We start from the raw sequence: 72,089 nt of genomic DNA, 5'->3' as shown, positions 1-72,089 counted from the left end.
GGAGCCCACCGCCGTGCAAGTCTGCAAGCTAAAAACACTGCTTTGAAAAATCAAAACATAGTCACAGAAGCTCGATTTCAGTGCTGGGCTTTGCGTACAACTCCGCTCCCAGCGAGGGCGCTCATAACTCCGCCGCTGAAGAGCTCAAGCTGACAGCCTGGCTGGCTGCTGAAGACGAGGCACCTTCCCACCTTGCAAGGAAAACTAGGGCTATGGAGCCAAAGAAAGGCTGACCTTACGGCTTCAAGATGGAGAATAAAAAAGGTAAAAGGGGGTTGGCTACTCAAAGGCAGCCAACCGCGGAAAGTGACAGCGCCCTGTGGAAGCTAGAGCCAAACGTGGCTGGAGGAGGAGACACAGCCTTTCTCCATTCTGCCTCTTGCCAACTGCTTATTGAAAGAGACACTAACAGTGGACAGACGTGGCGGGACAGGAGGGCAGATCAAGGTGCTAAAATTCAGACACAGGCTTTGGGAGGCGTTCGAAGCCCACAGCCCCTGGAAGGGCTTCCTGTTGCCGTCTGTGGGGAGGTGGGGGGAGGTGAGGACACACACCCTCCATGAGATGTACTCCCCCAGGATGGCACCTTTGGAAAACCGCCTACGTGCATTTCATACCAGAACTTTACTGAGAAGTATCGTCCATGGCTGTGAAAAGCATCAAAATATTTCTTCCAGAGCCTCCTTAGTAAAAATGTCTGCAGCACAGGGCTGGCGGTGTTGCCCCAGGGCCTTTGATCTGACAACGGGATGCCCATCGCATCCTGGGAACAAAGGCTGCGTTGCAATGCCCCCCACCTGGGACACAGTCTCCTATGAGCCTCTCTTTCCAAAACCACCTCTTCTCCCCACATCCACCCGAAGCAGATGGTCCAGAAAGACCCCCACTCACCTCTCCTTCCTGACAGCAAAGGCCAACAGTCAGTGACAGATCATGGGCATTGAAATAATGTGTGTTCCCGTTTCTCTCGGAAAACCTGCCTCACAAGGACCCAGCTTGAGCCCTTCCTTCTTGCCTGTATTTTAGGACTAGAGAGTATTTCTACAAGGCTTAGAAATAATCCTAAATGTGGAATGCAAAGCACACAGACCAGCACCTCTGTCTCCAACCCTGACAGGAGCCACGCCGGACCCCTCAGAGCACCAGGCTGCCTCTGTTCAAGGAAAACTCCTCGGTGATGACCTTTCTACCAACCCGTTTCACTAAACTTCCAGCATTTCCAGGTATTTATGTATTATCTTCCTGCATTCTGACACATGCCTGGTTCATCCCAATGAAAGGGGGCATCCTGGTAAAATTTGGAAACACGCCCACGTTCAGGAAAACAAATCTCCTCTCGTTGCTGAGCTGCCTGGGGAGATGTCCTCTCCCTGCAAGCCGGCCCTTGGCTTAATGAAATAGATCTTTAGAATGTCTCTCCCCACCTCCCCAAAGTTAGTTTGCTTTTCTTCAGCTTTTCCCACCCTTCTGTGAGCTGCCCCTTTAATAGCCCTGTGCATGGGGCTGGTCGGGCTGTTGGGAAACCCATTAACCATCACACGAGGTCCCAGACGGGCCCGCACCACATGAACAATAATCCCATTGTTTGAAGGCGCTTTCTCCCTCTTTCACAGATATTAGACAAATGTTGGGATGGTTCCAGCTCACATGTACGGGGCCAGGCCTGCTCTGAGGGCCCAGGACACACGTATGCATGTGTGTCCTGCAGACCAGGACTCAAGTGTGTCAGGGGAAGGACACGGGAAGGAGCCAGGCATGTGGAAGTGAGCACCCACGCCCAGCCCTCCTCCCATCACAAGGAACTGTCACCTCCTGGACAGAGACACAAGCCTTGCCTGCCAACAGCCAGCCCTGGACTCTGATCTAATTCCATTTGCTCCTTTTGATGCATGAAGCTGTCATATAAAGAGGTGCTCAGACACACCCCCAGCCTGTCAGGGCCACGTGCTGTATCGCCCAGAAAACAAAAGGGGCCACCCGAGCCACAAGCAGGGCCTCCCTTTCCCCGGGGATGACCGCTGCTCCCACTCACCACCCCCGCACGCTGCCCCAGGTCACGGTTGCGATTTTGAGAAGGCAACGTGTCCATCTGGGCTGAGTGCCCCGTATCAAAGGGGAGTGTCCCTAAGCAGGTTGGTTCTTGAATGATTTTGCTACTTTGCAAAAATGCCTGCTTCGCTGAGGGGAGCACAGGCTGCCTCGCAAGACGCCTCGGTGCTCAGTTGGGGTTCACTGGCCCGGGAAGGGGGCTCCGTGGAAGGCATAGCCCTCCCCTGGGAATTCACTGTGGGCAGGGGGTGCCTGGCTACAGCAAACCCACACCTGTAGAGCCCCTTGCCTGCCTTCAGCGCCACCCCGTCCCCCCATGACAGAGCGATACCCGAAGGCCACCACTGATACCAGAGCTGGGTGAGGGTCCAGGAGGTGAGGCCTGGGGACAGGCACTGGACCAGGGATCTGGCTCCACAGCAAATGTCCTTATTTTTATTTGATTAGCAGTTTTATGGAGATAGAATTCCGTGCTCTTCCTGAATCCCACTGAGAGTAACTCACGGAAACGGAGCTGTGGCGGTGTCTCTGGTGTGATGGGGGTGGTCGAGGCAGCCAGGCAGAGGGGTGTGCCTGCAGGGAGAGGGACCCAGGGAGCAGGTGGGCTCAGAGCAGGATGGGGAGGGCAGCCCGGCAGTGGGCGGAGAACCAGTCTGCAGCCCCTGGACACTGGAGCTAGTCTGCAGCCTGTCCTTTCCCTGGACTGTTGCTGACAGAGGGGGTGTCCCGCAGGCCCCCAGAGACCAGGTCTCCAAGGCCGGGAGAGACGCCCCCTGCAATGGGTGAAGGAAGCAGGCACACACGCAGAGTGACGTGACCTCCACCCCCCAAACCAGATGGCAGCCAGGTCGTGGGGGTCAGCCACCTGGCCCCCTCCTAGCCACAGACATTAGAGGCTCCCTGCCATCATGGGCTGAGTGGTGGCCCCCAAAAGAACCTACCAACGAGGGCTTCAACGCCAGCCTTCATCTCCTGCAAGCACCGTGTGCTGTTATGATGGCCAGAACGCATTCCTATTTGCACTGGGTTCCATAGATGGCTTTGGTTTGAACAAAAATGAACAGACCCAGAAAAATGTTTTTCCACGGCAGTCTGCACTGGCCCATCTCTTGCTTAGGGGTCACCTGGGCATGGCCAAGAGCACGTGGCCATGAGCCTTGATTCCTTAGTTAAGAAATGAAGCAATCAGCTAGGTCCAAGGGCAAATCCTCAGCTGATTTTTTCCCCCATCCTTTTTCAGGGAGCAGACCCTATTTTTCTGGAGCATTTCTAAGTTGACAGAAAAATTAAGCAGGAAGTCCAGAAGGTTCCCCTGTACACCAGTCTCCCAGCACGCAGGTTCTCCTTGATGATTAGGATCTTGCATTGGGAAGGACCTTCGCTACAATGCATAGACCAATATTGCTACATTATTACTAAGCAAGATACACAGTTTCCATTGGGGTCACTCCTGGTGTTGCCCATTCTGTGGGTTTGGACACATGTAAAATGACAGGTGTCCACCGTCAGAGTGTCACACAGAACATTTCACTGCCTTAAAATCCTCTGTGCTCCACCTATTCTTCCTCCCTCCCCTCAGAGCCCTGACTTGGCTGCTTTTTTGGTCATTTGCTTGATTTCACTCAGGTATGTGCCTCTGTTCTTTTGTATATGATGGTTTTTAAATGCACGCGTTAATCAAATCTATCTTAGCATAGAATGTCCGTATTTCTGTCCAGTCAGGAGCGTACCATGTACTCAGTGAAGTTTGTCATAAACCCCGAGGAAAGAAGCCTTCAATCTGTTGGCATCCTGGACCACCAGAGACCACAGGGCGGGCACCCCTCTTCCTAGCTGCCCCTGCAGAACCACATCACTTATGAGCTTGGCCTCATGGTCTGGACCCATAGCTCCGGATGCTGGCTCCCTAACCATTTTCTGCAGATCGTAGAGAAATACAAACAAAATCAGTCCATCGGTAAGGACCACGTCCTGTGTTTTCATTCATTGGAAGCACTACCTCTGCTCTGTCTGGGGAGTTAAGGGGCCTCAGATCTTGTGGGATGACCCTGGTTCTCCACTGTCATAGGTTTTAATAGCTCTGGTGGTAAAATAAGACCTCACAGCCCCACGTTGCCTGCTGCCCTCCTTTTTAACAAATTCCACAGTTTCTTGACATCTGGTTGCTCATGCATGGCTGCTCTCCGTGAGAAAGTGTCCCCAGCCTCCCTGAGAAGGGAAACCTATGCAGAGAGCAGGATCGGAGCAGAGGACGGAAAATGCAACTGGTCCCTGAAGCGTCCTGCAGGCTGGAGGTGACACAGCACTCGAGAATGCTTTTTAATGAATGCCAGAAAGAAAAATAGGACCAAAAATGTGATGCGAGCAGCATTCATTGACAGGAAGTTAAGGAAAGCATGGGGTTGGGTGGGGGGTGCTGGGAAGGATTCTCAGGCCAGGCTGAAGACCTCGAACACACATCCCAAATCACAGCCATGTTGAGATAAGCCAAGCCCGGCCCTCGGACACAATTCCCGGGGTATCTGTCACCTGAATGCTGCATACAGTCTGGGTACAGTTTCCCTACAGAAAACAAAACTCTAAGTCTTCATCCACGAGCAGGCACTGGCTTCTTTCTTCCCTTCTTGGAGCCCTGAATGGAATCTTCAGAACATCAGGTGGCATCCCATCGGGTTCCTCTTGGCCAACATCATGAAACGCTGCACCCATGTGTTAAAACGTATTTGTGTGTGTGCGTGCATCCAGGTGAAGGCCCAACCAAAGGCCTTTTCACAGGGTACAGGAGGTGCCCTGGTGCCAGTGTGTGGGCGGCACCATGCACAGCCCAGGGGCTCCCTGCAGGGACAAAGTGCAACTTGGGTCCCCAGAGCAGCAGCCGTGGGGGAAATGCAATACCCCTTAGCTGTGCGTACCAGCAATCTGCTTTGCTTATTTCTCCTTTTTCTAAATGAAGTACCATTGATACTGGTTTCAAGTACACAATGCAGTGGTTCAACAGTTATTCATATTATTAAAACCTCATCCCCTCTAGTGTGGCTACAATCTGTCAACACAGGGAGATGTTCCAGAATCAGTGGCTATATTCTCCATGCTGTACTACCAACCCCGTGACCAGCTTATATTATGATTGACAAATTTTGTGCCCCTTTATCCCCTGTCTTCCCCACTCAACCACACGGGGTTGTCCTCCCCAATGGGAACCACCAGTCACTTCTCAGTGTCCATGAGACCACTGCTGTTTGGTTCCTTCTGTTTTGCTTTGTGTTTATTTTCCACAAGTAAGTGAAATCAGATGACATTTGTCTTCCTTCACCTGGTTAATTTCACTGAGCATAATACCCTCCAGGTCCATCCATGTTGTCTGAAATGGCAGGATTGCTTTCTTTTTTATGGCTGAATAATATTCCATTTGTATACGTACCACCTCTTCTTTATCCATTCACATATTGACAGACACTTAGGTTGCTTTCACGTCTTGGGTATTGTAAATAATGCACAATCTGCTTTGATATCAGATGTTTGGTGCAAAGAATGTCAGATGCCTGTAGGCCACAGTCAGAGCAGCTTTAACAAAAGTGAGAGGTGGGGTGGGAGGTGGGGTGCAGGCTGAACTACATGGGGCCACTCACCCAGCAATTTTCTGACTTTTTCTAAGAGCAAAACATTCTGGGTGCCCATGCAGGAGCGGGTCCCGGCTTTCTGCTTGAAAACGAGGATGCCCTTTAGCTCTGTCAATGGCATTGATATTTTCACCCATGGGCTGCCCTCTGGGTGGCCGAGGATTTCAGGAGGGCTGTCAGGTGTGACCCCCCAGCACGTCGAATCCCCCATCCTGTTCAAAATGTTAAACTTGGCAGGAAAGAGAGCTCAAAGCAGCAGGTGTAGCTGTCATGTTTGTGTGGATGGGAAGCACGTGTCCACAGATGTGCAGAGCCCAGAAATGCAGACAAACATTAAACGTTCCCTGTTTATTGAACACACCAAGGCTGAACACTCCCAGCTCTCCAGAAGCCCAGCCCCTCAAGGTTCCTCCCAAGAACTGGGTGCTCCCTCCTCCCCAAGAGGGAAGCACCATCCTGACATTTGGAGGCATCCTTTTCTTCTTGTAGAAAACCCTCCTATCACCCAGATATTCCAGGGGAGTGAGGGGCTCCGTGTCTGAGGCTCATTTTGCTCCTGTAACTCAGGGAATCCCAAGGGTTTTGGCCACTGGATCAGGAAATGGAGTCCAAGACCACACGGTGGCAGTAACAGGGCAGAAATATAGGGATTTCTTGTTGTTTCACATTGCGTGTATTTTTATCTCACATTGCATTGGGTTATGAGAATGCAGCCCATGGTTTGTGTGTCCATCCTCACATGGACAGATGCTTGGGGACACTTGGGGCAATGCTTCATATGTGTCCTTAAGCACAGGTCTAGACGCTGGCCTGAGTGGGTCCCCCGGGCATCCACCCTCGGGATGCCGAGTCGTGACACCTGTGTGACCAGCTACAGTCTGCTGTCCGGAGAGTTGGTACCACTTTCCAAATCATTCCCAGCTCCCCTGTTCATCCTTCACCCTGAGCCTGAACTGGTTGTCTTCACACTGTCAGATACTGTTTCTACATCCCAAACATGACTTTTGTCCTGTTACCTGGTGAATCACACTGATTGGTTTTCTGATGGCAAACCAGCCTTGCATTCCTGAGGTCGATCTTGCTGCACCACAACGAATGGTCCTTTTTTTCTGTAATCGGCTGGTTTCTGAAGGATTTTTGCATGTGAGCTCATGGCAGGTTGGCCAGGTAATTTTTGTCTTATATGTTGTCCTGGGAATCGATGTCATGCTGGCCTCAGAACATGAACCCTCAAATCCTCCTCTTTTTCTATTTTATGAACAAATTTGCCTAAGATTGGGATTCTTTTTTTCTCATGTTGGGCGAAGTTTGCAGGTGATGCCGATAAGGCCTGACTTTGCTTTGAGAGAATCATTATGAGCCGTGACTGACTCCATCTATTTTGTGATTAACGGGTCGTCCAGGCTTCCTATGCCTTCTCAAGTCTGTCTGGTCAGATAGCTTGTGCCAAGAATGTGTGAGCATGTTCCATAAATGTCCAAATGTGCTTGGCATGAACTTGTTCATAATAACCTCCTATTTTAAATCAGATGCTATTTTTATGTGTGCCTTCTTCTCTCAACAGCTTTAAGGATGTCTCATTGCTATAAATAAAATGCACATGTGTCCAATGGGGGCAGTTTGATGGGTCTGACCTACACACACACTCCTTTCACAGAAGGACATCCTGCCATTGGTGGTAACAAGGCTCAGCTTGGAGGACGTCAGGCTGAGCAAAATTAGCAGACATAGAAAGAGAAATACCACAGGAACCCACTTTGGTGAGGCACCTTTTTTAAATCAGTCAATTTCACTAGTATTTTCCAAACATCACTGTGCTTCGGTGACCCTCTCTATCTGTCTGGGTGTGTATTTTGTGTCCTTTCTTACCGTATTGCCTTTATTGCTCCTTCCTCTGTGTTAAGATTGCTGCTCAGAACACGAACATGCCATTTTTTTCTCACAGGCACTGAACACAGAAATGTGAGAAACCCAGAGGCCTGGGAAGCTCCCCCAGGCTCCCAGAGAAGGTGGAAAACAGAAGCGACCCTGGACGGCTGCGCTGAGGTCGGGAGCCCGAACATGGTCTGAGGACTTGGAAAACACCCACAGAGACTTTGCAGAAGATGGAGAGAATGTGGAAGAGGGGATGGTGGGCGGGGGCGGGCAGGATGCTAACAGACCCCAGATCTTTATGCCATTCCTGTGAAACAGCCCTGCAAGCCGTCCTCACCGAGAGCTAGGAGCCTCCCAGGGTGTAAGGATGGGGGCTTCTGACAAGTGTCCCCGGAGAGGAGCTGACCGTTCAGCACCACAGCATCCCGGGCCCTCTTCCCACACCTCAGGGGCTGCACTGACTTAACACCTCCTGAGGCCTCCCAACCAGGCTGTGGGTCTTATGTTTCATCTGGGGGCAGCCCAACAGATGATTTTGGAGGGAATACATTTGTGGCATAGACAGAGAAGGGATGCAAGAGATATGCCCTCTGCTTTGTGTGGGAGGGGACCTGTGAAGACACCAGCAAAGTGCAGTCAGGGGAACTGGCTGTGGGTCTGTTTCTGCCCCAACAAGAGCTCTCAGGAGGGGGGCTGTAGAGAAGCAGCTTTGGGGGCCCCACTGCCTGGCAGCCCCCAGAAGAGCCAGGCCAGACACATACAGGGAGAGGAGCCGGCACACCTGAGAGGAGGCAGAGGTGTGTGGCAGCTGCAATCCTGCTGTTCCCCGGCCCTGGGACCCTGCAGCCCGCAGGGACAGGCAGACAGCTGCAGGGTGCAGGGCATAGCCTGTCCCTGTCCTACTGGGGATGTGCCCACACTTGCCTTCACTGTCACACGAGCAAAACTCACTGTGTTAAAGGAAATAATAACGTCTTGGGGAAAACCTAGTAACAGTGATGCGTCCCTCTCTGTGCAGATGGAGACGGTGTCACCCAAACCCCGTCGTGTGTTTATAGCCTTGTAATTCTCCCTTATCTGATCTTCCCCGTCTCTGTGCCTGGAGTGTTTGCATAATGGACTCCTTGTGACAAATGTGGGGGAAAAAAGGAGCTGATGAAAGGAAGACAGATGGGCCTATAAGTCATTCATATGGGACACTCCTGCCCCTGGGGGCTCCCCGGGATCCGCCGCAGAGACAGAGAAATGCGACGTCGGAATAGAACTGAGAAAAAATCCAAACCACCGTGTATTGGGCAAAATGAATTGTTTAGAAGTGAACAGAGCAATAAATATGGAAGGAAGACTATAAATCAAAACTTCAAAAGAGATCAGCCTGAGAAAAAAGGAAGTTCCTCGCCTTGTAAGGCGCAGAGGAAAGGAACGGTGGGCAAGAGGCGGCTGCAGCTGGCTTCCGCCCAGCCTGTGGTGCCCAGGGCCGCCCCGCCCTGCACACGGGTGCCCATGTCACCCGCATTTATTCCACTGCAATTTCCAGGTTCTCCTTGGAAGGCCTGCTCCACGCCGGCTGCCGTGTGAAGAACAAACGCACAGCATCGTCTGATCCTGGGAGGCGACTGTGACCCACGCGTGGAGATGGAAGCAGGCACGGTGTCTGCCAGCACGTGCCCTGTTCATCTCTGGGGCCACGTGCTGGACCAGGTGGAGGGAAGCCCATGGCGGGCACAAGGGGTCCCAGGTCTCAGGTCTCAAAGACGGGGTGGGCATGAGAGGGGCAGGGCCACCGGAGGGGCATTCAGAGGGCACCTCAAGGTGTGGGTGATTTTGCCTTAGGAAAATGTCCCTCTGCCTTCTTCTTATAGGGCAGTTGTGATGGCAGGTGGGGCCCACTGATCATTCAGAAGGATCTGGATTTGCGTCCCCACAGACACCCATGTCCTCATCCCCACATGGTGGACAGAATAATATCCCCAAAGACACCCACGTCCTCAGCCCCTTGTGGTGGACAGAATAATGTCCCCAAAGGTGCCCACCCAATGGAGTTCCAAGACAGTGTCTTCCGTCCTTCAGGGACACAGTGAGGCCCAGAGTAACACCCCCCAGGACCCATCCCCCACGGATGCTGAGGTAGGCAAAGTAAGTCTGCACTTCCATTCACTGACCAAAAAAACATTCGGCCCTGTAACATCCTTGTCTGGGAATGTGAAATAAGATCCCTCAGAGCACGAGGAAGCATCCACGTGTGCAGGAAATCCCGCAGCCGAGTGGTCAGCAGCAGTGTCCCCTCACGAGAGCAGGTAAGGAAAGGCAGCTGACGTCTGTGGGCAGGGACAGGTCCCAGGGGACATGTGTCCACATGCTGTCCTAGGAGGGGACACTCAGGTGGCCCGAGATCCTGATGTGGTTCCCGGCACAGCTCAGCCGCACACCCACTCACTGCCACCGAGAGGTTGACGGCCACATGCCCCCCCGGGGACGGAATGGAGGTGAACTTAAATGTCCCAAAGCAGGAAGGGGTGGACTCTGTCCCCATGTGCAAACATTCGCACAGCACAGCTCTCTCCTTACCTGACAGTGACACTGTGATTAAAACCACGTCATGGACGTGGATGCAGCAAGCGGGACAGACGTCAATCACATACTGTTGAGTGGCCAGTAGATAACAGGAAATAATGGTGGATACTGGATAGTTGGATAGATAGGTGATAAATATTCCACATGGATAGTAACAGATGGATTGGTAGGTAGGGATGCACGACAGATGATACGTAGATAGAGATAGAGATACATTGATATGTGATAGATACAGGTAGGTAGATGGATAGAAAATAGATGATAGATCGATGGAGGATAGACATAGATGATACTTTGTAAACTCTGATCTGTATTCTTATTCTCTCTTTGATTCACAACTACCTCTTGAAGGAAACAGAATTTTTGTACAAACAGTGAAACAGACACCTGCCCAACGGGTCATATGGGAGCAGGGACTGGTGTTCACAAAGAGCAACTCCACAGGATGTGGCCTCGACTGGACGTGGTGAGAAACCTAGGTCCTTCCTGTGTTGCCTCAAGGTTGCAAAGTGGCCGCTGCTCATCCAGCCATCACACCTACATTCAGAGGCAGGAACTGGGCTGGTTTAGATAAGCAGAAGGAGCAGATACTTATGATTGGTTTTTGACAGACATGGCTTATCACCCTTCCCAACTCCAAGATGTCCAGACAAAATTTCTGACACGTCCAGTAGAACGTGGCAGGCTGAACACACAGCTTTGCTTCTCAACATGCAGTGAGTAAGGCAAGTGGGGGGTGGTTCTCTCCTCCCATCCTCCCAGCTTCAGGGTGAACACAGGGCCAGGGGACAAAATGAGGGGGAGGGATGGGCCCCTCACGTGGCCAGATGCACCACTGACCTCATCCCCTGCTCGTCTGGCCAACATTTAAAACCAAGGCATCTGGTGGCATTTTCTGAAGCTCAGGGTCTGCAGTGCCTCTGACTGTGGAACACTCCCCAAGTTCCCTCTCAGGGAAATTCGGGGGTTCATTCAGAAATGCCACATTTCAGTTGGGATGTGGCAGGGAACCGATTCCCATGAGAATCCTGTGATCTTTTTTGTGCACTAAAAATACAAATTAAGAAAGCTGACCTTTTTTCTTTTTAACTCAGGATGTAATGTGATGAATTAACTCTAAACCCAGGATACAAAGTAGATTGTCGGCTGCTGTAAATGTGGCAATTGATTCCCGTTCACAATTCAGGAACCTAATTCATCCCCACTATTAATATACCAGCTACCCCTCAGTGGGGCAGCTCACCATGTCCAACTTTGTGTCTTATTAAACTTTCATAATCACCCTGAGGGGAAGGGAAGAGGCAAATATTATGTCATCAGCCATTTTCCCCTAAACATCTGTAATTGGAATAAAAAGCAATTTGAAGGTAAAGATAACCCCACCATAATTTAATGATGTGCTTTGCTGATACTCAGCACAATTCAGCTGCAAAATTAATCTTGTCCAGGCTCCGGATCCCTTTGCTCACATCCAGGGACCCGAGCGCCAGGCTTCCTAGGGCCACAGATGGAGAGGGCATCCCTCACAGAGGCGTTGTGTCCACTTTGGAAAGGTCAGAAGGGCAGAGGGAAAGGGCAGCCCGCTCACATGCGTCTTGAGGGATAAAGTAGCCCTGGTGAAGCGTGGGGGTCCCCGGCCTCTGTCCTGGGTTCCCCTGGAAATCCCAAAGCCAGGCACGTGCTCCTGGCCCCAAGATGTCCCCAGGGGGCTGCTGGGGCACGCAGTCCTCAGAGGGCAGCCCGTGTCATCCAGCCCTGGAGACGCAGGGGCAGGAGACAGGACGGGGTGTCCTGCCCGCCTGGCTCCGCTGTGGCTGCCCACCCTCCACTGCCTGATGAGTAGCCCACTTTTCCCTTTCCTCACTGCCCCCCGGACGCAAGCTTCAGCTCCTGACCCAGCTGTCCCAAAGTCCCCCGGGGCCGCGCGCACCTGGGCCAGGAAGGCTCACCGGCGGACTCTCCCTCGCCGCTCAGGGTGTCCTGCAAGTCCTCCAACCATCAGAGGAAGTGAAGGGAAACTTTCACAAGTGGAAGAAGGCTTTCCGGCTGCTGCTCCCGGAACAGCTGTCCCCGCGGGGGTCAGACACAGTCCCACAAAGCCTAATAGGGAGAAATTACCCCGCGTGCTCACCTGGGCTGGTGTTTGCCGACGCCTGTTCTCAACCATCGAGGCTGACATAGCAGCTTCGGGCACGAGGACAGAGTTGGGCCATTTCGGGACCTGGTACCACGGTCACTGCACATCACTGCTGGGGCCTCAGGGGCTGTGTGGAGCCTCCAGCAGACCCCGGAGCCTGGACCGGGGGCCTGGGGGGAGCCTTAGACGGCGGTGCCCAGAGCTGGGTTTGGTCTTTTACGGCATCTCTGTCCCTCCTTCCCAGAGGACGGGTGCGGTGCGAGCCCCAGCTTGTAAGCAGCGTGTCCTCCTGGTGACCAGGCCCCTCCAGGCGGCCCCCAGAGCTGCCTCTTGGACGAAAGACACTCCCATCGCCAAGGGCATTCCAGTGAATCTAGTGGCTCCGTGGGGGGACAGGGCCAAGACCAAGTGCCTCTTCCTGAATCACATCTCAGAGGCCCCTTGGGAACCACCCAGCCACCCGCCCCTGACCGCCTCCTGGTGGCCCCGGTGCACTGCGGCCCCTCGTCTACCCAGTGACGGAGCCTCACCGACCATGCTCCCCGTCTTCCTGCCAGGCAGGGACACCTGAATGATCAGGGCATGCACCCCGCACCCCATTCCCATCCGAGTTTGCACATGGCCCTCGTCCACCTCGGAAACCATGAAGTCCTGGTTATCACGCCCACCCTGCGCACCAGCCCAGGAAACCCACGACTCCGCTGGGACCCCACCTTGGCACACCCTCTCCTTCCCGGGAGCACCTCCTGCTGGAGAGCCTGCACACCAGGAGGCTCCACGGCGTCCCTCGCACAAAACGTCAGTGGTGCAGATGTGTGGCACACGGAGGGCTCCCCCTGCTGTCTTTCTCAGCCTCCAGCCTGCACACAGAGGCCATGGGGACCGACGCCCACGACCGGCCAGTGTGAATGCTGTAACACGCGTGTAACTCCCCGCTGACCTCTGAGAACCCTGAGCCTCAGTTCTGGGAGCTCAGCCTGCATGTGTCAAACTCAGCCCCCGGTTTAGAGGGACCCCAGGCCCCTCCTGAATCATGCCCAGCGAAGAGTCAGGGCCACGGGCTCTGGGGATGTGTGCACACCCGTCCATCTCCCATCAGCCTCCCCACCCCCTTGCCATTTCATCCCTCTCCGGCTCCAAGTCCCTGCTGCCTTCCAGGGCTGGTGGGCAGCCATGCAGAAAGCTGCCTACACATCCCGCACCAGCTGTTAGCAGACTGTGAGCACCCCTGTCTGCACGGCCTGCACCTCCTGAGGAGGGCCTGGCACAGCTTCCAAGGGCAGGGGTGCCTTCCCCGCTGGGGTCAACAAACCTAGAGAGCAGGGCCCCACCAGGGGCGGCCACAGCACCACAGCCCTGCCCTGTGGTCCTCCGTGCGGCAGGGCCGTGACAGGGCCACAGTGTGACAGGGCCCTGCCACATGGAGGACCACAGGGGAGCGCACAACAAAGCTTCTCCAGGCCGCACGCCCCTCCCTGCCGTCTGGCCCACAGCACCTCTGCTCTGCCCGGGAGGCCCGGCTTCCTTTCACAAAACTCACCTTCCATCTCCCTGCAGGCAGTGCTAACACATGAAACCAGAGGCTAACAAGGCCCTTGAAGGGGCAGCCTCGCACCTGAAAAGCCCTGCAAGGTTGCCCCACGGCGGCCTCCTGCCCTGACTGACTTCAGTGGACGGCATGTGTGGGCCTTTCTGAGTGGCTCCGGGTCTGTGCCGGGTTACCAGGGACATCCTTCAAGCCTCCGTCTGTCTGACGGGCTTTGAAGTTCTCATGGACGGAGCAGAGAGGGTCAGGTCCTGAGCCCGTCTGCAGGTGAGAACGAGTCTGCGCCCGGACCCCAGAGAGCGTCCCGCCCGCAGCCCAGAGATGGAGGGTTTGGCAGGGACACGAGCAGGTGGCCGTCGGGGGGCTGGGACTGCTGCGGGGACACAGCAATGCCAGGCCCCATCCAGCCGGAACACGGAACTCGCAGCTGATTTCAATTTCCTTCTGCTCCTTGGGTCAGACAGCTCCAGGAAGCAGCCCAGAAAGAAGGCACATGCTGGCTAGCAGGAAGGGCCGCTTCTCCACGTTGCTCCGAGCCTCCTGCCAGCTCCTGAGGGCTTTGGGGACCAGATTTGCACCCGGGGATGGCCATTCTTGCTCGGATTAAGGGGATTAAACACCATTAAACCACCGTCCTCCGACCGGGTGACGCACGCCGGCTTGCTTCCGTGTCTCCTTCCGTGGGGCCAGACTCTGCAGAGGACGACAAAGGGACGCGTTAGCATGACAAAGACCCCGAATGTCTCCCCCACGACAAATGGCATCAGATGGGCCTGGGCATTGTGGGAGACTCCAACGTGGCCTGCCCCTTCCTACCCTTTTCTTTTAATTGTCCCGGCCAGAGCTCAAGGTGTCATATTAATTATTTAAATCTGTGGGAGATTTTGGCACCATCCTTCGAGGCCCTGGTCTGTGCCAGAAGGCCTCGAATGTTGCATTAGCTCTTCTTAATTAGGGCTGAAATGGAGAACTTTGATCTCCATGAACAGAATAGCCACAGAAAAAACTGGAAAAACTTCCTGTGCGATTTATCCTTTACCTGTCTTCTGCCCACGCTGTTTTCCCACTCAGAGGACTTTGATTTGCCTTGTTGCAGGGAACATGGCACAGCCCAGGTACAGGAGAAATTTAAATGGCTTCAAAGGGCCAGCCATAATGATAGTTCAATGCCAGGCGCGGCAGCCACCGGGCTCCCTTTGAGCTGGGTGCCAGCCTGCTTTTGTTTATTTATTTTCAGGGGGGAAGGCGAGGGCACGGGCTGGGTTTATGGGCACACATGCACGCAGCTCCTGATGTCCGATATCACAGGTTCCAGTCCCAGGATTGATCTTCCCTCATTAAGCAGCTTGTTTCTTGCGCAGCAGGCACTGATGAAACAGAAGGCCAGGGCACCTCTACAAGATGCTCCCCGTGCGCCACGGGGCTCAGCCACGCCTGAAACCGGGGCTTAGATCCACGAGGGTCAGGGCCGAGGGCTTGCCTCGTTATGATGTCTGCTCATTTACATCTTCCAGGCTGACATGAAAAAGAATCACAAAGTTAACCAAGCTTCATGGAAGATGAAATCGATCAACCTTCCATGACACCCGAGGTCTGGGGACGTACCTTTTTTCTGCCAATCTGTGGTATGAGGAAATCAAAGTGGCACCCATGTCCAAACGTGCACACCCGGCCTGACGGCGCAAGCATGCTCGACGTCCACGTGTGCCGTGTGGAGAACGGGGTGCGCCATGCTATGCACACGACCTTCATTAGGGACCAGTGCCCGGCTGTCCACACACGGTTCCCTTTTGAATGCTGTCCTCAGGTCACATGCGTTAACAAACTCCCAGGAAAGGCAGAAAGACATTTTCTGAAATTACCATGAGGGCTGAAGAGAGCCACAGAAAACGGCAATAAGAGAAATTCTGAGGGTTTGCGCTCTGGGTTTTTTTGTGGTTTTTTTTTCAGAAACTTTGGGGTTTTTTAAGGATGCCTACTTCAGAACTTAAGAGTGGATTCGCCACCTATGAATAACTGGGATTTACAGCAGTTAAGATAATGAGATTCTTCCTCTTTCAGGGACTTAGCTGCAAAAGAGCTGCTCCCTGCCTGGAGATCCCAGAGGGCCAGATTAGGACATATTTATCCCTGGGTCCTCGGGGTCCCATGCAATGCCCCTTGATACCTGCTTTGGGATGCCTTCTGAGACTCACCTTATGGGGCTGAGACTCCAGGATTGCTCAGGCCGTCAACAGGACAGCCCAGCAGGGCTCAGTTGTTGCTCATTTCAGCAAAGATGCTCTCATATTCCAGCACAGGACACGGCAGGAAACAACCTGACAGTCTCCCAGGAACAAGGCACACAGGTGGGATCTAAACGCCATGTGCACCTGTGCAGGTGATCATACAGGTTTTATCGTTTTGACCTAAGCTCTGGGCCATAAACTCTCTTCAGAAAATAACACAATTCCTTTAAGATGGTTACCAGTTGGGAGAGATGAATAGAAAAACACATGGGATGGTTGCTCTGGGTAACTCAGGGTAGACCACAGAGACACATCAGGTAGACACTTGACCCTCTGCACACCCAGGGATGTGCCTCCCATTCCCACTTCCCTGTTCCCAGCAGCGACTGCCTCCTGGAGCCACACTCCATGTTAAATGAAGCTGATGTCCTGGCCCACAGCCCCGTGCTTCCCCTCCCTGCCCCCCGGGAGGACGGGAAGCCACACCTTTGGCCACGGTGACCAGCAAGGAAGGTCTGCACTGCGTTAAGGTGCCTCACAGGCGGCCCTGCAGCTGCTCATGCCAGCCCTCCATCCCAGTGTGCACGTCTCCTGCCATCTGCACGCTTGGCAGCCTCACAGCAGTAGCTGGAAATCGGACATGGCAGGAGTGTTTACACCATGGAAATTGGCAGAAGGGCAACTCAGAGAATTTTTCCCCGGAGATACCATCATTAAACAGCACCAGCAGCAGATGAGTGTCCCCAAAGGACAGAAATTCCTAGGAGGCAACTAGCGTGGTCTGGGTGCACCAATCACAGGAGCGCTTCCTGGACCAGACATGTTTATGCGGCACCCAGAGATCCAGCTCAAATGCGATTCTGAAAGGATTTAGACCAGGGCTCCCTGTGGCCGAAATCTGGCCCTTTGCTTGTTATTGTGAAAATAAAGTTTTATTGGAAAGCAGCCACGTCCATGCGTTTGTGTATCGCCATGCCTGCTTCTGTGCTATCTGCAGACTGAGGTGTGACAACAGAGGCCCTGTGACCACAAAAGTGAAGACATGTGTCATCTGGCCCTTCACAGGGGTGGGCTGCCCTCTGAGCCCCACAGCTGTCTCCTCCCCTTCCCAAATCCCGCATCTGAAAGGAGAAAGGCCTCAGATCACACACACACTGCCATCCCCACGCCTGGCCAAGGGGGAAGCCAGGCTATCAGGCTTTTGTGAGAAGTTGGAGGGTCCCTGCAATCCACCAGCCATGAGTGCACAGAAACCGTGTGAGTGCCCACTTCCCTGACTCTGGGTGTGGTGGTGGATGTGTGGTGCAGCTCGTCTGAGTCAGGAGCTGCTGGGACAGGTAGACCTGCTGTCAGGCTGACCTGTGCCCTTGAAATCCACATGCAGAAGCCCTCACCCCAGAACCTCAGAATGGGGCTGTATCTGGAGACAGGGTCTATAAAGAGGGGATAAAGGTAAATGAGGCCGTAGGGTGGGCCCTGATCCCATAGGACCAATGTCCCTGTAAGAGGAGATGAGGACACAGGAGAAGATGGCATCCACACACCCAGAAGGGAGGCTCAGGAGGCCCAGCCCTGCCCACACCTGGACCTCAAGGCCCAGCTTCCAGACGGGGGTCATAACGTCTGCAGATTCAGCCACCCCGTCTGAGGTGTTTCTTACCGCAACCTGAGCTGACTCACGTACCCGGTGCAGCTGCAGCTGCCTGTCTGTGTGGCCGCCTGTATAATGCACAGGCCTCCACGTTAACTTCCACCTAGGAAACAATATTTATTCACGGGTAAGGAATTCTAAGCTTGCACACATAGCATTGATTCTGGACAGTGAGCATTGCCATTCCTGCCTCTGTCTCTGCCCAGATGTTCCCTGTCTGCTATCGGACTTCCCACCACATGCAGGAGTCCTGGGGACTGGAGTCCCGGGGGTTGCTTATTCTACTTTCATACATTTTGTGGTATTTGTGTCCATGCCTCACACTTACTTCTGAAATGTTGCATGTTATACGTCTTTGTACCTTCAACAATCTGTTACGAAGCCTGGCATATCCCAGGGCATCCACATATAATTGTCAGTGAACTCTTTTCACACATTTGGCTCGGTTTACATGTCCCCTCACTTCAAACTTTTTTATAAAGCAGTTGTGAATCCATTGTGCCTGTATTTCCTCCTTATCACGAACCTATGACTCAGATGAGTCGGGAATTACAGCCGCGTCCTAGCAGTGAGCGCCCAGAAGCTCAGATGAAGCAGGCTGATGCCGACAGAGGCCTCATTTTACTCTTCTGGCAGCTGTAAGATCTCATGACCCTTCCTGAGAACATAACGCAGCCAGAAGCAGCCGCCGTTCACCGTGACATCCTAAGTGATGATGGCTGAGTGTGCCTAAGCTTGAGAGGGTTGCTCTGTGCAGCCCAGGCCAGGCTTACGCACCCTTGGTGGTCAATGAGTTCCACGCGGTGAGGGACATGACTGAGCCAGGGGTGCCGGAAAGCTCCCAAACTGCAGCAGCTGCAGGCAGGCCGACCTGGCGGCCGCACCAAGTGCCATGAAAGGCATCCGGGCGCCTGAGGATAGAATGCCCCGCTCCTGGTCAGCAGGGGCTGCAGGCTGAGCCACCATATGTCTGTTACATGCCAACGCCTCGGTCAGTCGTCTCAACGGCAGGGACATATTGAAAATGCACAAATAGCCTAAAGCAACAGAAGGGAAACTCTGCCATGCTGCCCCCATGCAGGATTCAGCCACCAGCCACTGCTGAGTAACCGTCCCCCGTGGGCTGCTCTGCTCACAGTCGGTGGACATAGCGGGAGCGACTTTCTCAAAATTAGATGGCGACAAGGGGGCCCTGCCCCCCTCCCAGCCCTCCCGGATATACTTGGAGCACTGGAAAATGTGACGAGGCCGAAGACCTCCCTAGAGGTTGAGGAGGAAGGACCCTGGCTTCCCGTGTTCATGTGCTCAGCACGGGACTCAGGGCTGCAACCTGAACCCAGCTTAAACCATCTCGGCAACCATTCCCTGAATTCCTCATGTTGAGAAGTCCTGTCAAGAGCCCTTGGTACAAAACCCGGGCAGGAAAACCCACACAGTGAGCAGCAAGAGCTGGAGAGAGGCCAGGCTTCCTGTGCAGCCTTCCGTCGTTGGGGACCAAGGGGTGGGACCAGAAGCCACTACGACAAAGCAGGTTGTCACTCACAGACAGCCGACAGACACAACTGAGGCTTCAGCTTTTTCTCATCATGGTTCACCTAGAAGCCAGTCCTCACAAACAAACTCTTAAATAAGAAATTGTGCACATTTAAACTCAGACTATTGTCCCAGGGACAAGGGAGAGAAGGTTTCAAAGGCCTCATGGATGGACGGACACATGGGGTGCATGGGGTACACGGGACCCCGTCTGGACCGGTATTCGGAGGCGAGAAAGGGGCTGGCTTTTGTCCTGCAGGCTGGCTGCAGGTCACTTTGCAATAAAGCAGAGCCACCCTATGGACCCAGACAATCTGCTGCTCCCCCTGGGAAGAGGGGTTTGGCCCCTTGGGGGCGCCTGGCTCCTGGTCCTGGCCAGTCTCTGGGAGGAGGTCTTTTAATCACCCCTTCCTCCAAAGACATCTCCCACTGCTGGAGTTGCGCCCTGAGACATTAGCAACTGAATGGGAAGCCTTCTTACTGTATATCATTTTAATCTTTCATGTTTAAGTCAGCCAGATGGCTTATTATTACAAGCGCTGCCTCGAAAAAGCCCAAAGTTTCTATCAGAGGATTTGTAAGGTGACGGGGCTGTGGGGTGTGCAGGGCGGGGGAAGGGGAGGCCTTGTGTCCCACCGCACAGCCTGGATTTTAATCACATGGCTTCCTTCGGCAGTAATTTCCACTTCATTACCATTCCTGGTAAATGAATAGGTGGATTAGATGCATGACTAAAGTAGCATTGAAAGTTTCCAGACACGAGATTTGTTTTTAAAATATGGAATTGCTAAGTAAAGTGGTCAGGGCCTGTGCCCAGCGTCCCCCTGGCTCTGACAGCCCTGGCACTTGGGGCCTCCCTGGACCCAAAATGAGTGAGGTCCTCACCGTTCTGCTGCTGACACTTGGTACATCTGGGGCTTCTTTATTAGACCACTCATCCATAAAACTCCTCCCGGTGAGAAAAACTTACTTGGGTAGTCATGACTGCAACTCCTCTAGGGTTTTAAAGGCACTCAGAGCTTCGGGATTCAGGGCAAAGGAACCATGAGCTGGTCCTGTGCACAGTGTTTTTCAAATGCCTGGTGTCGAGAAAATGTGGAACCCATAAGGCGCTTCACCGCTCTGTGCCTTTCAGCCCCACAGAGCCCTTGGCATCTGCCTACTCCCTTTTTAAAAATATGTGCATCTATCAGAAACCTGATGAAAATGAATATACAGACCCCAGGAGAGTTCTCAGAAGGATGGTGGCTGAGACGTCCCAATGTGGACCTTACGTGGACTCAAACGTCTGCTGGCAAATGCCCACCCCATGGAGGGGATGCATCTCTTCACGATGCAATTGTCTATGTAATGCGTGATTGTCCTCATAGAACGTGTCTCAGGAGGATCACCTACACCTCGGCAGCTTTCACAAATGAGAAAGTTCCTCTTGTGGGTTGGGAGGGTGGGGTGACTGTGTGGGAAGGCAAGGGGGAAGGTTCCAGAAGAAAAAGCACAAAGCGGGGGCCAACCGCTAAGTCCAAGTATCCTCAGGATGGAAGAGGGGCAGAGCCCAGCCGTCACTTCAGGAGCATGTTTTCATTAACAGACCCCGTACCCCTTTCCCAGGGGGATCTCCAGGTACTGACCCCAGGGTGACACCCCACACCCGTGGGCCCCAAGCTCTCCTCTCTGGGACAGCCCCTTCTCCTCCTGGCACCAACATCCGTCTGCATGTGGGACCTTCGGTGAATGGTGACGTGCCTCAGCTACAGGACAGGCCCCCCCAGCCTGCGTCCTGAAGCTGGAGCACCGCAGAGCAGGGTGCACACACCCTCAGTCTGGCCCCAAAGATGTGCTCTCATCACGGGAGCCTTCCCTGGTGAGGACAGTGCCCAACTCCTTTTAAAGGAGGAGGGAATGAAGACTCAGACCCCCATGAATGGTCCTCTGGGTCCCCACAAGCAAACAGGGCTTGATTTTAAGTTTTACCTTCTTGTTTTCTTCCTAAACCCTGAAATTTCCCTGTCATTTGCCCAAAGACAAATGGCCTATCTGTCGAGTACACACACCTCATGCCCAGTGGCCAGGCGGGATGGGAGCCCTCAAGGGACGTGAGGTCTTGTGGGTGTTTGGCCTGGGAATAGATATGCATTCCCCTCCTCACAGCCCATCTGCTGATGCCCTGGGACCCTATCTGCTTATCATCACATACCTCCCAAAACACATTTTCCATTTAAAGAAATTCCTGAAGAGCAAGGAATCTGGTGACCTGGTCCCATGGGCCCAGTTAGCACCTGCCTGCAGGTGGTGCTCAGCAGCGGCCATCAGCTCCGATACCGGCTGCCCCTGGACACACTGCCACCCCCTTGGAAAGCAGGCTTGGAGCTGGGAGCCCTGGCATCGCGTGGAGCAGGCCTACTATGTCTGAAACCACTTTTCCTAATGCTGGGCTGATGTTGAACCAATGCGCGGGCCCTGGGTATTTAACAGGAGCGCTTCCTCTAAACCAGGGGTCCCAAACTCCAGTGCCTGCAGGAGTCGGTGGGAGGTATGAGTGACTGAGGCAGGCTGGGACTGAGGGGGCCTGCAGGGCAATGCACTGCTGTGTGTTCTCCGGGGCCACAGCCAACAATCGGCCAGCCCCACGCTGCCGGCAGGGCCCCAGAAGCAGGATCACCTTCTCTTCCGTGTTTCAGAAAACTCAGGCATTGGGTTTCTGTAACAAATCGGTCAGTTTTTAAAATATTAGCAATTCACTGAAGATTTCAATGGCATTCTCGGTGCCAGTTGATAAGTGGTGGGCAGCCCCTTTTGAGCATTTTCTCTGGATCCCCACACCCATCCTAGGAGACAGGAAGTAGGAATGGATAGAAATCCAAGTTTAATAAGTTTTATAAATCACAAGGACAGGGTTGCTGAGGGTGGGACCTGGAATTTGAACTCAAGCTGGATTGAAAGGCAGTGCCTTCTCCACATGCCCTCAGGGCTTCCAGGAGTGCCACCCATCTGGGGACTTTACTACTTATGACTTGGAGTCCTGTGGACACTGAGCTCCCAGTGTCACACCGGGTCCTCAGCCGAGAGCAGGTGGAGGTAGCGTGGACGTGAACACCGTGTGCACCCAAAGCACAGCACTGGGGGACAGTTACCTGTGCTCTGAGCAGCCGGCTTTCAAGAAAGGACCTTAGGTTTGACACAGGTGGCATCTGGATGTGGGCGGTGGCTCATGTGGCACTGGCATTTCTGGAGAGAATTGCCCATGGATGGACATGGGCCCAGCGTGCCCATGCAGTTGGGACCAATGCAGCCGCAAGAACACTGAGTTCCGGCCACGCCTCTCCCGGCCATTTATTAGCTGCGTGATTTATTAACACTTACACCCGTTCTCTGCATCTTATTGCTTCTTCTGTGCCACTGAAGGCAACATTGTGAGGGGCAGGTTTAAACAACTCAATGCATGCAAGGCTCTTTCTACACATTAAAGCTCCACTGGTGCCTGGGAGATACCCCCTCAAAAGGTGTCCACATCCTTACACCCAGGACCATGGGATGTTGCCTTAGGTGTGATTAAGTGAAGGGTCTGAGATGAGGTCGTCCTGGATGAGGGTGGCCCTAAACCCATGACGGGTGTCCTCATAGGAGACAGAAGAGGAGAAACACAGACACAGAGGAGAAGCCACGTGGAGATGGAGGCAGAGACGAGCAGGACTTGGCCACATGCCCAGGGCCACCTGGAGCCCCCAGAAGATGGAAAGGGTAGGAAGGAGCCTCCCCTGGAGCCTGTGGAGGGAGCTCAGCCCCACCTGGACCTCAGACATCTGGTCTCCAGACCTGGAGGTGATGTTACAAGCAGTCAAGTTTGTTCTAATCTTTAACAGCGGCCACAGGACACTAATATGGCTCCTAGAAACAGAAGACCCATGAATTTAATAATGAGCAACAGCCTTTTGGACCCCAGAGTTGGCCCCTGCCCCATCACGGTGGCAGGCCGTCCACGGACTTGGCCACGCCCTGCAATGTGATGCGGCAACACTCCCACCAAACTGTGAAGTCTGTTTTCTGACCCTGGGACCTGGATGGGGCCAGATGACCCAGCTGGCAGGGACTGCAGTGTGGCAGTTAGGAGTGAGAACTCATGAGCCAAGGTTCTTCAACAGTTCTGGAAACCCTGACCAGCACCGTCGGAAGCTCCGGTGCGTCTGCTCAGGGTGCAGAGCACACAGTGCTGAGAGGACCCTTCCCAGCTGGGGCAACCCTGACCAGCCCTCCCCTGGCCCACTGGGGACTCTGAAAATGGGCAAACATCCCCTCTCAGTCCACATTTCTTGCACTCACTGGGAGGACAATAATGTGGGCAGGAAGGCACGCTCTGTGGGGTCTCCTAAAGGACACCACTGAGGACATGGGGTTCTTGCACCATGGAGTTTATGATCTGGAGGGTGAAAGCTCACAAACAGTGGGGAACACGGACAGAGCACATCAGGGACTGTAAATGACCCGGCGGTTCTGCACATGGATCCCTCCATAGACTGGCAGTACCAGCCTCTGCCAGGAACCGGGGAAATGCCCAGGCCTGGTGAGTGAGAAATGGGAACAGGACCTGGTGGCTTGCATTTTAACAGGCCTCCCATGAGATCCAGATGTGTGTTCTAGTCTGAGAAAGACCGAAATAAAGAAATAAATGAAGCCCTTTAACTAGAGAGGGAATGGCAGGCTTGTGGACGTCGCTCAGGGTCACACAGAGTAAATCGTGGGGTGGGGACCTCACACAGCCCGGGTCTCCCCAACGGACGTGGATTTCTCCTTCACCCAGCGCAGCTCCTGTCCATGCTGGACCAAGTCCCAGGGCACATGCCACCCTTTGAAAGGACAGTTTGGCATTTCCCACATGGACAGCCAGCCCACGGATCCTATTGGTTACGGCTCTGTCTAAAATCTGCCCACCAAAACTCATGGAAATGGGAGGAAATACCCGGTTTTGTAATATTTTCAAGATTTGTTTTCTCTGCTATGCTCACATCCTAAATATGTTGGCAGACGTTCCATCGGCAAACATTCTGTTGGAATAATTCACATCAGTGGTTCTCAGATGGGGATACCCTGAACCACACACATCCTGGGAACTCAGAGCTGTGGCTTCTTGAACCTCACCTGAGTCCACTCCAGCTGGGGGCTTGTGCACAGCATGCATCCATCTCTCATGGCTCTGGGGCCGGGAGGCCCAGGTCAAGGCGCCAGCAAGTGGGTGTGTGGTGAGGCGTCCTGCTCAGCGACCACATCGCCTCACCGTGTCCTCATGTGGACGAGGGGCTGGGTGCTCTGTGGGGCCTCCCTATAAGGTCCCTGATCCAACATGGAGGCTGCACCCTGTGACCTCCTCCCCTCCAGGTCACAGGGACAGAGCAATCCTCCAAGGACAGCTGAGCAGCAGCACCGGGCACGTCTGGGGCCCCCTATGGAAGGACATGGAAGCTGCTTGTCCACGTGCGTACTGCTCCCCTGAGAACGCAGGCATGGAGGTGTATGGTGATGCTTGTCAGCCACAGGACACCAGGACGATGACTCTCGATAAAGTCTTACCACTTTTCCCATCAGGGTCTTCCCACCTGTTGTTCGAGTCATTCCTACTGTCACTAAGCAGTGTCCCCAGAAGAGGTACTAATGCGATAAGGTGGGAAACAAGAATAAATTATATGAATTTATTAGCAGAAGAAAACACATTCAGAGGATAACAGCAGACTATGAACAAAACCCAAGAAAAGGACTCATAAAAATGCTTAGAACCAAAAGCAAATGCGGCAAGATAAATATGCAAAATAAATATCCAAAACTCAGTCACCAGCTGCATAGCGACCTTGAGTAGTTAGGAAATATCAAAGACAATGATTCCATCTCCATAGCAGCAAAATACAAAATGCTGGTAAATACACTCAGCAAGGTAAGGGTTAGGGGCCCCAGGAAGGAAACCGTAGACTTTATTGAGAGAGACCAAGAAACGACAAGGTGAACACACAGACAGACATGCTGCTTTCCTGAAAAGGGGGTTGAAATAGTATGAAGACATCAATTCTTCAATAATTAATGTTTAGTGTATTTCCAATTAAGCCCAAATGGATTTTTTTTAACGTTGGCAAAATAAATCTGAAGCGCATCTGGAAAATAAATTTGTGAGAATAGCTAAGAAAGCTTTTTTTTTTTTGTAACGTCAGCTCAGTGTTGAAAGAGTAATGCATTCAGAGAAGAAAACGTATTTTATTATTCAGAGAAAAAAACATATTTTATTTTAAAGCTACAATAATGAAGGCAGCATGGAATTGGAATAGATGAACTGATAACAAAACTGGATAGGCCTTTAAAAACAGGCCTAAACACGAATAATCCACATTCGGTAAATAAATTACTAAAAAACCAGAAAGATTATTCAACAAGTAGTGCTAGAGAAATCTGCTAATTACTTGCAATAAAAATGAGTCAGGACTTCACCTCAAATCAAAAACCAGAATTAATTACAGGCATATTAAAGTATTAACTATAAAAACTAAATTACAAAATATAGATTGAAATGTACAAGAATATTAAATCTCTCCACTGAGAAGAACTTTCCTGGAATAAAACTAGAAGAAATCACATGGGGAAAATAGATTGAAATGACTTGTGCAGATTTAAAGCTCTTTATGTGTAAAATTTCCAAATAACATTAAATAGCATAAAGGAACTAGAAACTGTCAAACATATTAATGCCATAGAGCATGTGTCCTAAATATATAAAAAGCTCCTACAAATGAATAACAATGACAACCACAGTTGACCCTCAAACAACAGAAGGTGAGAATCACTGACCCCCAGAGATGAAAAAATACTTGAAACTCCCCAAAAATTAAACTGCTAATTGCCTGCTCTTGACTAGAAGTCTTACTGATAACATAAACAGTCAATAAACATGTATTTTATCTGTTTTATTTGTTATAAACTCTATTCTTACAAGAAAGTATGCTAGAGAAAAGAAAACATTATTTAAGAAATATAAGGAAGGGAAAATACATGTACAGTACAGTATAGCAGTTACTGAAAAATATCCACAAGGAAATGGACCCATGCATTTCAAAGCAATGCTGTTCAAGGGTCAGCTGTACTTACTGAATACTTTCTGTGCATTAAAATTTTATGCTTACACTTTACACATGATATCTTGTTTAAATATCATAAAAACCCTAGGTGATTTGCTACAGATTGGGAAAAAGGATGACAGAAATTAACAATATTCAAACCTGCTTATTACAAAGTGCTGAGTATTTTTAGTGGGCTCCACCGTACATTAACTACCGAGCAGAGGTCACCACTCTGCCCCAAAAAGTACCTTGCTGACTGCAGGTGTGGAGATCAGCGCTCCTCGCCAGTGGAGCACCCTCCCTCCCCACCAGCACAAGGACCATCCCTGCAGCTTGGACCCCCCAGGTATCGATTCACCCCACTGATTCATCTCCAACTTTGAACAGTTGCAAAGCGTAAGTCACCCCATAGGCAGGAAAATTCACCAGCCCAGACCTCCCAGGAAAGGAGGGGCCCAGAGCCACCACATATCAGGGCTCTACAGAGTCGCAGCAAGGAGGTTCTCCCGGGCCTGGCCCACACAGCACAGCCAGGGCCCCGCCAGTGTGGCCCTCAGGGGCTCCAGGACCCCCAAGGAGTCTGACACCAGATGCTTCTCACACAGAATGTGAGCTGATGAGGGCCTGCTCAGCCAGGCCTCCCCATGCCGGGGAGGGGCACGGACCGGCCACCACAGGTGTCCATGCCTCTGGCACCAGATGCAGCAGAAAAGTGAATTTTCCCTTTGAAATTCCACCAGGCCACGTCCACACACACGACTCTCTGCTCACGTCCCAGGAGAGTCCTGTCCCGATTGGTGTGTGGGTACAGAGCACCTCAGTGTCCAGCACACGAGCACATGCCCACCTGCACACACATCTCTCTGTAATGTCTCTCGATGTGTATGTGTGTACACATGTCTGTATGTCCATATACACATACACAATGATGGGCCAGCAGCTGACATCCACCCCAACACGTTCTGCAGAAAGGGAACACAAATGTGTGGCATGTGTTTGAAGGACGCACACCAGAGGGCAGGTGGAAATGGAACACCAGGTGTCTGGCCTCTGTGTGCAGATTTAGATGCAGCAGGACAGTTGTTCAAATTCCTTGCAACCAGATGCCACTTTAAGGTCCTGCAGCTGGTCCTCCATGAGACTGCAATGTGCTCTACAGGCGGAACTCCTTTGTCTTGTTTTACTGCAAATCCATGTGACCGTTTCTCCTGTACCTAAGCCACTCCAGAGAACTGGGGTCACCAAGCACAGTAGCCCTCATTCCCAGCCCTGCAGTAAAGTGCGTCACGCTGGCCGACGTCATCAGTAAGCACAGCATTGGTCACACATTGTCGCCTTAAAAACTTTTGTCCCCATGTCACCTGAAAAGGGAAAAGGGAAATGATGTCGCCTTGTCTGTATTCTGTCGGAGTCACTCTGTCTGCTGGGCTGTTTTGCATTTCAAGGCATTTACACTCATGCCGGCTCCTGTTCAGAGAGAAACAATGTTTAATCTTCTCACTTGACAGTGATGTATGGGTCTGCAGAAAAGCATTCCTCAGGTATTGTCATTAAAAAAGCTTTTTCTTCCCTCATTTCTCCACACATCTTGTATGTTAACAAATATTCCAAGGCCTTCTTGGGAAGCCACCCGAGCGTGCGCCACATCGTTCCCTTAACCGCAGGAGCTTGGCACCTATGAAGGTCAAACCTCAGCCTTGTTCTCCAGATAAACGATGCCTCCCTGTCCTACTAATGATCCCGGAGCCTGGGCACCACTGGCACTCACCTGTTCCCTGCCTGGCTCCTCCACAAGGGCGGTGTACCATGAGGATCGCCCCGTGATGGCTGGAACGGGGCCTGCCAGGCATCTCAGCAAAGAGCAACAGGTTGGTCACAAAAAGGAGTTTCCGTTAAGGGGCCAATGGTGGGAAGGAGAACACACACCACACCAGGGGGTGAGGTGTGCAGGGCCTTCTCCACCCAACTTTCCGTCCTCTTCGTGGCCACAGAATGTCCCCCGCGGAGGGATCCATGGCAGCCCGCATTTTGCAAAAGCCTCTGTCCTTAAGTCAGATAAGGCGAGCTCCAGCGATGTCTGTTCATGCATCTGTGCTCTTTGCTTCCAGCTCTAAACAATCCTCTGCCAGGAGGCCTGGTTTGGGGTGCAGAACCTGTCCCCTACAGCAAATATGCCTGTGTGCACAGGAAGCCCAGAACACCCAAACAGGGGCAGCATTTCAGGGTGGATCTTCCCAGGACACTTGGGTTTCTCATTATTGTTATTGCTGCAGTTTAGCAGAGGGGGAGGATTTTCAATGCCCAGTGTGTGCGTGCACATGTGTGATCAGAAGTGCATTATTCACAACAACCAAAGGGTAGAAAGGATCCACACAGAGCATCTTACAAACAACGTGAGCACCTCTCAAAACATCATGTGCAGAGACAGATAAAACACGAAGGAGACTGCATTTATCGGCAGTTCACGCCGGGCCAGACACATCAAAGCTGCACACAGGCCAAGTGGCCTTTGTCCCTGGGAGCAGCAGTGGGGGCTGGGTTCCTCATTCAGGGGCTTCCCAAGCACTCTGTTCACTTACTAGACATGTATGTGTCGTGTTCTGTGCTTCAAGGATGCTTACTTTTTAAAAGCAGTTCAGGATCCATGCCCTAAGAGGGCAGGAATCTGTCACTTAGCAAGTGGCCCAGGTTGAAGATAAATAGGAACAAAGGCCAGGGAGCATAGGGCCTGACAGTTGTCTAAGGACAACCCAGCAAGCCGCTCCTTCGTCATGGATAATGCAGGGTCCACTCGCCCAGCCCCCTATAACCAGAGCTCACCATGATTTTGTCTAATTAAAAATTGGGTCTGGGAGCATCCCACCACCACTCCTGGCCCCCTTCTCCCTCTGGGCACCCCAGGGAGGAGAGGTGTGTTCCGCCCCACGGCCAGTTACCTTTGCAGAAGGGATGAAAATTCAGCAGACACAGGGAGACACCCACATGAAAACTCGATACGAAAATAATTAGGAACAGCATTAAGTCAGGAGGTTTGACCACACATCAGACACAGAAACATCGGTTAAAGTCAAAACCTAAAGGGAAAGGGGGCAGGCAGGCAGGGCAGACCCCAGGCATGCAGGGGACATCCGTGTCACCCCACCTGGCCCCTCAGAACCGTAGGATGGAATGCAACTTGTAGGGCCGGCTTTCAAGTGCAGGTTAAAGTAAAAAATTGCTCAGTGGGACCTCAGGATGGAGAGGATTTCAGAGAGTGTCTGCTGTGTGCACAGCCCAGACACCTGTGGGTGAGCAGGCTTCCATCCTGCAGGTGCCCAAGCTTCCCTCCTGCAGAGCGCGGCTGTGGCTGGAGCATGGCTCGCATTTGGAGAACACATATGAACTGCAGACACCTCCGTGCTGTGCCTGCCGTAGCCCAGATCACAGGGACGCCGGAGGGAAGGAGGGAGGCAGGGCCCCAGGCCCCAGGCCCGTGCTCTGCATCCAGGTGCAGACACCCAGCCAGTGTTCACAGCTGATGCCTGATGTGGAAGGTGAACCAATCTCCTGCCCATCTCTCCTTCCAGGAGGGTTTGTCCTCATGTCACACGTCGCTGTGGAGGCATCACCCCCATTATCACCCTCGGATGTGTGGAGGCCTCACCCCCATTATGCAGCCATATGCACCCTGGGCTAAAATCAGGCAGGTTCCTCTTAGAATCTCTTGCGGCCGTAATGAAACACAGAGAGAGAGTTGACGTGGCTGGGCGCCTGCCTCTGGGAATCTGGCCTTGTCTCGTGTATGCAGCCCATGTGGTCACCGGACGCTGAGTCCCTGTGGGTGAGCAGGGTTTCTGGAGATGCCTGGGGACACATTCATCCTTGACAATCACCTGAAAGTCAAGGACTCAGATGAGGAGGTCCTGCTGGCCTCTGGTCCTGCTTCTCAGGACGATGCCGGGAAGGAAAGCTCACAGACTCAGACTCCCTGCACAGCTCTGAGTCCCTGTCCCCACTGGCCCTGAGCCCCACCTGTGCACCCCGAGCTGTGGGGTTTGGGCATAAACTCGAGGTTGGGGCCAATGACCCTGCCTCAGCTCACACTGGCCTTCACCAAATTGTAGGGACCCCGACGGGACCCACCCTGATGTGTCAGGCTCTGCCTGGAGGGGCCTGAGCCAGAACCCCAGAGACGAGCGGGCATGTGTCGTCCTGTCCTGTGGCTCTGCCGGGCCGCTTACTGGCAGACTTCCCACCAAATCCCACAACCCCTCGAGCTCCCTTTGTGCCATGAAAAGTGGTCACTGCAGCTCGTAGCTTAATCAGCTGACCATTTTCTCCTGTGGCATCAAGGTGACGTTAAACCCCAACACACCAGAGGAGACCTGACTTACCGGGAAGCTCAGGCCCCCCAAGGGGACAGCCCAGAGGAGCCTGCCAACCATCAGCTACCCAGCAGGTGGGCATAAATCCTGGCCTAGTGGTATGTTCCATAAGGACGGGCCGGTCAGACCTGGCTTAGGTCCCACTGATCCTCTCAGGTGGGCTCAGAAATCTGTGCAGGTCTTTCTCCTCCTGCCTCCAAACGAATGAGCACCTCGGGGATCCCCCGGCTGCCTGCCGGGCACACGGGCTCTGCTGACCAGCTCTACTCCCCTGTGACAGTTGCACATCAGTCCCCGCCGCAGGCAGGCTGGCAGCTCCTGCAGGAGGGGCGGAGGAGCCCGAGCCTCCATGGTGAGCATCCTGCCCCCAGCCTGGCCCCTGTGGGCCCTCTTGTTCCCTCTCCGTTTGCTCCTCCTCGGCCCCAGAAACCACCCGGAAAGAGCTGCTCCAGGCCCAGGAAGATGTCTTGGTGCAGACGCAGGGACAGGCCAGGATCCAGGAGGGGAGGTCCCCGCCGCCCTCTCTGCCAGTGCGCCGGCCCTTCCCTCAAAGCCCCCTGGGCTCTCTGGTGCCTCTGCTCTCCCCTCTCTGCCCCCTCCCCTCGCTGAATGACAGGCAGGCTGTTAAGCATAATAATTGTTCATGAGTGGTTCTGGCTCATTGTCCCTCTTAATTTTGCCTCTAAGGCAGGCGCCCTTCTCCGCGAGGCCAGGGGTCACCTGCTAAATCATGCGTACCCACAATCCCTTGTGAATTATGAATCTGACACGCTGCTGCTAATGATTAAACCAAGCGGTGCTAAACCCCAGCGTTAAGTCACTATTACGGGGCTGATGGATTACACGTCTAATGAGCAGATGATTGCCCCGGAGACTGGGGGGGCCAGAGAGGGCTCTGGGAGGACACAGGGCTCTCATGCTGCATGTCACCGCAGCACCAGCATGCCCACGTGGGCAAGCACATGTGTGTGTGTGCATATGTGCACATGGGAGTATACCTGTATGGTGTGTGTATGTGGGTATGTGTGTGTATACACATGTGTGAGGAGTATGCATGGTGTGAGTGTCTTGTATATGTGTGCATATGTGCACGTGGGAGGGTACCTGTATGGGTGTGTGGGGGTATGTGTGTGAACATGTGTGCATATGTGTGGACATGTGTGTGTGCATGTGTGAGTGAATTGTGTATGTGTGTATAGTGTGTGTGCGTTTGTACACATGTGAGTCTACCTGTACGGGGTTGTGTGAGTGTAGGGGGCTTATGTGTTACCTGTGCGGGCACATGTGTGACTGCACCTGTGTGCATATATGTGTGCATGTGTGTATTATGTGTTTAGCAGTGTGCACACACATGTGAGTGTGCCTGTGTATGCACATGTGTGAGTATGCATGTGTGTGTGCATGTTGGCATGTTTGTGAGTGTATATGTTTGCACATGTGCACGTGTGTGAATATGAGTGTGGGTGCACATGTGTGGGTGCATATGTGTGTGTTCCTGTCTGTATATGTGTGTGCACATGTATGCATGTAGGCACACCTATCTGTATATGTGTGTGCACATGTATGCATGTAGGCATGTGTATGTATGCATGTACCTGTGTGTATATGTATGTGAGTGCATATGTGTGAGTGTGCCTGTGTGCATGCCCATGTGTACATGTGTGGGCATGCATGTGTGTGCACATGTCTGTTCACTTTCTATGTGGCAATTGGTTGTACCCTTTCCATGGCTGGTGGGGTCAGTCAATGAGTGCATCCTGAGTAGGGTGTTGATACACATGGAATACAAGTGTCCCATGAATAATGGGGACTGTCACACACTCAGGGTACCACCTCATCCTCCAGGGCCTGGGAGAAAGGGGTCTCTGCAGGGTGATGCCCACACAAGAGTGGATTTCCACTGGTGGCCAGTTGGCAGCAAAGTCTTAAAAGTGTTTCTGACCTCAAGTCACCTGGGAGGCCCCGTCTTGGCAGAAGCCACACATGCCAATGGGTTCAGGGCAGCTTCACAAGGAGCGAGACCTGCTGAACCAGAAGGGTGCTGTGGCCAGGACCCCCCAGGCTCAGCTGGGAGGGTGGACCCCCACAAAGGGCTTCCATGCAGGTCAGCACAGGGTGAGGGCTCTTGTGAAAAGCCCCCAGGTGGATTTAGGCCATGGACTCTCAGCTAGGGCTGACTGTGCCCAGGCGACATGTAGCAATGTCTTGGGACATCTGTAGTTGTGACCAGAACGGGTGCTCCTGGCATCCAAGTGTTGGAGCCCAGAGAGGCAGATTAACACTCCACAGTGCACAGGATGCCCACCCCAGAGTCATCCTGCCCCAGATGCCCATGGTGCCTAGGCTGAGAAGCCCATGGTCCCCTAAGCTTTGAGAAGGATGGCATCCAAGATGGGCAGGAAGGGGGAGGCTGACCGTGGGACACGTCACTCTGTGTGCTGGGTGGGCTGTGGGCTTCGGCTCAGGTCACCACACATGTGGCTGGAAGCAGAGGCAAGGATGTTCCAAATTCGGAGGCTGTGGGAAACCCCCAGGCTGCAGGTGGATGATTCTCTCCACCCTCACCTGGCACCCACCCACCCAGCCTCGCCTGCCTCCAGTCCACCCCAAAGATGCCCTTTCCCTGATCCCTCCAGAGCTGACCCCCATTTCTGGCACAGGCCCATCCCCTCAGGCTGCTCTTGGATGTGGCCCCCAGCCCACCTCCACTCCCGCTCAGATTCTTGTTGTGTCTATACCCTGGTCATCATGTACTGACCACCCAGGCTTCTCACTCACCTGTTTTTACATTTTTTCTTTCATCTCCTTCCATAGCCACACAGTCCAGTAGAACTATAATGCCAGCCACATATGCAAGTTTGAATTTTCCAGTAGCTACATAGAAAAGCAGAAACACATCTGTGGACCTCTAACGATATATTTTACCTTGCATGATATAGCTGACATATCATTTCAAGATGTCATTGATAAAAATTACCAAATACTTCCCATTTCTTTATAGGAGGTCTCTGATATGTGGTGTATGTTTTACATGTATGGCACATCTCAGCTTAGACCAGGTTCATTTCAAGTGTGTGCTGTCCACACACGGCTAGTGGTTGTCCTACGGACACTGTGGTCCTTGGATGGAAGTTCCATGAAAGCAGGATTCACTGATGAATTCCAAACACCTAATGCAGTGCTGGCATGGGGTACATGCTCAATCAACATTTGTCCCATTGGTGACGCAATTCCCATTTCCAGATTGAGGCAGACATGTCCTGAGGGTGAACCCCACCCCTGCCAACTGAGCCATATGTTTGCCTGATATCCTCTTGAGTATGGACAGAAACAGTGACTCACTTCTTACCAATGGAATATGCAAAGGTGATGGGATGTCTCGCTGCAGTTACCTAAAGCTGCCCCGCTGTGAATTGTCTGTGGGGAATCTACAAGACAGGGAATTGCAGGAGGACATGGGATAGCCAACAGCCATGGCAGAGGGCCTCAGTTGTGCAGCCCCAGGAAAAGGATCCTTGCAACAACTTGAATAAGCAGGGATGCAGACCCTTCCCCAGCTGAGCCTCCAGATGAGAACACAGCCCAGCTGACACCTTGTTTGCAGCATGAGACCCTGAGCAGAGAACACACCTAAGCCATGGCTGGATTCCTGACCCACAGATGCTGTGAGATGACAAATGTGTGCCATTCAAGCCACTATATTTGTGACAATCTGTTACAGAGCATGGATACTTAACACAAAGATGGAGACAAAGAGGTGGGCACCTTCCCTCCAGCCACAGTTGGATTATCTGCGAGCAGAGAGTCACCAGGGCACCATCATTGAAGGTCCTCATTCTGAAAAAGAGTGCAGCCTCGGGGTCCAACTCAACTGAGGAATGCCACTCCTGCATCTTAAATCACAACTCCCACCCCGGAGGTGTTGTGTATATCCATCCACCCCACACATTTCGGGCAGATGAGCTCAAGGGGTCCCCCTCATGGATACAAAGGTGGCTGTACTCCGGCATTAAGAGCGAATGTGGATCCTAATCAAAACACAGTGAGAAGCTGGAGAATATACACAAAAGGAAATGAAAAAAAAGAACAATCTTAATATTTCAGAACAAAAAGTCCACTGAATATGAAAGAACACAGGAATGCAGGAAATATGGACCCAGAAGCTCTAACAAATAGAAAAAGCAAACAGCAAAATGATGCATGTCCCTCCTTACCAGGAATTACTCTAAATGTGAATGGATTAAATTCACCAATCAAAAGGCAGAGATTAGCAGTAAGAATAAGAATGATTGATCCAACTATGTGCCCCTTACAAGAGTCACTCTGGATCCAGAGACATACGTAGGTTAAAACAAAAGGGTGGGAAAAGTTATTCTATCAAATAGAAACCAAAAGAAAGTAGGGGGGCCGTTCTACGCTCAGAAAAAATAGACTTTTTACTTGGAAGAGTTTTAGACTTACACAGAGATTGGATGATATAGATACAGATGATGCAGGCATACGTGTAGATGGTATACAGATACAGATCTAGGTACAGAGATGCGTATAGCGAGCAATCTGCTATGAGGTCCTCCTGGATTAGGTGGTGTCCTCAAAAGAAACAGGACAAGAGAGACACAGACACAGAAGAGAAGCCACATAAATACAGAGGCAGAGACAGGAGGGATGAGGCCACACACCCAGGGCTGCCTGCAGCCCCCGGAAGCTGGAAGAAGCAGGAAGGAGCCTCCCCTGGAGCCTGTGGAGGGAGCATGATCCTGCCCCCCCTGGACCCCAGACATCTGGTCTCCACAGCTGGGGGAGGGTGATTCCTGCGGTTTACGCTCCAGGTTTGCATTCCTTTGTGACAGCTACTCCAGGGAGCTAATACGGAGCCCATGACTACCTTACTTTCACCCCACCCCCATGAGCCCAACTCCTAACTCCTCCCCAGCACACCTGCCCTCTCCACACCTGCATCTGCAGGCCACACCCCCTCCCCAACGTGCTTCCTTCAACCCACACCCAATCCCAGGGTCACTGCTGTGGCTGGATGGGTGTGTCCACACAAAATCTGTACGGGGAAGCCCTGTCCCTAAGAGGATGTACTGGGAGGTGGTCCTTTCGGAGCTGATTAGGACCAAATGAGGTCATGAGTGTGGAACCCCCATGGTGGGATTAGTGTCCTTATAGGAATAGGAGACCCCAGGGATCTGTCTCCCTCTCCACGTGAGAAGGGGAGCCCCAAACTCTGCACTCTTTTTTCTCCAGAGACAGGACACCCAGAATGAGACCCTCATGGAAAAGGCAGGGTTTCCAGACCCAGACGTTGACCTTGATGACTGCAGATCCCCGCTTTTGGGGTGCTGATTTTCTCGTCTGAATCCCACTGAAGACTGGCATTAACACACCCGGCTCCAGGCCCCTGGAAGGGCACCAAATGAATGTGGTGAATTCAGATGCAGGCATAATCCCACAGCCCCGGGGTGTTGGTGGGTAGGGCCACCCACCACAATCAGACATTGCTTTGCTCTATAATTTAAAAGCAAGTTCAAGACAGAAGCGGGGAGAAGGCACACAGAGTGTGGGTCACCCTGCCAATGACGCTGCAGGTGAGCTTTCCCAAAAAACAACCCCAGGCTGGCAGCTTGCAGATGCTCCATGGGAGACCTGCTCCCCAAGAGCCTGGAAAAGCCCCCCCTATTTCAGGACATCTCTTGTCCTTTTCAGTGGAAAAGAAAAAGTCCCTTTGCCACACGCCTTTGGGAAGATAATTACTTTCATGGAAAGCTCAAAAGTCAAAGCCAGCTGCTGACATGTGAGGATGGCAGCCCGACTTCCTGCTGGAAGGGCACACCTCTGCCCAGGGCAGCCCCTCCAAACCAGCTCCCAGCTCTCTGCAGGCGGCTGGAGGGAACACGGTGGGGGACACGGGCAGGTTGAGCACCATGTGCCCCTCATCATCCCTGGATAAACAGCTTCTGACATGTTTTCAATATGATTACATTAGAACAAGTGGGTCATGATTGATAACCTAATATCCAGGCCACGCGAGCCATCCATCATGGGAAGTATATTAATTATTCAATGTAGCTCTGTAACGCAAGAATCAATGTTGGAAATGAAGAAAAGGAACTCCAAACTCCCAGCAGACCCCAACAACATAATAAAAGAGGAATACTAAATAATCAGAGCCTGTAATCGTCCGCTTAATAAAATCCATTTATTTAGCTGTCAAAGGCACGGCGTTGCTTCATTTTAAAAAAGCATAATTGAATATTTTTTAAGTGTTTTTTTCTTGGACAAAATGGTTCATGTGTTTTACAGCAACTGTTCACTGTGAAGTGTACGACTTATTTACGTATCAGCCAGTGAACCGTGGGTTGCGGGGGAAGATCCAATACAGGCTCTCGGAGGGGTGGCTGAGGTGCGGTGGTGGGGTTTCTGAAGGCAACGTGCCAACTCCACGCTGGCTCCAGATCAGAGTCCCCCAGCCCCTGTGCACTCAAGACCCACATGCCTCAGACATAGTTCAGATTCTCTCTCTCCTCTGGAGAAGCGCACCTTCGCGTGTACTGCAAATATGGGGGGAAGCAATTCTGAAGACAAGACAGGGAAATGCCTGCCGCCGGTGGGGTTACGTTGATGTGGAAACATGTGTTTAGCATCTGCCTGCCACTGTTTAGGAAAGATGCTCTTTCACCTGCCTGACATGATGCCTCCAAATGTGGATTGTTGAAGGAAGCTCAGGGCTCAAATATCTAGACGACCAAGCGCCTTTTTCACACACCCCCATTCAGCCATGTTCTGAGATGTAAGTAGTTCAGATTATTTGGCCATTGCCTGAAAACCTTGGGTGGCTGTTGGTTGAACAAAGATGAAAGCACAGGTGTGAAGCTGCTTAAGTGAAGTGAAAGGCTTTGGGGATTTCAGCATTCATCATCCGTGTCTCAAAAACACTGTGGGGACGCTTTATCCCTTCCTTGTTTTACACTCGTGGGATAACGTATACAGTTATGTGTCACCGGAGTGGTGCATTTGCCCCAGGAAGACAGCAAGCTGGATCTGAAGGGGAGGACCGAGTCAGGGACACCAACTTGAAGCAAAGAGAAAAACAGAGGAGAGTGGTCTTCCTTTCTTCTCACTCACAGTGGGCTGGTCTTAGCTGCCTGCACCCACGCCCCAGCCATTTTACCAGAGATGCTAGTGTGTGAGGCGCCCTCAGGGCTGCAAAGTTGAAGGCAGAGCCTCATCTCTGTGGTTTACATGCGGGGCTGGGGCAGATGCACCTTCCTAACCTGTCAGGGAATTACAGATATATCATGAACTCACGGAGCCAGGAGGCACATGTCCCCCAACCCTCCACCGTGTGGGAAACGGGCCACAAACAAGACAGGGCTGGTGAGAGGCTGTCCAGCCATCCCCATGCCCGGGGATCCCACCTGGGCCCCAACACCCACTTTCCACTCTTCCAAGTGACCCAATTTGGGTCAAGAAGTGTGACACAGTTGTACCAATGGACTTCCTTCCTGTGCTTGGCGAGAAAAAGCTCAAGGCCTCGTGTTTCTAATAATCAGTAACGGATGCATCTCAACACACATATGGGGAAAAGCGTGTATAAGACAATTGACAACCGAACTATCAAATCCACCTGAGAACAGGCCGCAGAGTAGACAGGAAGGCCGCTTACATATTCAAACCATGAAAGACTCGCCTGATTATTTTCCTGTTAGGCAATAAAACAATAACAAGAACAATGGAAAAGACACAGAACTTATCTCTGCAAAGGCTCCTTGTTTTCAACTTCATTGTTTCCAACTCGGCCAGTATCATTTGATAACATCCTGGTTCAAGAAGTCATGCTCTCTGCCACCCAATTATCTGTTCATGTATTGACCCCAAACACAACAGGTGTCCAGCAGGCATGGGAATCACTTAGAAAAACGCATCCTGCCATTTAAAACTTGTAAATGTATGCGATATGAATATAAGCCAGACATTCACAGCTGAGAGGCAGGCTGGTTTCGTTTCAGGCACAGGTTTCAAGGAATAAGGACAAGAATAGCTTTCTCATTATATTTCTTTAGCAGTCAGTTACCCTGGGAAATTCTCGCTTACACGTACCTGTGTGGCCTGTTGCGAATTAATGACACCTGCATTCCCGGAAGTCAGCCTATTTTATGGAAAGGTGTTTCTGACATGATTTGCAGCATTATTTGGAAAGAACCATAGATAGAGAGCTGAAATCCAGACACAAGTGTGTTAAGCTTATCATCTCTCAAACACAGCTGCAGAAAATGATTAGCTCAACCTTATACGGGCCTTTCACCTGTGATTATGTGGAATTTTTTTTTTCAGCCTCTTTCTTTTCCTTAAAATCTCACAAGACCCTTGGAGCTCACGATAAGCCCTGGGTTGTAAGCGGTGAAAGGTAGTTTACCTGGATTTGGGATTCTGCTTTCTCTTGAAGGAGACCACTCTTTCAAAACAGAGTTCACCGAGCATGCCAAGAACACAGGACACTGTCACTGTGGTTCCACCTGAAGAGCCTCCCTCACTTGACAACAGAATGTTCATAGAATACCCTTGGAGTCATAGTTTCTGGGCACAGGGAAGTGAGCCCCCAGTGCCACGCCCTGGCATGCCCATGGACGTACCGGGAATCGTCGCCGTGCAAAGCTGGGGCACTTCATCCCTTACCACGCATGATCACCAAGCATTGCCCTCGCCCACAGCCGGGAAGGTGCTGTAGATCTGAGACATGTGCCAAAATTAAAGCCATTAATTACAGCCCACTACCGACCCCAAAATGGAAAAAGCCTCTTTCATTCCCCCTGCTGTGTGCGGACCAAGTAAAATTCCCAACATGTCATCATCACATGGCGATTTCTGGCTCAACTCCCTCCTGGAAGCTGGGGGTCCCAAGCCAGCCTGGACAGGAGCCTGCCTGAGCTTACTTCCAGCGGCAGGCTGAGCATGTCCGTGAGCAGTCAGGGAAGCGCCTGTGGTCTCAGCCTCAGGCCAGTGCAGAAAGGACTGGGGGGCCGGTGTCAGAGAGGGCAGCAGAGCTCCCTAACAAGCTTCTACACAGACAGCACACGCCGGCTGCTTTTTCCAGCTCTGACCCACACACGCATTCGTTTCTGGAAATTGTAACAGAGGGTGATTCCCAGGCTGGGGAGGAGGATGGGGGCCGGTGCTCTCTGCCAGATTTCACAGTGAGGTCCAGGGCAATATCCTCCGTCTTGAATTTCTGGCCACTGAAAGGGGCCCAGACCACCCTGGGAGAGGCCGCCGGGCCCTGGAGCACCCCCTCCAGCTTTGCTCAGACCCCGCAGCATTCCCACCGACCCTCCCCATTTTGTTATGGCTGGACTTTCCATGCAGACCCAGGCCCCAGGGGAGGGGGACGTCCAGACCCAGGCCCCTCCACCAGCGGCAGCAAAGCCACGGTGCAGGGTTCCGAAGCAGAACTCGGAGGTCTGACTCAGCCGAGCTCCCTGTGCCGCACGCAGGCCCACACACGGGCTCCAGGGCACCCAGATCCCCGGGAATCATTCGCTGGGAAAACCCTGCCACACGTCTGCCTGTCCCTCCAAGGGAGCGCCCCCACCAAGACAAAATCATTCGGTGGGACAGGACGGCGTCTCGCTGATTACTCGTCCTAAGTACAAACAACTGCATAAATAGTGTTTATTAAAACTATTCACTATTATTTGTGATCACAATAAATATTATGAACAAACCATGCAGTTGAGAATGAGGCCATCGGCCTCAGTATTCTGAGTGGAACAGCTCATGTCCCGCCGCCGTACACACACACACACACACACACACACGCCACACACACATGCATTTTTCTCTCTCTCACCCGCACAAAGTCTGTGGTATTTCTGTCAATCTCAGCGCGCTCCAATGAGACCGTGAGAAATGTGAAAACTTATGTGATCGTATCTGACAGTTCCTGGCAGCCGGGCAGCTGAGCCCTGGAAAGGATCCCTTTCTCCTGATCCAAGATTGCATTTGGACTGAAACACAGGGCTCATTTAAACAGCAATTAAAGGACCTTATAGACTGCAGAGAATGAAATGATTAATGCAAAGAGTCTTGTTTAATGAGGATATTAAGTAAACTGCTGGTTAAAATGCCCATATATCATCCTCGGGCCCCTAATTGGCTTCCTGTTCCAACGGCATGTGGCATTTTCAGGAGGAATTACGTCCCTTTAACGCAACCATTGCAAATGCAATAAATCAAGCCCATGGATTTTAGTTAATTTTTATGGAGACTAAATTGAAGCCATAGCATGGAAAGGCACACAGTTAAAGTTCATTACAACTTGCGAGATCCAGACAGCAGGGCCCCAGGAAGCCACACCACCCACCGGCCGGCTGCCTGTGGAACAAGGCGTGCTGAGCTGCAGCCCGAGCTGCCCGCCCCAAGTGCCCCTGCCCCAGAGACTGCCCCCAACTCCAGGACCTGCGGGCTGCCATCTCCTCCTGCTGTGGGTTCGGGACAGGCCGGCCTTTCCCCTGTTGTCACCCACGGGCGTGCCCGGTGCTAATTAGCACAAAGCAAAGGGCACCTGAAGGACATAAATTGAATATTCTAGATATAAAATTATGGGCTGAACTGGGTACCCCAAATTCACATGCAGAAGCCCTCACCCCAGAACCTCAGAATGGGGCTTTATCTGGAGACGAGTCTTTAAAGAGGGTATTGAGGTAAATGAGGTCATGGGGTGGGCCCTGATCCCAGACGACGGGTGTCCCTATCAGAAGAGAGGATGAGGACACAGGGAGAAGCTGGCGTCCACACACCCAGGAGGGAGGCTCAGCCCTGCACACACCTGGACCTCAGGGCCCAGCCTCCCGGACGGGGACGCGACGTGTGTGGCTGAAGGCACCTGACCGGTGCTATCTGCTGCAGTGGTGACATGAGTGGCACACATACCAGGCATTTCAAGGCTCCTCAAGTACATTCAAACTGTTTAAAGATCCTGGTTCACACTCAGAACGATGCTCCATAAACTTTTTGTTCCAAATCCCCTGAGTGCACAGCCATGCTTCACTGGTCGGAACTACATATATTCAGACGCTTTCAACCGTGTTATGTTTCAGTCTGTCGCTCAGACTTTGGTGTCTCTGGAACAGCCATCCTACATTACTTCTGGGCTCCCAAGGTGGCTGCGTGGTCCCCGAGCTGTGAGCCTTGCTGACACTGAGTTGATGGCTCAAAGCTGAGCAGACGGTGAGGGTGGGACAGGAAAGAAGAACCTGGGAGCGCTGAGCTGTTTCCTTTCTGGGGGATGGGCTGCACACCGTGGGGACTTGTCGGAGAAGTGTTAGTCAACTAGGGAAATGGTGCAAACACATGTGGCTGCTAGCACGGCCTTCCATGCATGTGTTGGAAACCCCAGGGGATGTGGGGACCAGGCAGGGCCCTGGTGGGTGGGTGACACTGGGAAGCCTGACATCGTCTGCTTTCAGGGAGTTCTCCATGCAGACAAGACGTGGAGCAGCTCGAGGGGCCACGAGGGCTGAGCTGGGGAGGGTCCAGGGCCCATGGTGGGATCTCAGATGTCCAGAGAGCGGTGTGGACCCCTGCTGGTCACTCAGAGCTGCTGAAGCTTTGTGAGCGGCAGCCAGGAAGTTTGCCAAGGCGCAACATGGGGGGACGTGCGTCCAGGACAAGGAAGGTGGAAACTGGCTCATTCAGCCAAGTGCAGGTCCCCTACATGCAGCCTACCTGGCGGCAGGCACCCCCAACTGACCGCAGAGGGCGGGAGACACGTGGGTGTGAGTGCCAACAGAAGAAAGGAAGTCTGGTGAGGCGGGACGTGGGGTGGCTTCGGTTCTGAACATGGCATCCCAGGCCTTTCTGCTGGGTGTGTTCAGACCACAGTCCTGAGGGAAGAGGGCCACTCACAGAGACGTGGGCAGCGAGCTGCAGGCAGCATGACCAGGCCGCATAAGGAGGTTTTTCTCAATCAGCTTCAAAATGCCCATTACATGGTTCGAACAAAATGAGCGCTGTAACCGGGTGGGCACGTGGGACGTCCCTTGAGCAGAGCCCTAAACAACATAACCCATGTTCCCCTGGAGGCGCTGTTCTGTGTTCACCCCCAAAGACCACCTGTGCTCTGAATACAGGGATGCCCTGTGGTTCTGAGCACAGCATGCAGGCCCCCAGGGAAGACGCCTGCAGGCAAACAGGGAGCAGGGCACAATGAAGATGGGGTGCATCAGAAAGCAGACGTGGACTCGAGTCTGCCTTGTTTCAGGAACCCCGCCTGGTCAGGACCCCCCCCTCCATTTAAGCAGCACACAGCCTGGGCTGCTGTGGTTACAGGGGGAATGGGACGCTGGCAGGAGCCCCTGCTTGTGCATGGATTTCAGATCCAAAGGCAAGTCTGCGGTCAATCGTCCACACTCAGGCCTCAGGGAGCCTTCTCTCTGCCCACCCAGGAGGGGCCGACCCTGACCCCTAGCTCCCCACACCCACAGACAGGTCTCACAGTGTACACAAGACACACGTGCACACTCAGACATCACAGCACATGCTAACACCCAAGTACATGTGCACAGCACACAGCCACACATGTACATGCTCACATACTCATGCAGTCACACACGTGCACACCCACACACACGTACACACTCACGTGCAGGCACCTGCACATATCCACTCACCTACATGCACCCACACACCCAGCTACACACATGTACACACGTGCACACATGCACGTCCTAGATCCTGCCCAGCCTGCATCCCCACCTCCTAACCAGGAGCCCTGGTGACGTTGGCCATGGTTGTTACAAGCCCGGCACCCACGTCTGCAGGCTAGAAGGCTGCAGGTCAGCTTGCCCAGCAGGCAGCTCCGGATGGGCCACGGCAGGGGGCGGAGCTTCCGTGCCCCGTGAATGGAGAGCTTGAGGAGAATCAGGCTGAAATCATGGAGAACAAGCCTGGTTCCTTTTGCTCTAAAGTGTTTTTGAGGGATCCATACATGTGTTCGACCCACTAGAGGCCACCTGCCTTGCCTGATGGGCTGTCCTCCCTCTGGGACCAGCCACCCAGCACCTTCCCTTCTCTCCTGCTCTGTCCGATGAGCTTGGGCCCCACCAGATAACCAGGATCAGTCCCACCACACGGACCCCGACTGAGTCACATCCGCCAGTCCCCTCTACCACAAGAGACACATACCCACAAGAGCCGGGGATGAGGACACTGGCACCTTTGGGGACATTATTCAGCCCGCCACAGGTGTCTCACCTGAAGGGAGCCACATCTCAGCCCGAGGAGGGGTTCCCTTGGCCGACAGGAGACCGCAGTCACTGCCCCCTGCTGACACTGGGCCAAAACGCCCCATGCCACGCAGAGCACAGATCCTCCCACAGCCCCAGCCCATGTACAGGCTCTTCCACAGCAGTGTGGGCATACTCTGGGCTGCTCTGTCTGCTCAAGCCTTATAAACCAGGTCCTGGTGGACCCGCCCCTGCCCCCAGCAGGCTAAGGCCTCACCTGAGCAGGTTTCCCACCACACCTGAGCTCACAAGGTCTTAGAAGGGGGTGCCCGAAGCTTTGCCCCGAGACCACCCCAGTGGGTGGGGTGGGGTGGCCAGACACTGGGATATGGTCCAGGTGGGCTGCAAGGAATCTCATGGTCCACAGGGGAGGCAGCCTCCGGAGGCAGCATGCCCTCAGATGCTGTTTCCAGATGGGTCAAGACTGTCTGACAGCCATTTGTCCTTCCAGGCGGAAGCCTGACCTTGGGACCGAGCATATTCGCAGGCCCTCAAGGCTCAGACAAGCTTCTCCAAGGAGCCAGTTGGGACCAGCTGTTTGCACACCTGCCCAGTTAAATGCCAGAGTGATCAGGGACCCCAGACTCCATCTGGGCAAACTGTAGGGAGATTCCCCCCTGGCTTGGGAAGTAGGCTGCTGTGTGATGAGAGGGCCTTAGGGCAGGACACTGTGGGCACCCCCAGGGGCAGAAGGGGATCTCTGGCCAACAGTAAGCAAACGGGCGGGCCCTGGGCCTAAAACCACAAGGAACTGAACTTCCCACTAATATTGGCAGAGGACCCAAGGCTCCAGATGGGAAATGCAGCAGGCTGACAATTTGTATAGAATTAAAATACATGACAAAGTAGAAGAAAAGATGAAAGAGACAAGCAATTAGCATGTTGACGTCAGTCACTGCCTTGCGGCAAAAAGTACTAATTTAGCAAACTGAAAGAAGTCAATCATGCATATTGTAAATCTACAGAAACCCCAAAATATAGAAAAATTGATAAACCCTGGGCAAGAGTAATAAAAAAGAGGGAAAACACACAAATCCGTGGAATCGGGAATTTTTTAATGCAGGGGTCATCATTATGAATATTAAAAATAACCTCATGCTAATAAAATTGAAAATGTAGATACAGGGGACAAATTTTGAGGGGGAAAACATGTATCAAGACTGACACAAGAAATAGGCAATTTGTTTAGTTCTGTATCTATGGAAGAAACTGAGTTCCTATTTTGTAAAACTTCCCACAAAGAAATCTCCAGACCCAGAAGGTGATCCCCAAGGGTTTCTGCCAGAGATTTAAGGAAAACACCAGTCTTAGGCAAACTTTGAGAAAACAGGAAAAGAGGGGAGATTCCTCAGCTCATTTGAAGAGGACAGCACCACCTCCATGCCAGAACCTTCCAGAACCATCCCAGGGCCCCGTGGCCACAGCCTGCACACAGAAGCAACAGCCAGAAGACAGAGGGCAGGAGCCTAGGCATTGTGGCCCCCGGAGGCCTCACTGTGCGACCACACAAAGCAGAAACCACGTCCCCAGAATCCCCACAATAAGAAAAGAAACCCACGTGTGACCCACGGTTCGTGAGCATTCTTCACTCGCCCTGTGTCTCATTCCGACACCAAATACAGAGCAGCTCAAAATAGCCCCTTTTGCAAAAAATTGATTCATAATATAAACTAAAGATTCAACTCAGTGAATGAATGCGTGGTGGGGTGGGGTAGGGTGTAGTGGGTCCCTGGTACTACAAGGGCACAGGAAACACCACCGGGGAGAACACAAGGGCCCCCTGTGCCCTCATGCGCTCACTGTCCAACTTGGAGCAGAGATGACCTGTAAGTGCCTGAGGAGCCCTGATTGCATGCAGGTCCTCCTCCGCGTGGTGCTAGAGCTACACGCAGATTTTTGGTCCATCTCCACCGTGTATGCACGTTCGGTATTGGGGTGGATGCATGTAGAGAGGCCCACGTGGATGTGGGGTCCATCCCCGTATCTGTGTATGTTCAGTGTTTTGGGGTGGACGCCATAATGCACCACCACCCAGGCCCCATACAAAGAGGACCGACTGCCCGGCTGCACCCTCCAGCTGCCCACCCCTTCAGTGAGCCTCCAGGGCAGAGAGCTGCCCAGCAGAAGTCACAGCCTCCCAAGGATGGAGCCAGGTGGGGGCAGAAGCTTAGGCTGCGTCAGCCCAACACGGGCCCCTCTGATGGGCGACACCCCTCCAGAGCTCCCTGCCAGTCAGCCGCAGGAACGCTCGGGATCCCCCTGTGCTCAAACCTGCCCACAGCCGTTTCCTCCCGGGATGCCCATCCCGAGTGAACACCTCGACACGCTCCGCTCCCAAACCTCAGCTTCTGCGGCTGGAGAACCAAGCCTGGACGGTTTGCCTCTGAGCCAGACTTCATCGCAGGTTTTCCGACCTGGTTTTCCCTTTGCCCCCATTTCCTCACCTATTTTTATTATTGTTATTGCATGATGATATCATTGCATATAGGTCAATGTTAATTGTTTTTAAAATAATGGGGATGGGAATGTGAAAGGAGAAATCATTTGCCAAGGATGTTGCTACCTCAAAGGATGCTGTGTTTCATCTTTTTGCTATGGGAATAAGCAGTCCCTGATTAATTTGCCTTTAAAAATCTGGGACTTTACATCTTAGCATTTTCTTACGATGAGACTCACCTGCAAGCACCCGCTGGGATGAGACTTGTCTCCTTTCATTTTCCCTCCAACACCTCTAAAACGATGAAGAGCCGCCCCTAGAGGGCTGCCACGCTCGTTCCTACCCGACCCTAGAGACACGTGACAAAGCCACCACCGCCAGCGGCCCCCCGTCTATGTGGCCCCACATATTGCACTGAGGAGTGAATTTCTACTCCTTGAAAAGGGAACCAGCCATCCCGGGTTGGAAAACACCGTCACCCACCACCCAGGGCTTTACCCCAGCTCTCCAGGGGATTTAGACTCTTTTGGGGGGAGGTTCTAAGGCCCAGTGTGGTTTAGCGAGGGAATTTCAAAGTTTGGACTCAAGTCCCAGGTGAAGGTCCCCATCTCAGGCGGTGACTACCAGCAGGGGAGCCTCCCAGGGTCCTTGTCATCCTAATGAATGTGGATGGAGGGAAAACAACGAGCAGTGTGGTCTTGGTCACCAGTTCCCTCATCGTGCTTAACTCAGGGTAAGCAGGGGACCCCTTGGGGGACGGTAAACAGGCTCCGCAGGGCACGCACACCACCTGCAGTTTGCAAATTGTCGCCTTTCAAACACCTGTGGTTTGCAAGCGGCTGCTCTGTACTAAACACAGTGGTGCTGCCATGAGAGAGAAGGCGTGTCTTCATACGTGACATGCGGCACTCTGCCAACCACGGGGCGTGGGGTCCCGGGTCTGTGTGCAGGTAGGAGGTGGATGGCATGGGCTGCTGGTGCCTTGGCCGTGCTGTCTTTTCCTGTGTTTGCTGTGAATCCCAGAACCCCGAGCTGCCGTGTGGCGGGCTGGGCAGCGAGCCCAGGGTCCCGTGGCAGGCCTCCACCGCGGCTGTGTCTCTCAGTTTGGCATCTGGAGTGGGAAGAACTGATGTGCCCCAAGACAGATGGTGTGCTGGGTGGCCCCAAAGGGTATGTCCACCCCCAGAGCTGAGAGCAAACGAGTTCCCAGCGCTCTAAGACCCCAGGTGAAGTACATTTTTAGGCAGCCCCAGACTCACACTTGGGGGATCCAGGAAGCCCCATCCACATGCTCCATCTCCTGTCCAGCAGTCCCTTCCCCTCGCACGCTGTGACCCCACGGTTCCTAGGAGCGGGTGGAAGCTCCCTGCCCTGCAGCAGCCGGGGGTGAGCGCTCTCAAGGCCCCTGGAATCCTGTAATGCTAGGGCTTCGGGTCTGTGCCAGGGGACCAAGCCAAGGAGCGCAGCACACCACAGCCATGCCCGGCACCCAGCAGCACCCCATATCTCAGCCAGATGCAGTCATGGGGGCTACTATCCAAATCTGGTTCGGCAGGAAGAGAAGGGAGTGTCGTGTCTACTGGGAAACCTCATCTGTGCCCTGACATCTTCCAGGCCCTTGATGGGGAGCACAAAGCATTAGCACTTGCCCCACCTTCCAGGGTGGGAGCCTGTCCTCCAAACACTGCCCTGCTGGAGTGCAGTGCGTCAAACAAAGCAGCATTTCTCCTCCAGGGGCCCCCCTGCCTAAATACAAGCACCACAGGGCAGAGAACAGGACACTTCCCACTCCATCCCGCGCTGCTGACCGCCTGAGGCCACACTAGAACCCCAGGTGTGCAACTAACGCCCTAGCAGGAGCTGGGCAGCTAAATGCTCCGTCTCCCCACTGCTTCTGCAATGGCCGCATTCCATGGTCAGAAGCACTGAGCACGCGGCTGAGGACAGCCGTGACACCAGGCCGCCTGGCATCGTCCACGTCCCCCTCTAAGTCCCGGGGACATTCCCTGGGGCATGTACCACATCTGCTCTTGATGCCGGCCTCACAGGTCACCCTACCCAAGCCCCCTGGCCAGCCCGCGGGGAAGCCCGAGATGCGGAGTCAGACATGCCCCCAGAAGTGTGGAGAGCAGGTGGGCCTCTCTGGTTCCTGACCACACACTCACAAGTCAGCAGAACAGTGACCAGTATATGCAGCCTCCCACATGGACGGCGGACGCCCACCCTCGGGCGCTCCAGGACAGGAGCCCCACCTTGGAGCTGTGGGACTGCATTGCCGCTGGAATCTCCCACATCCCTTGATCACCGGCGCCCGTCCTGGAAGGTGAGCCACAGACGGGGCTGATCCTGCTGCCCGTCTGCTGGCCCATCTGCTGCCTCCCCGCCGAGCCTTCCCTCTGTCACTGGGTCGTCGGCCTCATCGCCAGAGTTTATAAGATTTGGAGTTTCCGCCTGGCCCTAGAGAGGTCATTTTCTCAGCTTTTCATTCCCAGTGGGAAGGCCAGGGGCTAATCCCTCGGGTCTAAGAGATGTTGGATTCTGGGTACCCAACTTCCCTTCTGCCCAGACCTACTTCTGTGCACCCCACCTGCAGAAAGACGCACACCTGACATCCATTTCCGGCAATCTCCAGTTACCTCCTAGCATCTGGAAGCCTAAGTGGGGGTAGAGCTTCCTACAAAAATCGCCTCGATGGAACCCTGCAAAAATAAAACAAAACCCTAAGCAAGCCCAGCATGTCGCTTCCCTTAAAGGATCTCCTCCTCCCAGAGAGGAATTAAAAGAGCAGGTACAAAAATAAACATTTCCTGCCATGCGAGGTACACTTTTGACAGGCAAACCCCCTCAAGCGATGAGGGGAGAGGGCTCTGCGCGGGGCTGACGGGGTGAGGGTTCGTCATCTCTATGTGAAGAGGGTCTTTGGCTTCCTAGGAAAGGGGGGTCCCAATGGAGGGAAGCCCACACACAGGGTCACACACACACACGCAGGGTCATACACGCATGCACACACAGATACACATGCACACACACAGGGTCACACACACACAAGCAGGGTCTTCAATGCATGCACACACAGATATACATGCACACACACAAGGTCACACACATGCAGATCATACACATGTGCACACACACACTCACATACATACACACATGCACACGCTCAGACACAGACACCCACACACTCACACCCCAAGGAAAGATGCAGCCCCTCCTGCAAACAGCCGATGTGGGGTTTGGGGAAACGTGAATGGCATGTGGGGTGTGCACACAGGACCTGTGCAGGGCTGGCATCCTCCATGGTGTCCCCTGAAGCATCACCCAGCCAGCCCGGCTGTGGTTAGTGCATCTCAGGAGGGGAGCACGGAGGGTGCTGGCGGAGCGGTGCGCGGCCTAATCACACCCCCGCCCCACTGAGCCGCGTGCACACGGGACCATCGCCCGCATAATGTGTCATAATTTGGCCGCGATGCTGACAGCCCTGGCTGACTCGGGCATTAAATCATCGCCCTGAGGGCTGCTCACACTGGCAATTTCTGCTGCTGGGGCTGTCATCTCCTCCCACACAGTACCTATCATTTTTGACATGATTGGATCAAAATTAGTCAGTACATTTAGATGTAAATTAGAGATATCCAAGAATAATCGTGGGCACAGAAATGCAGCCCTGTGTCATTGACACAGAACAGTTTCCTTCCGTGTGCTGCCTCGTCCTGGCTTATTAATACCCTGATAACAAAAGTAGCATATCAAAAAAGGGAGAAAACTTCTTTTAAGGGCATATTTAACCAAGCCTTAAATCCCAAATAAGTCTGTAACTCCCGCTCTCCATGCAGCCGGGACGGCCGGAGGCTCCCCACCCAGACACAGGCGAGCTGGGCTCCTGCAGGCACCCACCAGCCCAGGCACCCTGCCGCCTTGACGTTCCTCGGGCCCATCTGCCCCCTGCTTCCCAGACTCCTTCCCACGTGGAATTCTTGGAGCTGCAGGTGACCCGGCCCCCATGGCCTTGCCCCATGCAATCGGTCAGCGCTGACCAGGTGCAGACTGAGCCAGGAGCCTCCCAGGGCCGCACTTCCTGCCAGAATCCGCCTGGCCCCGCAAATGCCATTCCCCTGACACAGAGGGGACCCCTCCCTACTGACGGCAGCACAGCCTGAAGGCCCCTGACGCCATTCCCAGAGCTAACAGGGGACCCCCACCCAAGCTGGCAAAGACCCATCCTGGTCCCAAGCACCCGGCACAAAGGGACACCAAAGAAACACACCCTCAGCGTGGGCGCCAGGAGCTGGTTACCAACCAGTGCGTCACAGGAATTAAACACCTGCTCGGCCTGGTTAGACGGAAGGATGTGGATAGAGACATGGGAGGTGAATCGAATGAATTCCAGAGTCAACAGCCTTAAACTCCCATCCATCAGAAGCGCCCAACAAGACTGACAAGCCTGGCCCAGCCGAGACAGGGAAACGAGGCCCTGCCCAAACTGGGCCCCAGGGGATGTTGACACTCCCCTGCAGTGGAGGCAGAGCCACCCCAACGTGCTGGTGGAATAGAGGCCCCGTGCGTCCCACCAAAGTTCAGCTCTATGGGGCTGGCCAGCCTTCGGTGACATTAGACACCTCGTGCTTCTCTGGCCTGTTGCCTGTGTTTAGGGCAGCTCCCTGATGCCTGGAGCGGTAATTAAACATGGAGAGGAGATATTACCCAAGGTCTGGGTGAGGGCCTCCCAGTGCACACCAGGGACAGCGCACAGGGGTGTCAGGAGGAGGGGCATAAGCTTCTGCGCGTCACAGGCTGGGAGAGGTCTTTCTGCATGGGGGTCCCCAGGACCGAGCAGAAGCCGCCCCGGGCTGAGTGGGGCAGGAATGCAAATGCCTGTGTCCACACTGCCTTCCCAGGATGTGTGCTCTCTGGAGCAGGTCACAGGTGGCCCTGCCCCACACAGAGGGCCCAGCTCAGTTCCTGGAAGCAAACGGATGGCTTCCCAAAATACAGCAAAGACACATAGGTGTTCCTAACCCCCGGAGCATGAAACGACAACCTCTCCTCTCCACTCAAACCTCGATGGGTTCGGAAAGGGGTGCCTGGCTGTCACCGGCTGCTGCAGAAACCGTCCCTGATGAGGAGCTCCAAAGTGCAGACGGGGGTGCCCGTCACGCCTCGTGGAGATGCCCAGCAGCGTAGATTCCAAGAACACGGAGCCGTGGACCCAGGGCAGCATTTTGCACCCGTGTGTTGCCACAGTGCAGAGTTTTTACAGCCTTATGAGTTAAATCTTTCTCACAATCCAGTGAGCCGGCACACCAGCTCTGTTCTCCCCTGGGAGAATTTGGGCACCCTGCAGACAGGCCCCCCAGGCCACTGCCTTCGTTTCTGGGCCTACTTTCCCACAGAACCGAAAAGAAATGGAGGGACGGTGGCAGGCTCAGAAAAGACCAGGACATCCGCGCACAGGAATCTGCCGAGTCCAAGTCTCCAGATCCACCTCGCTCAATTTTTTTTAGGGAAACAACATTGGAATTCCCCCGGCACAGGGCGATCTTTCACTGGGCACCTCAAAGGTGAGGGAGTTGGGGGTGACACGCTCAGAAACCTCACTTCTCCCTGCCATCGACACGATGTGATGCCTCCATGGGGCACATCCGTGACCAAAACAGGACAGAAACCAAAGCTGACATGTCCTTTCCAGGAAGGACGCTGCGAGTCCCACCCTCACCAATGGCCATGGGAAACAGGAACGTGCTGAAGAGGTTGTGCAGGGGTGGGCTGTTCCTCTTCTTTGGGTAACTGTGCCCGGCCGTCGGCTGGTGTCACCCCAGCAAGCCCATGTCACCGACGCGGCTACATGACATTCAGCACAGAGTTGCCATGCACGCTCTGCATCCAGCATGAAGGGACACAGGCTGTGCGCTGCCCTTTTGATGAAAGGGGCCATGTAGGGTCCAGGGCCACCACCCGGAGGCCCCATTGACGGGGGGGTTTCGGGGAAGCTTGCGGACCCTTCTGAAAGGTGGAGATGCACACCGCATGCCCAGGGCTCCCTGGGGAAGCTTATTTCCCCAGCCTGTTTTCACAGCTTGGTGGTCACTCAGCTGTGTCTTCTGTTGATGTTATACACAGTGGGGTGGGGCGACCGGCGCGCTTCCAAACCCACGAGCACCTGGAGCCTCAGAACCCAGCTGTCTTTGCAAACAGGGTCTTGCCCAATGGGAGTAGCTAAGATGAGGTCGCGCTCATTGGTGGTGGGGGGGCTAAGTGCAGGGACAGCCTTCCTTACAAAAAGAGGGAAATTTGGGCACAGACACAGTAGCGGCCATGTGGACAGAGGCAGAGATGGGACAGCGAGGACGGCCAACAGCCCCCAGAAGCAGGAACAGGGCTCTACAGTCTCAGAGGGAGGCAACCTGCCCACCCGACTCCGGGACTTCTGGTCTCCGGAGCTGGGAGGGGACTGATTTCTGTGGCTCTGAGCCTCCAGCCAGTGGCACCTGGTTCCAGCAGCCTAGGACTCAGACACAGGCAGGGATGTCCAAGTGCCCATGACATGGACGTGACAAACCCCTCCCACCAACTTCCTCGGGAAAGCCCAGGGCAAGAGCCAGGCTCGGAGGGAAAGACATGTGTTCTTGTTCCCCACCATGGTTCTGTCATCCCAAACACTGTCACCCACCTACAGTTTGCATCCTACTGCGAAGACACCAGGGGGAGGTCAACTGCTTCTGTCACTGACCAGCAGCCTCAGCTTCTGGACCCTGGTTTCAAAATCTGTCAAATGATGTAGCTTCGTCTAGACCAGGGTTCCTCAACCTCGGCACCACTGACAGCTGGCGCAGGGGGACTCCCTGGGGCAGGCGTCCTGGGCACTGTGGGGTGCTGAGCGGCCTCCCTGGTATGCACCCCAGATGCCAGGAGGCCCCTCCCCAGTGTGGTGAGACCAACACCCACCCCCGCCACACATTGCAAAGTGCTCCCTGTGGGGCAGGGTCGTCCCTGGTGGAAAGCCGCCACTCTGCGTGACCTCAGAGGACCTACCGTTTCCAACATCCCAAGAATCTGGAAGGGTGGCTTCCCTGCAACACCCTTTGGTGCCCACTCTGCTGTGCATTTAGAATTTATCTAAATTTATATCTATACCCACAGAGTCCTCTGCTGGCTGAACCCCCGGAATAAATTCCTCAACACAGGAAGAATCTTTTTTATTTCTGTGAGTCTTTGCACCAAAACCAAGAGTGCCCAGCCACGGAGCCTGACCCAGGGGGGTGGGATTCCAGGTGGGTGCCTGGCTGCCTCCCCTTCTGACCCCAGAGAGCCACCCTCATGGGCTCTGGGATCTGAGGCAGCAGGAGGGGGGTGGAAGCCCCTGGAGGAAGAATTAGGGGCAAACAGATAGGCAGACAGAGGGCAATGCCTTCCAGCCCTAAGATCAAACCAGAGAAGTGACATAAGGGCTCAAACCCAAGCAGCAGGGACTCCGGTGAGCTGCCAAGAAGAACCTCCCTGTTACCAAATCCTGGAAAACAAAGAACTCTCCAGAAGGAAGAGAACCGGAGGAGGTGGCATCAGTGTGTACCAAGCGCAGACAAGATTGGACCACAGATCCTGACTCCCGCACTCACCACCTGACCACCTCTATTTCCTCATCTGGAAAATCGGGCCAAAAACAGCATCTCCCTCTGAGTGTTGTATCAAGTTCAGATTTACGGCATGGATGCCAAAGGGACTCGCTTGCTTTCCATTCTCGCCAGGATGGTCATGCATTGACTCGAGCTCGGTGCCGCTGCTCGTGGAGGCACAGCAAGGCTCTGGGCACAGAGTATCACGTGGAGCCCTTGGAGGGTGCATGCCACGGGGAGCACCCCACTGGTTTAACGAACACTGGATCAGCTGGTGTGCCACCCTGAGCAGCAGAAGCAGGCCCACCATCCCGCTAATTCTTCCAAAGCATTTTTGGAACTGGTGAATGCAGATGTGTGAGTGGACCATGCTATTTATCCAGCAGAGGACCACGTCCAATAAGGTCCCAAGATCTGGGGACCCTCAGGCAGTAATGCACCTCAAAATAACACGTGGGTGGAGTCAGCCTCCTTCATTACGTCCCGAGGTGGCATCACCTCCTTGAGGAGCTTCCCTCCATCCGTAACCAGGACAGCAGTCCTCTCTTCTGTGGCACCTGGTTATTTCTTCCTTGTCCTTAGAAAATTATCGATGATCTCGTTCCAATTTCCTATTATCCATTTCTCTCGGGATGTGGCCTAAATATCCTATTAAAATAGAACGGAAGCCCCAAGAAAGGTGCCGGTGGTGCCTGGGAGTAGAAGACTGAGGATCCATCGGGCCCGTTAGCCAGGGGAGGACCGGGCCCTGAAGGAGGGCGTATTTGTTCAAACTTTACACCCAGCTCCTGCCACACGGTCTGGGATGGGTCACCCCTCAGCAGATTTCACTGAATTTTAAGGGACACGTCCCATCTGCTTTTGGTCATTTTTCCTTCATTGATGAACTGACTCACCAAGTAACAGAACAGCTCTTGAATGGGATGGTTTTCAAGCATTTTGAGGTGGAGAAAGCCTTCAACCGACTAAACTTTTCTCGGAAGTCATGTGATAGTGAGTGGATAAATACTGTTACTGATTCACCCTCGGCCCTGGGCGCCCCCAGTGGGTCTGAAGGCTGTCTCAGCTTCCTAAGAACAGAGTTTGAAAACTCCTGGTACCCAAGTTAGGACTCACCACACTCAGTAATGATTTACAATGATTTTATCCACCCAAACAAAAGATATCAAAATTAAAACATCATACTCTTTGAGATACAGCTTCTTCGGGACAGAAAGGATTTTCTCATTAGTTAAAAAAAAAATTAATTCTAACATTTTTAATTAACACAAAATTTACAAGTTGTACAAAATCACTGGGGTTTTTCTCTACACATTTCAAAGAAAAGGGAATCGTGATGCGTGCTCAGTTAATCCATCCATGCTGCGTAGCTCTGAGCCCAGCACAGACTGCTCACCATTTTTCTGCGCCTTTGCTCATGCAGTGTGGACAAGCAGAGAGACGCTGTGACATGCCACCTCCCCTCGGTGCTTTGACCGCCATCCACGGGCTTGCTTCTTAACGCCCCCTTCCTATCACACCTGTTCTGATTAAACAGACAGTCCTGTGCACAGCCCATTCTGTCCAGGGAGTAATTCGATGACAGCAACCAAGCCACTGGAATGCGGAAACGTGAACTGCATCTACCACGGGCCACCTCCCAGGGCTGCAGTTACCCAAGCGGGTACAACACAGGTGAGTGACTGAGTGTTTAGTGGAAATGGAGAGGTTCCCCCTTTCTCCGAGTTGCATGGAGCTGAGGAGATGAACATATTAATGTAGGAGAATGTGGTAAGACTCTACCTCACCAGGAAAACCCACCCACCAGCTCATGTACCAACACTCATGGTCACGTGCACCTTTTATGGACCTCACCCCGTGACCCCTGGCACACACAAGTGGACTCCCACATCCTCCCTCCCCCACCTCCATCTCATCACCATCAGGTAGGGGTCCCAGTGGTTTCTGCAGCCTGGAAGGGTTTGCACCTCAGCTGAATGCCTCTGACAGTTTACTCAGCCTGGGAGTCACATCTGGCCTGCCAGGAAGTCACCGCAGGTGGGGTCATCCAGCCAAGGGGTCACAGTCATGAGGCTTCTGATATTATCCCAAATGATGCTACACAGAACATCCCAGCAACATGGCAAGACAAACAGTGCTCCATTATTGCTGTAGGACCAGACTCCTAACAGCACCGCAAATTAAACAACCTGCGAATCCAGAAAACGCCTGGAGATTTCCACACATACGCTGCTTTACGTCTTCACATTAGCATGAAATTTTGTTAACAGTCATTATGCAAATGGAACACTTAAAACATGTCACAGTTCCTACAAACTTGCAGTTTGGCATATGCAATTCCCTCAACTGTAAAATGTGACAATTATAGGTTTAAAGTGAGAATGGATATGTCAAAACAATGGCAGGTGTGTGGTAAGCACCACCTCAGCACTCACCACCAATGCTAGTTTATTTTAAATGGCAACTAGAAATGGAATTTACCGTTGTTCCATTAATATCGTGTGGACACATGGTCTTTTGTGGTTCTTCGAAGGACACCCACAGACACAATTTACTGCCACTTGGGCATCAGTTGCATGAAGAGCAAGGTTCATCTTACAGGCGGTGCTGCTGAAGAGTTGAAACCATCTGTGCTGGTCCAGAGGTATGTAAGGTCCATGACCTAGCGTCCCGCAGAACTGGTGTCACAGCCATGCACCTCAGCACTGGTCACTGCTGTTCAAGTGTCTGATGCCTTTCCTCCCAGAAAGTGGTCTGGTTGAGGGACATGATGGTGCTTTGAGGCTTTCCAGATCTCCACAGCATGGACACATGTCAGGTACTAATACAACGTTTGTGGATTAACTGAATGGATGACACATTGGACCAAAGATCCACATGTTTCAAAATTCTGTTATCTTCCGTTTTTCATCCTGTGACTTCCCACCATGCAGAAGTCATTGCGTGGTGTACAGCCAAGAGTTGGACGTTCCAGTTCGTCCTACATGATTTCTCGGACTCCTGAGGAAAACGTTGGCAACTGCCTTAGGTACGATTTGGAGCCGAAGGAACGTGGGTCTACCAGAAATGTCAAGGGCAGCAAAGACCCAATTAGTGCTGTAGTGGGCGGTATAAGAGCCTCAGAGACGCCACATCCTCACCCCCGCGTGTGGACAGAATGAGGTCCCCAAAGACACCACGTCCTCACCCTCAAAACCTATGAATGTGTGACGTTATTTAGCAAAAGGGACTCTGAAGACGTGACTGAGCATCCTGGATTACCCAGGCCCTACACACAGTCCCAGGTGCGCTTAGCAGAGCGAGGCAGAGGGACTGCCTGGCATCTGGGAGAAAGGTGTGACCGTGGAAGCAGGGTCGGAGTGATGCATTTTGAAGAGGGCGCAAGGGGCGCTCAGTCAAGGATGCAGGCAGCCGCGAGGAGCTGGAGAAGACAAGGAAATCAGGGGTCCCCCAGGAACCTCCAGAAGGATGACCAGCCCTTGCAGGCAGCTTGATTTTGGCTCCTGAAGACTCATTTCAGATTTCTCATTCCAGAACCGCATGTGAATAAACTGTGAGCTCTTTCAAGGCCCCTGGTGTGTGACAACACAGGAAATCCACACAAGCGCATGCAATGGGGAACGCACTCTTCCACGAGCATCAGCTTGCCCCCTCAGCCACCCGGCAGCATCTCACCCACTACGGATGCAGAAACGGAGGCACGGAGAAGCTACACCTCTTGCTTGGCCCCCTCACCAGGACTGGAACCGGGTAGTTAACCCTGACACTCCACCAAGTGGACACTCAGTCACCTCTCCACACATGAACACCCCTCAAAGCACATTGCTCTGCTGAATAAAAAAAAAAAAGACTTATTTTCCAGATTGCGAAATTCTCCCCTTGGAATCTCAAGATGCCCTCAGACAATCACAGACGCCCCTCAGCTCTGGTCCCGCCTGTTGCCACACAGCAGGGCAGGAAAGGACGCGTTCACAGCCCAGCGCTCGGGGAAAGTCACCTTTGACCACAGTCAGGATCACAGAGAGCTGGGCTCTGCTCCATCTAAGTGGAAAAACACAGCCAATCAAAGTCTTTGATCATTCATATTTTCATGTCTTGGGCTATTCAATAAAACATACCTCTAATTCTGATCATTTTTATTAATAAGTCCTATTTCAACTTTGAAGTTAAATTCTCTGAAAGTGACTAACAGCCTACGTTTTCCAGGCCAGTCATGGGTTTTTACCATGAACCATACTCATGGAAACCAACTTAATACCCCCCAAATGAAATAATTTTATTGTGGCTGTTGTCAGAAAGAACTGGGAACTGGGAACTTAAACATCAGAAATATGTCCTTTCTCAGCTTTGGAGACCAGATGTTTAAGATCGAGGCAGGGTTCTGAGGTTCAGGCAGGGCAGGGATGCGCTCCCTCCACAGGCTCCAGGGGAGGCTCTTTCCTGCCTCTTCCAACATCTGGGGGCTCCAGGTGGCCCTGGGTGTGCGGCCACATCCCTCCCGTCTCTGCCTCCATCTCCATGTGGCTTCTCCTCTGTGTCTGTGTCTCTGCTCTTCTGTCTCTGATGAGGACACCTGTCACAGGGTTTAGGGCCACAAAGCCTGCACGTGGCATCTAAGTAGTTGAACTCACATAAGCAGGCAGTAGTTTGGTGGCTACCGCGGGAGGGGAGATGGGGACGTGTCAAAGGCACAAACTTCCAGTTACAAGATGAGTAAGTTCTGGGGATGTAATGCACCTCATGGTGACTGTGCTTATACGCTGGGACATCCCTGAGACAGTCAATCTTCAATGTTTTTACCATAAAATGGTTTTTATAAAGGAAGCGGTAACTGTGGGAGGCAGCATCTGTGTCCATTTGCTTAACTGTGATCACCCCGCAAGTGCACGTAGAGCACCTTAAATGTACACAATTTCAGTTTGTCGATCTTACCTTAATAAAGCTAAAAAAAAGGAAGAAAGAAAATCAAAGTCAGCAGAGAAAGGAACATGCTGCATGGAAATAAGGGAAGAAGGGAGGGAGAGAGGGGAAGGCGGACAGGGAATGAGGGAAAAAGGAGAAAACCACAGTTAAAACAAAACCCACCTTCCTTCCAAAGCCAGCCCTCAGGACGTAATGAAGACATCTTTGCACTTTGCACTTTTCAAACTGTCGTGATTTCTAAATGGCACAAGAGGCTTCATCACTGTCGCTATCCCTCTGGGAAACGTGCACCTCAGAGCTGCTTGCACAAAGACTTCGGGGTGTCCCTGGGCGCGTCACCCGGCAGTGGCAGCAAACAGTCCCAGTGATGCCCAGAAAGCCCCTGCCAGCGGCCTCTTCCCACACAAAAGCAATTAAAATGGTGTAGCTGGTCTTGGTGGCTTTCACACGAGAGGCTGAGCACAGCGAGGGCCTGGCTAACCACACCTGGATCACAAGGTGGGGTCCTGCAGCTTCTCCAGCCCCGACTAACATGGGCAAGAACAGGTCTGCAGAGATGGGTAGCGACAGTCGGGGAACTGTCACCCCTCATTTCACCCCAGGCGGAGCTTCCTATAGTGGCTGGGACCCATAGTCTCCCCGGGGTACCACAGTGGTGATAGGCAATGCCTCTCACTCCTCACCCCTCGGTAGCTTAAAGCAGGCCTTTCCCATCCCCAGCCCAGAGCTCCCAGACTCGCCAACCCCCAGCGCAGCTGCCAAGCCACCCCACCCCCTTTGATTTCTCAACCCTGGGCCTTTTAATCGGCATTTTGTTGCATCTGTTTCCCATTTGTTTACACTGAGCTCATCCACATGTTTCCTGAGAACCTCTGATGTCCCGGAAGCTGCACAGCCTCTTCAAAAGCCTTCCCCTGTGAACCCAGGAATTTGGATCTTGCCATCATTAAAAGGAACGTGCATTGCAAAATCCAGAGCGAAACAGCTGGGGCCTGTCTCCACTTTATCAGCATGTATTGCCTTTGTCCTAAGCCCAGACAGTACCGGACATGAAATGCTTCCTTTCAGTGGTTATATGAAGGCCCCTCAAAATTTACACCCACTCAGAACCTGTGAACAAGACCTTATTAGGAAACAAGATCTTTGCAGATGGGATGAAGTGCAGGATCTCAGATGAGGGCGTCCTGGATGATGGTGGCTTTAAATTCAGTGACAGGTGTCCTCATAAGGAACAGAAGGGCAGAGACACAGGCAGTGAGGAGAAGCCACATGGAGATGGAGGCAGAGACGGGAGGGATGTGGCCACATACCCAGGGCTGCCTGCAGCCCCCAGAAGCTGGATAGGGGCAGGAAGGAGCCTCCCCTGGAGCCTGTGGAGGGAGCAGGCCCTGCCCCACCTGGACCTCAGACGTCTAGTCTCCAGATCTTGGAAGAGGATGAATTCCCATTGTAAACCATCAGCTGCTGTTACTTTCTTACGGCTCACAACAGTCAAAGGGCAGAAACACCCCCGAGTGTCCATGGACTGATGGATGGAAAGACACAACATGGTCTATGTGCACACCGGAGTAACACACAGCCCTGATATACTCACACCACAGATGGACCTGATCCCATAGTGCTTAGGGAGACGCAGACACACAGGGACACATGGTGGGGGGTCCGCTCACAGGAAATGCCCAGAGCAGGCAGATCCACAGACAGAACGTGGATTCGTGGCTGTCAGGGGCTGAGAGGGCTGGGGACACCTGCTCGTGGGGACGGGGTCTCCTTTGAGGGGTGGAATGTTCTGGAACCAGGCAGAGAGGGTGGTGCATGACCTTGTGAATGCACTAAAGGTCCCCAAGCATTTCACTTTAAAATGGTCAATTGCATAATTTGTAAAAAACAAAACAAAAAATCTCCAAGCCAACTTGTACAGCCAGAATGAAGCGCATGAAGGTGTACCCAGCACCCTGTCTCCCTGCAGCAGGACAAGCCCACCTCGGGGGTCTCCCATCCGAAAACAGAAGTCACAGGAGCTGCCTGTGCCTGCGACACTTCAGCCAACTGACCTGAAATGGCCAAAGGGCCCCAGCACACTGAGTGAAGCCCCAGAGCACGGGGGGAGCCCCAGTGATGTCACTGGAAAAGAAAAGCCTCTTCTGAGGACCAAGGGAGGTGCCCTGCCGCAGGGCTGATGCTGCTGGAAATAACTAAATGAAGGGCATTTTCTTGCATCTGGCAGGATGTAGACGGAGCAAAAGGCAGCACAGAAGCTCCTGGCCTGGCTTCGGGCATTAATATTTCACCAGCACTGGCCTCCCTGGACCACAAATTAATGGTAATCAGGTCCCGCAAGAGCTCTCTCTCTTCGACCACCCAACCCCAACCCGTCATCGTTTTCCTGAATAAGATCTAAAAGTGGCTAATTGCACCCATCATCCCAAAACCCTGTCTTCCTGGAAATTAGATTTTATGCTAGAAACCAGAAACGCTTTGAAAAGATGGAATAAGCGCCCGAAGCCTTCCTAGCTCACCCCATGTCCCTCTGCACTGGGGCCCGTCTCTCCTTGGACGCCCAGGTATCCATCGTGGCCTCTGTCCTGTATGCCTGTCTGCTCCCTCCAGGGAGAGGGCGCCTGCTAATCACACCTGCCCAGGACCCAGCCCAAGGCGGTCCCATCCTCAGCGCCTACTGACCTCGTCTGACCTCCTTCTGACTCTGACAAAATATCTCCTTTGGCCAGAAAGTTCTCAAGCTTCATCTCAGGCTGGCAAGTTTGAAGCAAATTGGACAAGCCACACTTTGACTCACCAGGCTCTGAAAAATTAATATGTTTCTGACTTTTGTGAAGTGTCCAAACTTTTTCTGCTCCTAACGTGAAAAAGAGCCAGCCTTGGAGAGTTCCAACTTTCATGCACTTGTGCAAGAAGGAAGTTGCGTTTCTTGGGTTTGTGGGGTGGGATGTTTGGTGCAGAAAGTTTTATGATCGTCATGTGTACATTTGCGAGGTTCATGTGGTCCAGAGGGCAGGAATATGCTATTCCCTGGGCATCCTCCTTTAGTGACATTAATTAGGATGTATCCGACCCTCAGAGATGACTGCCACCAGCTCCATGAGATTCTAGTTTATATTCAGCAGAGAATAAATGCAGCCAGATGAGAGACTGCCAGCACGGCTCTTCAGCACGTGCCCACTGGCTCGCTTCTCCCTCCCCACCTCACCCACGCTCGGCCTGATGTGTGCACCCCGACCCCATGTCATGGTTGACGTGTACAATCTCGTGTTCCTCTCCCACGGCTGTGGTCCACACTCACATCCTCCCCGAGGCTCCAGCAGTGCCCCTGCCAGGCTGAACATTCTACTTTCTTCTCTCTAACGACGTGCCTCCCCGAGCCAAGGCAACGAACACACTGCTATTTAGGGGAACGTCGTCCTGCCAGAGTTTAGACCCTCTTATCTTGGGGTCATTTCCACTTGGTGAGCTGCGGTGGGTGCCAGCCCCACATCCCGCTGCAGCATTCCAGGGCAGGCCTTTCCCTCCTGGTGTCCTGGCCTTCAGATGTCCAGGGAACAGGGCCCCTGCCCAGCATGTGGAATCTTGGGGGAATGAGGTGAGTCAGAAATTCCCGGAGGTGGCAGCAATGGTCCGGAGTCCACGCTGCCTGCCCAGCTCCTCATGCTGCCTGCCTTCCGTGGGGTCGGTTCCGCGCTCAGAGTCCAGCTCTTCAGGATGCCCATCAACACCTCAACACTCTTCCCACCGATCCCTGGTCTGCTGAGTCAGCCACAGTCCTGAGGGTCTTCTTTGGTCCTGGCCAGGAATGCTGACCCTCGTGTGACCCCGCTTGTCCTCCACCTTTGCTCCTGCTACGTCCCCTCCTGGTGGACGAGTCAGCAGGAACCTTCTGACCTTCTCAACAAGCTCTAGGATCATAGTTTCAGTTTCCAGGGTAACCCCTCTACCTGAACCCCAGATGAGTGGCCAATCATGCCATACCCCACCTCCAGGAGCAGGTCAGAGGTGCGGCAGTTCATCGACAAAGCCCTCCACGTTTCTGCATGGAGAACAGTGACGGGACATCTTCCCTGTGGATCTAAAATAATGTTGCTTCTGAACACAGATGGAGAAATGTGAGGGAGGAGTCAAGATCCCTTCAAAGTTGAAGCCGGCAAATGAACGACTGTGCAGCAGAGAGGCTCTCCGCACCCTGTCTGAGAAGAGCTCCAGTCTCCACTGCGAACTCCCCAGCAGCCAAGCTCATACGCAAACGTCTGGTGGTTCTGGTCAGTTCAGTATCCATTCTCAGAAGAAAGAGAATAGCGGGTGCCTCGTCTGTGAAGTGAACAACCCACAATCTCCTCTGGTTGCCTCTGAAGGAGATGGAGAGAAGAGGACGCACAGGGATAGGAACATGCACCCAAGTGCACACACTTATGCATGCGCACACTCACTCACACGCAAACGTCTTCCCTCGCTCGGGGAAGACTTCCACCTTGGAGTTAATGGGGTGAACAGCGCAGCTGCCCCATCACCTCTGCCGAGCGCTGTGGGAACAGAAAACCTCCCCATGGGCTTCAGCTCACTGCCCACAGCAGCTGGAGCAGCCCTGTTCCTGGGGGAAAACAGGAGTTAAGTCCAGGTGCCAGTCTCAGACGGAGGACAGTGGTAGTCATAATCGGAACATGCCCAGCTCCCAAACATCACAAGATCAACCCAGAGTACAAATAAGCCGCACATGACCCAGACCTTCAGTAGTTCCAGAGGCTCAAGAGACCATGAGCTTTAAATTGATTTAATTGTAGGACTATGTCTAAAATATGGGTGGAGGCGTGCTAGGTGATAGATATAGAGATAACAGAGTAGGTAGATAGATGATGAGAGAGAGAAAGAGAGAGAGAGAGAGATGATAGATATAGATAGATATAGATAGATAGATAGATAGATAGATAGATAGATAGATAGATAGATAGATAGATAGATAGATAGAGATGGATGGTGGATGGATAAATAGGGTGCATAGATGGATAATAGATAACAGATTAGGTAGAAGAGCTGATGGATGGATGGATGGGAGGATGCATGATGGAGAAGATGGGTGGATGGACCGCAGAGCACAAGTCATTAGATAGATAGATGATAAATACACAAACAGATAAAACAACAAAATAAAAGCATAATGAGAATGACATTCGTGCATCTGCCGGGCGCCAAGTGGCCGGGAAGCGTGGCTGTGTGTCCTGTGGTCTCCCCACAGACACTCTTTGGGCAAAGGCGGTCGGGGCTGGAACCCAGTCATGACACTTGGAGAGTTACTAACCCTCTGAATTGTCAGGAATAACCATGTGTTTAAAAGAGCAGGAAAAGAATCTCCAAGATGCACAGAAGTATTTGTCTTAGGATTTAGTTTCTTTTCAAATTTTTACTTTATATATTTTTTATTTTCATCATGAAAAATTAATCAGTAGGTTTTGCCTCCTGGGCTGTTCCCAAGCAAGCTATAGGGGAACGACAAGAAATTACAAAAATTCCTCACTTATGTAACATGGAAAGCATGAAAATCTAATCGCATAAGGACCTTTTTCTATGGAACAAAAAAAACACCAAAATTGAAATGCTAAGCAAGGAGAGCGGAGACCAAAGGGAAAGTGCCCAGAGCCTGTCTCCTCCTTCACGAGAACAGGCGCTTGCTGTTTGAGACACGTGTGGTTCACATTCGTCACAGGGCTGCCCACAAATCCACGTCGAGCCTTTCCAAGGCCTGTTTGAACCTCACAAATCTGCTCCTTCACAAGTATCATGGTCAAACCATCAGGCACATGGGCAGACAAGCCTGAGCTGGGAATGACCATGTCAGCACCAGGCCAGCCTGGCCATGGGAGGTGAATGTCGCACCAGCAAACGGGTTGCTGATTTCTTCCCCTTCAGAAGGAAGGCAGTTCCGTGGCAGAGGGGAAACCGGGGCCATCTGTGAGTGCAGGGGCCGGCCAGGGCACTGGGCAGTGTGTGTGTGGGCTCATCTGTGTGTGTGAGTCCCTCTGTGTGTGTGTGTGCATGTGAGCCCGTGTGGGTGTCTGTGAGCCCGTGTGTGTGAGTCCCTATGTCTGTGTGTGTGTGTGTGAGTCTGTGTGGGTGTGGGAGTCCCTGTGTGGGAGTGTGAGTTCCTGTGTGTTCACACCATGTCTCCTTTGGTGAACTGCGCAAGCTCCGAACAAAAGAACCGGGCTCTGCTCTGACCCACTTCTGCTTCGTGATGCCCCACACAGAGCTTTTCATGCCCCTAATCATTTCACTCTGACGAGGTGACCCTGAGTGGCCCTGCCGGGCACCAGCTGGACTCGCCAGCCTGCCAAGTGCCACCTCTTCCTCCGCCCCTACGGTTGAGTCACAGCTTTGCTGCCGCAGCACAAATGCCCCATTTGGCACAACTCGTGGTCTCCACCACCCTTCCCAAAGGAAAGGATCTCCTGTCTGGATTCGAACCCGTTTTCCGCTAACCATCCCAAGCATCAAGGTCCGGATCCCGCCCGGCTCCAAGCCCTGTGCCTCCTACGTGACTCTGCTTCGAGCTTCCGAGTGTGTGTGGAGCTCAGTGAAAGTGCCAGCCCCACACAAAGCACCAACTAGGTGTGTGTGTGTGCAGGTGTGCACAGGACTCAGCATCCAACCTAGAATAGTCCGGAGAACAGGCTGGACCATCGTGGGTAGTAGTAATACCACCCAGCACCCTGGGCCCTCAGAGACACACCTGCCCAGCTTCTACACCTTCCCACCAGAACACAGGCTGGCAGCGGGAATCCCCTGCCCACTTCCTGGACCGTCACGGAGACCCCGGTGTGCTGGTTGCCCCGTGACAACCAACATTTGTTTTCCACGCTCTGCAGGAAGCCAGCTCCTCGATGCAAACAGACAGGCCACGGGCGCACGGGGCCACCTTCTCAAACCCGCCCGTGTCTTTGGGCATCTAACGGTAACTGACTGCTGCTCGCATCGCAGATCCAGGACAAACTTACCTGACAGCCTTCGCCCTCAGCACGGCTGGCGAGGCAGGCGCCCCCTTGCCTGGGCCCCCACCCCCCGCACAGCTCCCACCCTCAATGCCCACGTCTCTGCTACCAGGAACAAATATGATTTCTGATTGAACATCACTTTATTTGCCAGTTCCGTGGTCTTTTCTTATCTTGTTCCACATTGCTCAGGCTTTGTGGTTAAATTATGCATTAAGGTCAATGTCAAAACAGAGCAGATCTGTAACCTACAGGGAACTGGCTTTTATTCGTGATTAGGGTGAAGCATGGGCTGCCTGTCAGCATGCGGGGTTGAGCACAGCGTGGGGGCTGCCGAGTGGTGGGGCTCTACAAAGGCACTCGGGGGCTCCCAGGACGCGCCCTGATAGACGGGCCCGGATCGCCCGCCTCTCTTGAAAGCCCGCTTGTCTGGGCTTCAATCTGAAAGCTGTCAGCCGCACCTATGGAGCCGTGTCATAAATCAAACGCAAAGCGTGTACGCTGGGGAACTCGCCGGATGTCATGTACAGCTTGTAGTTTGAGATCTTCTAAAGGAAAACGGTGTCAGAGTACGGAAGACTGGGAAGAATGTGGGTTTTTTTTTTCCCCATTTTCCTTAAAGAAAAAAAAAGAAAAGCAGAATGCTTGAAAACTCTGAGTGTAAACTTTTTCTAAAATCTTGCAGTTGTGAGCACTGGACTCTGCCGTGCCATCAGTCAATCAGGGAGTGGGGCAGGGGGCACCGGGGACTTTGAGTATCGATTCTGTTCTTTGGTGCAGTTTCCGACCCAGCGTCCAGCACAGATCGCCCAGGCTGCTGGTGTGCCTGTGTCCTCGTGCTTCGGTGGTGGGAGAAGCATTCCGGGGCCACAGAGCCCAGAGGAGCCGGTGTCCCCGGTGCCTTGTGAGGGGGCGCTGGTGTCCACTGGCACGCCAAGATGCCGCTGGCCCGGGGCTCTGCTCTGTGACTTCATGTCTACTCCATCCTCTGAGAGGGCTCATCTGTGCTGAGGAAAGAACACGTCCACACGCCTTTGTCCGCCTGCAGAATTCCTACCACATGAGCCTGCGGACCAGGGGAGCCCCGGGGCAGCTTCCACGTGGCCTCCTCATCCCAGAGGACAGGGGGTTGGTGGCCCCACTGCACCCAGACCCCCCAGTCCCCAGCACGCTGCCCTCGGCAGCTGCTCGCTGGGACCCGGTGCCTCCCGTTTAAGGAAGTGTGGCTCCCAGCACAGGAGGCTGGGGAGGTGGCCGCCTCTCCTTCTTCCCCCACACGGAGCCCACGGAAGCTGGAGCAAGTGCTAGCAGTGCAGGAAGCAGGGTTTGCAAAAGCTGACGAGGCCACTGTTAATCCGTGGCACCACTGGTCCCTCATCACAGACGTGGGATGGTCCCCGTGTCTGTACACGCGTTTTATGTCCATAGACGTTGTGATTGTGAATCAGCACCTCACACTCTCACAGACGATGTCCTCTCTCTTCCCCATTTTACTCTGTTTCCTCATTTTGCTGCTGGTCTCCAGCCAATGAGGATTCCATGACCCGCTAGTGGGTCTCGACCCATGGATGGAAAATATGTGTGTTTGTGATACCCATGGGGGTGTGAAAGGTGAAAGCTGGAGCCCGCGGCACAGATGGGAGGTGAGAAAATAAACAGACGGGTGCACGCAGGGCCAGCAGTGTGAGCCCCCAGCCCTGCAGCCGGCGTCGGGTGGTGGGTGATGGTGTGTGCACAGGGGCAGGACCCCAGACCGCCCCCTAGGCGCTGACTGTCACAGAGCCTCCTACCAGCTTTCATCCAGGTGAGGACATGCCACCTGGCTCACCCAGGGAACCCGGGTGCTCAACAGCTCTGCTCTGTGAAGCCCCTACCATGACCTGAGCCAAACCCGGCCTACCTGCCATGACACCCCTCAGAGCAGATGTCACCAGAACTGGTCCCCATGGGGTTAAAAGTAATTATCAATCCAACCATGACACAAGAAAAATGGCATCATCGCAGACACTCACCTCTCACACGGGCATGCTGAGCCACCAGCAGACAAAACACCGGGAGCTGCAGGCTTGTCGCTCAGGGTCCCAGACGGAAAATAACAGAGCAGGAGAGTGTGGGTAGTTTGGGAATGCACAAAGGGGGAGGAAGTAAGGGATCAATAAATCACTGATCACTGGTCACAGTTGGAACAAGGGTTCATGAGCCTCATCACACTCTTTCCTGCTTTTGCACATGTTTGAAAACATCTGCATGTGTTTGCTGGGTGGGGCTCTGTGACAACCACCCCAGGCGGGGCAGATTAAATAACACACATTGTGTACCCCATCCTGGGGGCTGGACCACAGGTCCAGGTGTGGCAGCACTGAGCCTCCCTCCTGCACGTACAGACGCCGCCTTCTCTTGTGCCCTCACAGAGTCGTCCCTCTGTGCGCGTCTGTATCTTCATCTCCTCTTCTAATGGGAACACCAGCCCTGCAGGATCAGGGCCCACCCTATGGCCTCACTTTACCTTGATTTGCCTCGGTTGTCTATGTAGCCTGCAGGTGTTTACAGGGATCCCCTCCTTGGCTTCCCCCAGCTTCCCCTCATTATCCAGAGGAAGGGGAAGACCGGGCTGTTCCCAGCACAGCTGACTCCACCTGGGCCCTGTGGGCAGGCACCACCCTGCAGGGCTCGCACAGGAGCGCAGGCACCACGGGCACCATCCGCTGTCCCCTAGCATGTCGCCCTTGGCCCTTGCCTGCAACCAAGCCGCCCAACCCCAGGAATTGTTCTTGACATCCAGGACTGTTACCGCTGCATGCTGACCTCTGCATCTTCCCGTAACAAACGGTGCAAGCTTGTGGACAGTGGGCCCAGCAGGCTTAGGCTGGCCAATGCTAATGAGCAGTAATTACTGGCACTCTGAGGACTTGGGCTAATGGACCCCATGCCACTGGCCACCCAGAGCCACCGGGCATGAAACATCCCCATCCGGATCCAGCCCACTGCCCTGACCCAGGCAAACTGGACGTCCTGGGGACACCTGGTCCCCACCCTTCTGAACACCCAGGTGTGCACATCCAGGGTCCATTCTGCCATGACCCAGGAGTCCAGGCCAAAGGCCACTCTCACACACACTCCACTCTGTCCCTCAAGGCACCACGGCCATCACAGCGAGCATAGACGCCGAGGCAGCAGCTCAGGTGTCACCAGCACCCACGCTCCCCAAGGCCACGACCTGACACCAGAGTCAGGACCCAGCTCCCGCCCCACAGCAGGACAGCCTTGTGCTGCCTAGGGACCATGTTCCCCTTTGCTGGTGTCCCCTAAAGGGCTGCCACTTTCATTGTAACCCTGAGTCCCGATACAAGCTGTGAGGACCCATTCTGGGTCCCCAAGGCACATGCAGAAGCCCTCACCTCAGGACCCAGATGGGTCTTTAAAGAAGGGATTGGGGTAAACTGAGGTCACAGGGTGAGCCCTGGTCCTGTAGGACTGGCGTCCTGGTAAGACTCCCTGGAGCTAAGCAATTATTGTCATCACTTACCATGTTAAGTAATGTTGCTTAAACAGAAAAATAATCACAGGCCTCACATGTAGCATTCTTACACATCAGATAATGTACACCAATTATAAAGTGACTCCCAGCAAAGCTGAACTCTTGACGTTCAAATCTAAAACCTCAGTTCATGCGGATGTGCGGTATTTCCAACTGGGTAAAGAAATACGTGCTCAAAGTTCTGGGTTGAATCTGCTTCTGTATTTTGACTTCCATGCTATTCATATGGACAATGCATTTTGGAATAAACATATAAAATAGGAATCAAAATGTCAAGATTCGGTTTACTAGGCCAAGACAGTGAGACCTCACATTTCACCAGAGCTCTGTGCAGAAAGCCTCAGATGCCAGTTCCAAGGCCATGCGGCATCAGGGGGTGGGGGGTGGGGGACACACCCAGGGAGTGACCACTGGGCTCACTAGCAGGCGTTTCTGCTGTGGGAACACAACTCCATCCATGCACCGACTTTAACTGGGACACGTCATTCATTGGCCCCAGACTTTGTAGAAGTAAACGTATCACGAGAAGAACAGGTTAGCCCTAAGTGTTTTCTTTCTTCTGATGCATGTATTTCTGAAAAACGATGAGCAGTGGACCAGTGAACACACATGCATGTCCAGGAACATATGTAAGGGTGTAGGAACATGTAGGAACCTGGCCTGTGTACATTTACTGGACAGGGACCATTTGTATTACTATCCTGGGGCAGCCATGCAAACGACCCCAACCATGAGGCTTAACACAACAGGAATTTATTCTCCTACAGTCCAGGAGACCAGAAGTCTGACATCCAGGTGAGGCTCTGTGACCCAGACGGGGCCCTAAGATCCTCTGCAGGCTCCAGGGGAGGCTCCTTCCTGCCTCTTTTAGCATCTGGGGGTTCCAGGTGGTCCTGTGTGTGTGGCCGCATCCCTCCCGTCTCTGCCTCCATCTCCATGTGGCTTCTCCTCTGTGTCTGTGTCTCTCCTCTTCTGTCCCTTATGAGGACATCTGTCACTGCATTTAGGGCCACCCTCATCCAGAACAACCTCAGCCAAATGCTTGACTTTAGGCTTCTGGTCACCAAAACTACGAGAGATTACATTCGGTTCCTTTAAGACACCTAGACTGGGGAAACCTGTTCCAGCCACCCCACAAAACTCAGACACTTTTATTGGGTCTCCCTGACTGGGCACATGCATCTTCTTGAGCCAAATGTTCCCCCCACAGAAGGTCGGGTTGATTTTCAGACCCACCTCTGCGTCTACTTCTTCCTCCTCAACCCAGTGACCTTGCCCCCAGGACCCTCACCCACCTTTGCTCACCTCCATGCAGTTTGGACCCCCCCCTTCTCCCATGAATTTTGCCCTCGCTTGGGGCTCACCAGACCTAGATCCCAACCCCGACCTCATGACAGCATTGTGTTCCAGACCTCTGCCCCAACAGCCCGACTTCCAGCCCTGGCAGCTAGCTGGCCACAGGGCAGACCCACCCAGGAGGGTAGGTCCCTGGAGCAGCTGGAGTCTCTACTCACCTGTGACCGGACATGGGTTCCTACCTGGTAAGAAAGCAGCCCCAGGCCCACCCCATGGGGCTGGGGGCTGCAAGTTCTTCCCCCCATGAAGGCTGTGCAAGCCGACTGTTCCTTCATCAAGCACTTCATACACCAATGTCCTTTCCTGCTCACTTTTGGACAGAGGAAGCCAGCCCCCCCCACCCCAGTTCAGCCTTAATTTATTTATCTTAAGGCAGGCCGTGCACAGTAACTTCATAATAAAGGCTCCAATCAAAGCTTACCTCATCCAGAGGTAATTAATACAAAGCTTGTTGAATTAAAGATGTGAGTCTTGACACTTCGGCAGGGGGTAAGGGACATGGTCTCCAGGGCCCAAATTATGCCTGAGACAGACCAATTAACACCGTGTATCTTCTTTTATGTTGACTTCAATTAAGGTTTCTTAAAATTTTTTAAGTTATTTTCTTCCTTACCATCTCAGGGTGTCAGGCCGCACATCAAAGGGCCGCGTGTGGAACACCGCAGGTAACGCTCGTTGGCACACAGCTCTGGAGGGGCTGCTCAGAAGCTCCCAGGCCTTCAGCACTGCAGGGCCAGTGCTGGGAATTCAGAGGCCCAGGGCAGGAGCTGCTCCGGGGCGAGGCCGAGTCAGGCTGGTGCAGACGTCTCCGGAGTCCAGCCAGGAAGGGCTCCAGTGGGCAGGGGCCCGCCAGGCCCATTCCCAGGGCTCAGGCCCACTTCTGAGCACTAGGCAGGCAGGATATGAATGCTCTTTCCCTGCACTCTTGTCTCTGGTCCAGAGAATTAGTACTGTCCACCCAGGGGGTAGTAACGGCCCAGAGAACCTGGAGCTGGCTGAGGTCCAGGTGGGCTCTGAGGTCAGGGTGGAGCCCTGAGATGCAGGCGGGGTAGGGCCGTCTCCATCCCAAGGCTCCATTTTACTAGTAATGTGCTGACTTCATCTAAGATGGTAAGTGTAAAGAGCTGTTGCCCACGGGAATCAAAAGTCCCTTGGGGTTCTAAGAGCTGAGGATCTCAGGGGTCCTTTTGCTCTGGTGAGCAGCCGGTGTTGGCATTTTCACTGGGGTCTCTCCCTTATAAAGAAGTGCATGCTATTGGGAAGGCAGACAGGGAGA

Source organism: Manis javanica, chromosome X (genome assembly GCF_040802235.1).
Source record: "Manis javanica isolate MJ-LG chromosome X, MJ_LKY, whole genome shotgun sequence".
NCBI lineage: Eukaryota > Metazoa > Chordata > Mammalia > Pholidota > Manidae > Manis > Manis javanica.
Note: the sequence above shows the minus strand (reverse complement) of the source record.